The 72,089-nt window shown below is 43.1% G+C and overlaps 1 protein-coding gene across 1 annotated transcript; it reads left to right on the top strand.

Annotated features, from left to right (window-relative positions):
* The first annotated feature begins 15,639 nt into the window (after positions 1-15,639).
* On the top strand, positions 15,640-44,023 carry LOC121875247. Its single transcript, XM_042379710.1, has 3 exons — positions 15,640-15,732; positions 16,039-17,105; positions 44,005-44,023. The coding sequence occupies exons 2-3, from the start codon at positions 16,483-16,485 to the stop codon at positions 44,006-44,008; spliced, it is 627 nt and encodes a 208-aa protein (XP_042235644.1). The 5' UTR covers positions 15,640-15,732; positions 16,039-16,482; the 3' UTR covers positions 44,009-44,023.
* The last annotated feature ends 28,066 nt before the right edge of the window (positions 44,024-72,089 follow it).

The raw sequence follows: 72,089 nt of genomic DNA, 5'->3' as shown, positions 1-72,089 counted from the left end.
GTGTGTGTGATGCTGGTGTTATACGCAGTGTTGGTACAAATTCAGATAGAGTTGTATAGTCCAGGAATTTGTGCTCTTTTCCCTAGTGATTGTCTCATTGTGGCAGTTTTTATTGTTTTGTTTTTTGTGTGTAAAGAACTCACAATCAGCCCCACAAGACAGCGTGTCATCTTCCCCCATCTGTCAGTGAGATATTTTTTTCGTGTGTGTGTAAAAAAAAACAACTGTATATGATTAGTATTTGACCCCGGATGTGTACCAGCATCTTAGTCCAGTGTGCATTGTATTTTTCCGAATCATTTATATTACTGATATTTACCAACCATGACGTATTTTAATATATTTTGTGTGTGTGCAGTAAAGACCTCCGCTGATACGAAGGTCTCGTGTAATGTTTACTTCTGCAAGAATGAGTTATGTCAGTGTTCTTATATATGTTAGAATAAGAAAATTGACTAAACATTTATGCATTTATTTTATACTTAATCTTGAAAGTTATCGCATTTATTGACTGTCAGCTTCCCGGAGCTTTTGTTGTTGTTATAAGCCGAAAATTTTGTCCATTTTTTCTACACAACAAAGTTTCACAAGAAGAATATAACGTGAACTAATTTCTTCTTATAGTTTCTCCAGCATTATTGACAGTGTTTACGTTTTAGGGTATTTAAAGTTTGAACATCTTAAACCATGTTATAGTTTGTGACTTTTATAGCCTTAGCATTCTGACCATCTACCTGGCTGTTTTACCTGTTATGTGATTATCAGGCTGTTTGATTCATACGCCATAGGCCTCAATACTTCCCCTCACAGTACCTTAACACCGTATACAGTATATAATTTGTATCTCTACTTTTCATTGGAATTAGCTCTGCACCCTTGCGGCGTGATACAATATAACACGGGTGGCGAATAATTTTTTACTGAGTGTACAGTACATCACGGTGCGTCACTCACTTCATTGTACAGACCTTGTTTGTTTGGTTGTATCTCCCCTTGTCTGTTGGTACTGTACATTATACTCCTGTTAACTGATTTACGCAAATGTTATCTAAGTTTTAAGAATTAGATTTTGTGGATTATTCTATATGGATTCTTACCTAATACGCTTTGCCCCTGAAACAGAATATCATTACTTATACTTTTACCTATGAGCAATTTATATGTTTTATGTTCCATCGAATTCCGTTTCCCGTCTTTGTGGACATAGATGATCTGATTTTATTTAAGGTTTCAGGTACTGTATGTTGTTTTGTTTATGAGTGAGGCGGGTGTTGGATGGGTGTGGAGGGTGAGTGAGGCGGGTGTTGGGTGGGTGTGGAGGGTGGGTGAGGCGGGTGTTGGGTGGGTGTGGAGGGTGAGGCAGGATATTGATGGGCGTGGAAGATCACTGGGTGCCGTGAAGGAGTCCCAAAGAGGTTTCTATGTTTCTTTAAGTTTTGGGAATTTTGTAGATAAAAATAATGATACTATTACAACTGATGCTGACGACAATAATAATAATAATAATAATAATAATAATAATAATAATAATAATAATAATAATAATAATAATAATAATAATAATAATAATAATAATAATAATAATAATAATAATAATAATACATTCAGTAAAGTATACAGGGATGAGAAGCTTCTGACAGGTGGTGACGGTCATCCCCAGGTCAACAAGTATTGACTGAAGAGCTTTTAAACTTTTTTGATGATGAAACTTGGAGTCCTTTCCATTTTCAACACCTCGAGGCATATAAGGGTATATTTCTTAGACTATGTGCTTGGTTGTCCAGTGAGTTTTAATTGTATGTCCGGTTATCAATATGTTGGTCATAAATTGTCCAAAAAACAGTGAGCTGTTGTCACCGTCGTGGTCGTCCATGTTCAGTAAAGTTTTTTAGTTTAGTTTAGTTGTGTTAAAGAGACTAGTGTTTACCTCCACCTATGTTATTCTGGCTATATTTCCTCATCCCTGTGACTGACTGAGGCAATGCTGTAGTTTAGGTACTCTGTAGTGCTGTGATTCTTCGTAATAGATTTTTAGTAGCGGTGATTGAATCGTAGCCATTTTAAAGATGATGTTATATTACGTTATATATATGTAGCTTAAATTGAGGTGTTATATAATCTGCCAGTAGCCACAAGTTGCTTCTGTGTTGTGCCTGAAAGCTTTTCACTCCACAAGGGGGTTCCTTCTTCCCCGTTGATCTATATATAGCAAGCCAATACTGTGTGAAGTCACTTAGACGCAGACACAGATACACTGGTGTGTCCAGAAGCAGTGGCGGCGACTTCGAGTCTCTCATTGCAGGTTGTGGCTCATACAGTGTCCGTCTCTGTCATGTGTACTCTGGAGGTCACGGAGGTAATTACATCGACAGTAGAGGTGTGCGTGTGCGTGTTTTTTGCTTTTTTTTTTTGCCGCGAACAGCAGCTAGTTTTTTGTGCACCCCTTACTCATCCTGTGAGCGGTAGCGCAAAAAGGATTACAGAGTAGAGGCCACAAAGGGTGTTTATCAAACCCCAGTGGTCAAGATATTGTGTCGTTAAATGTTACAGAATATTTCTAGTACATTGTTTGTTTACTTCGGCACATTTAGTTTTGTTCACATCTGCCTGAGGGGCATATTACTTGTAACCCAACCTGAGTTTAGTAGCGCTTACTACATCTTGTAATCTATTGATGTTGTTACTTGCTCCTTATACATGTGTTACTTGATACATCTCATCATGGTAAATAATATGTGTGTGTTCCAAACAATCGTCTCTCGCTGGTGCTGAGGTGAGGTTAGGTTAGGTTAGGTTATTAAGCTTATTAGATGTAGTTAGTTTAGGTAGTTAAGTTAGATTATATTAGCTTTGGTTAGTTGAGCTAGAGCATGATAAGATAACAAACTCATTCCTGCTAAAGTTAAGTAACAAGCAGTATATAGGAAGATTAACGTCTGCTGTTTGCCTCACATGATAACGTAACACTAAAAACGACGTCGTCCCTTGGAGATCAGTGTTTGTAACCACGCGGATTCTTAGATAATTATCACGACGAGCTGGACGTCAACATCGAGCTTTAGACTGATTGTGGAATCATTATATAACGTAAAGTTGAAGAAGATAGTACAGTAGTCACGAAGAAGAATCCACATTGTAGACTGCTTGTCATTGTGTTAGACAAAGTTTATACCGCACCAAAATTACTTGTTGCTGAAGGTAAACATACGTGTTGGAGGCTTTTGACGTGTGGTATTACAAGTTGTCAACAAGCTGTGTACATCCGGCCTGTAACAACGAGGGACAACTACCAGTGACAAGACAAACTAAAAGAAAATAATATTAATGTAGTTTGTGTGTGTGTGTGTGTGTGTGTGTGTGTGTGTGTGTGTGTGTGTGTGTGTGTGTGTGTGTGTGTGTGTGTGTGTGTGTGTGTGTGTGTGTGTGTGTGTGTGTGTGTGTGTGTGTGTGTGAGTGAGTTTCATCAGTGAGGTGTTGCGTCACCACTTACTCTGTGATGTAATTCATATTTTCCAACAAATATAAAAACATCCTGACGGGGGAACATCTAAACCCAGTGAGGAATCATGTTATCGTCACCAAAAGGGAATGTGTCAGATGTTGAGATGAGTCCAATGACGGTATGGGAGGAGTTGAGGGTTGGACATTGGGAGGGGGTGGAGGCCTGGAGGAGGAAGTTTGTTTTTGATTGAGTGAACTGAGAGTGGTGGGGCAAAGTGAGATTGTATGGCTGTGGTGAGAGGGCTGAGGGGGGATGATGGATGGAGGAGACGGAAGCATTATGGAGAGTTAACCCGCCAAATGGAGTCACAGTGTTAGGTTAAGGCCAACAGGGACTAGAACCCATGTTTATTTATATATAAGTCTCCCGAATATTTTTTCTTTATTATTATCCTCCTGAAGGTGAAGAAGTAAGAGGGCGCGGCGTGACGAGTGGTGGAGGTCAAGTTCTTCAAATGTAACAGAAAAGGGGAGTGAAAATGACAGTCGAATCTGGGTTCAGGTAGAGGGAAGAATTGTGAGTTCCTGATGGGTTTATTTGCAGCGCCCCGTACTGGACCGGTTGCGGCCTATTACCTGAGAATTAGAAACTGAATTGAATTTTAAGGAATTTATTTATCGTGAGTAATAGAAATGAACACCAACAATAATATTTACACGACTGAGCTCTTAAAGGCACCTGATAAATACTGTACATTTACCTCAAGAGAATTATTGGGTAACATAGAGAAGTAACTAGATATTAACTTATTTTACTACTTAAATATATGACGTAAAAAGTGCTCCCCCCACCCCCACAAAAAACAGTAAATTTTTGCTCTTGTGGAAATTTGTCGATTTTCAAAAATAGAATGAATTTTGCCTTATCATGATAGACTAATAAAATTGATTAATGGTATCAAATAAGAGGGAATATTGATCTATCATGGTAATATAACACATTATAATTGTATGATGAAAAAATCGTGAATTTTGTTATATCATGATAAAAGATAAGTGGTATATGGTGTAAAAAGATTGATTTTTATTATAATTTAGTAACGTATAAATAGTGAATAAAAATATAGTGAATTTCACCCTATCATGCTAGACTGAAATACGTAATATATGTTGTAAAAAGATTGTGGATTTGGCTCTATCATGGTAGAATAATGTACGTAATAAAGAAACATTCATAACACACACCTTGGTAACATTGCGTCCTACTTGAGTGGTGAAGCAGCCAACCAACTCCCACGCTGACTGGCCACATTGGATAGTGATCAAATAATAAAAGTGGTGTTTGTGTGTTTGTGTGTTTGTCCGTGTGTGCGTGGTCATGCATGCGAACGAGCAAGTTTTTGTTTGTGTGTGTGTATATACGTGCGTGTGTGCGTGCGAGCTAGTGTGTGTGTTTGTGTTTGTATGTGTATGTTCGTATAAGCGAATGAGTTTTTTGTATGTGTGTGTTTGAGTGCGAGCTACTGCATGCGTGTTTGTGTATGTGAGCTAGTGAGTTTGACCGTGCTAGGAAGTAAACGTTTGTTTGTGTCTTGGAAGGAACGAGTGCGTGTGTGCTTGAGTGCTAGCGAGTGACTGCGCATTGAGGAAGGAGGAGGAGGAGGAGGAGGGGGGGGGGACGTATTTGGAATGCCTTTGTAGTACTGTAGTTTGTTTACCATCATGAGCAGCAGGAGGAGGAGGTAGTAACATCAGCAAGAGGCGGTAGAAGGTACTCACATATACTAGGAAACGAAAGATAGCGACAGGATCTTTTATTACAATGAATATCTGTCGTTGAGCAAGAAGGAAAAAAAACTGTGTTGTATCATCCTTCCTACAGTGATGTCTGACGTGTATGTGTGTGTCGGAAAGGCGTGGTGAGTGTTGTATCTTGTGTAGGTGTAGTGTGGTGGCCTGGTAGGGTTGAGGTGTGACATTTTGTTATTTGTGGTTACTCAAGTGATATTGTGGTTACACCTCAGTTCTCACGAGTTGTCTCTTACGTTGGCTTACTTACCTTGAGGTGTTTGTGGATGTTGTTTATGATTGCTGTGACTTTGTTATTGTCGAATAGTGTACGTTAAGGTGAGGGACAACGAGGAGGTGTTGGAGGCTTATGAAGTGGTTCAAGGCGGTGTGTTATGGCTGGCGGTGTTTGGGGTGTAGCCTTTTATGAGGTGGATGTTGCCGTGTGGAGGTGACGGGGAGACCAGGGTGTGTGTGTGTGTGTGTGTGTGTGTGTAGGGTTGCTGGGGAGGATAGAGTATTAGTGTGTGACGGGGAGACGGAGTGAAGGGTGTATGAGGAGGGCTGGGTGTGTGGAGAAGGTGGCAGGGGTTTGGGGTGTGTGGGGGTGGCAGAGGTTAGGGAGGACAGGGTAGGGTGTGTGAGGGTGGCAGGGGTTAGGGAGGGCAGGGTAGGGTGTGTGAGGGTGGCAGGATTAAAGAGGGATGGGTAGGGTGTGTGGGGGTTGCAGGGGTGAGTCACGTGCTCTCGGAGACTCCGCTACCTGCACACTGATCCTTCAGTCTTTTGTCTTACGTGTTTGTGTTCTTCTATTGTTTCAGTTTTCTTCGATCTTTGTCTTACAGTTCCACCTCCTCTTGGGTAGTACCTTGAGGTGGTGTGTAACTCCCGCGAAGGTTTCTATATCATTTTAGTCTTTTTCGAGTGTTGTTGATGTCCATGGATGTTAACCTCGAGCACTTTCGCCTGCATTTTCATGAAGTATTTCCGGCCATGTTCAGAGGCAGGTGGTGTCAGTGTGGCGGTACTGGTGGTGAGATAAACACATCTCCATCCCAACGCTGTGTTGTATAATGTGTAAAAGTGAATCAGAGCAAATGTACGTACACTGACTGGTTGGATTACCAGTCTCCCCGCGGTCATCCAGTAGATCGTGTCAAGGTCTCGGTCGTGATGAACCCTCACGTTTTTTTTTCTTTTAATAAACCTCAACATTCTCGACCCTGTGGGATCGTGTACAAGTCTCGCCGCATCTCGGGTATGGGAAGTAATACGTTCAGTAATACGGTGGCTGGTGGTAAGACGGCATGTGCGATTTGCGGTCGAGGCTTCAAGGACTTTTCCAACCAGTCGGGCCAGGCACGGACATCCTGCCTCTTGTGAACCTTTTATCTTACATTCAGTTCTCCAGAAGGCACCTCCTGAGCTAGAGGCTGCCCCTCACTCCACTGTACCGTTAGATAATTGCTTCTCTACTTACAAGTCACGAGCGATTAGTAAGTTAGATAATACGGCCTCGGGGAAGAAACAAAAGATCTCACTAACATGCACCAGGTTGCGATAAGTGAGCAGGAAACAAAAACATTGTTGTGTGCAAGGCTGTCAAGTGAAGAAGATAGCCACTGAAAGTGTTTTGTGAATGATATGTGGAGGCGGGACGACAAGAACGAGGCCAAGTGGTGAAGGTGGAATGTGCATAGTAGCAACACCGACTACTGTGATTGCCACAGTTAAGGAAATACTACGACCACTAAGGAAGTGCGTGTGAGAAATACTTAATATCATGTAAAGTGTTTGGAGTGCGGGCTGTAGGGAACACAGTGGTGAGATTTCTTCACCTTAAGGCATTAAAAACACGTTATTGAGACTAGAGGAATGGGAGTGAAAGAGTGGATTGTGGGACTGGTGGAGTGGACACTGCAGGCGGTGAGGTAGTGAAGAGAGAGACGGGGGGAGGGAGGAGTAGGTGAGGGTTTGATTGACGCAAGACTCGCCATGACAAGACCTGAGTCAACACCTTCATTCTCGGGGGAAGTTTGTACCAGGTGGACGTCCCTAGTGATCTCGTCAGTACCTGTGTGTGTGTGTGTGTGTGTGTGTGTTGTGATTTGCTGTGAACGAACTATAACTGTTAGTACAGTCGATCAGGTGCGAGATGTTATTGTTGTTTATTGTTAACCCCGAGTGTCAATATCTCCAGTGAAGTGAGGGAGCTGGTAGTGTCGTCTTTCCCGTGTTGATGTGACAGTGGACTGTACCGTGTGATGTTTACAGGTGCAGCAGTGAGTTACCCATTGCCTTGCTTAGTGAAGTGGCACTGAACTGTTATTGTGAAAAGTGAAGTGGCACTGGACTGTCATTTATGAATAGTGAAGCGGCACTGGACTGTCATTTATGAATAGTGAAGTGGCACTGGACTGTCATTTATGAATAGTGAAGTGGCACTGGACTGTCATTTATGAATAGTGAAGTGACACTGGACTGTCATTTATGAATAGTGAAGTGGCACTGGACTGTCATTTATGAATAGTGAAGTGACACTAGACTGTCATTTTATTAGTGAAGTGACACTGGACTGTCATTTATGAATAGTGAAGTGACACTAGACTGTCATTTTATTAGTGAAGTGACACTGGACTGTTACTTATATTTGGTGAAATGAGTGACAGTGGCGTGAATAGTGAGAGTTTTTTTTAATACAGTGACGACAGACCAACTATAACGGGGCGTGTGGGGTGAAAAAAACAAAGAGCTTATCACAGGCAGTTGTAGTTACGCTTAGACTGGGTGACGTGGCACTGAATTATCTACGTTGGGTAGTTAATGAAGGGACTCTGCCAGTTAGTGGCCTGAATCACCAGTGTCCGGTGTAGTCAGAGGGTGGGAAGGTACAGTATATTGGCCGCACTAAGGAGCTCTATGGCCAATAACACAACATACCTGTAACATGACATGATATGACATAACGACATGACACGACATGACGTTACTTAACTAAAAAAAAAAAAGGTTAAATCGACGCGTCATGTTAGGTAAAAATTTGGTTGATTCATATTGTAAAGAATTCCAAGATTGCTCAGACTCCATGATCATACATACAAATTACTACACAGGGAGGAGCTCTTGCATGTCATGTCCCCCTGCCAGGTGTATCGGACCTACCTGTTGTCCTCACTCAATCCCGTGTTGTACTGACACGTGACCTGCCCCTCGTTCTGTACATTAGTAGTGGTGGGGTAATTCGTATTGGTGCAATTAGTGTTTGCTGTAATTAAGTGAAATGTTTGTGTGTCACGTTCTGGGCTTAGTGGCGCATCCTCGAGATTAATTTGCCTCATAAGTGAGTCATTGTTGGTGTACACTTGTCTTAATTAACTTCGTCTTGGGCTGGCTCTTGCTGTTCCTTTGTTTGTGTGTGTGTGTGTGTGTAAAAGTTTATTATTGCATATCTGGTTGTGTGTGTGTGTGTGTGTGTGTGTGTGTGTGTGTGTGTGATTGTTTGTTTAAAGTTTATTGGCATATCTGGTTGTGTGTGTGTGTGTGTGTGTGTGTGTGTGTGTGTGTGTGTGTGTGTGTGTGTGTGTTGTGTGTGTGTGTGTGTGTGTGTGTGTGTGTGTGTGTGTGTGTGTGTGTGTGTGATTGTTTGTTTATATGTTTGCATTAGTAATTCCCGGCTGGCCGTGGTTCAGATAACCTATTTGACCTCGCTCAGCATCGTAGACTCCCTGATATCACTGGGTTGGCTATTATGAAACTCAGTATGGAAGACAGGGTTACAAGTGTCCGATAAACTTCCTTATCCCCCCAAAGGTACTGATAATGAAGATAAGATTAGTTTACTGGTGCTTGATCCAAACAGTGTAGCCTAAACTATTGTGGGTGATGTCCGGCGGTGGTGGTTGTGGTGCGCTGGTGCTAGTGATGGTGGTGGTAGTGTGAGGACCCTGGTACTGTGGTGGAGGCTGTGACTGTACATGATGGTGGTTTGACTGTAGTGGTGGTTCTTTAATGTCTGTGGTGGTAGGTCTGACTGTATGTGATAGTGGTTATGACTGTCTGGTGGTGGTGATGGTCATTAAGAAAGTGATGGTAGAAGTGCCCAGTGTAGTAAAGGTAATGGTGGTAGTGCCAGCTGTGTGGTGCTGGTCGATGGTGGTAGTGGCAGCTGTGTGGTGGTGGTGGTCGATGGTGGTAGTGCCAGCTGTGTGGTGCTGGTCGATGGTGGTAGTGGCAGCTGTGTGGTGGTGGTGGTCGATGGTGGTAGTGGCAGCTGTGTGGTGCTGGTCGATGGTGGTAGTGCCAATGTGTGCTGGTCGATGGCGATAGTGCCAGCTATGTGGTGCTGGTCGATGGTGGTAGTGCCAGCTGTGTGGTGCTGGTCGATGGTGGTAGTGGCAGCTTGTGTGGTGGTGGTGGTCGATGGTGGTAGTGGCAGCTGTGTGGTGGTGGTGGTGGTCGATGGTGGTAGTGGCAGCTGTGTGGTGCTGGTGTGAAATGGTGGTGGTGACATTAGTGGAGATGGTGATGGTAGTGGTGGGATATGAAGTGGTGGTGGTAGTGGTGGGGATGTGAAGTGGTTGTGGTAGTGATGGTAGTGGTGGGGATATGAAGTGGTGGTGGTGGTGGTGGTGGTGGTGATGGTAGTGGTGGGGATGTGAAGTGGTGGTGGTGGTGGTAGTGGTGGGGATGTAGTGGTTGTGGTGGTGGTGATGGTGATGGTAGTGGTGGGGATGTGAAGTGGTGGTGGTAGTGATGGTAGTGGTCCGGGATGTGAGGTGATAGTGGGAGAGTCCGGTGTGGTGAAGGGAAGGGCATACAAAAGGTCAGATCCTCTGTCATATTATACACTTAATCATCACAGAGGTTGTGGTCTTAATTCATTTGTTCTTTAACACCAAAATATTTAGTGTTCATCTGACCTGAATACCGTCTTGAAGGTCTTAATGGCGGAAGTGTGGTTAATTTCTGTCGTTAAGAAATGTTAATAAACTGTTTATACGAGTATGTAATACTTCAATGCCTTTTTTTCCTTACAGAAAGTGTAGTAGTATATTGTATATAAACTGTTAGATATTGCATTAGAGATCAGAGTGATACTCATGATGAAAAGACAAAGTGATAGTGACAGTGTAACAGTGGATAGTCAACACCCCATGATAAAATGAAGTGACTTTGAGTCCTTGGTCAGAACTCTGCCCTCTGTCAGTGACGATGACGACCTGGTGCCATGGTGTACTGACGGTGATTATGGCACCTGTAAAGCTTACCTTGCCCACGTCATAAGTGTTGACGACGACAGTAGCGAGGAGGAACCAGAGGACTCCCTTACACGGGAGGAATGTCCCACTCTCTTCATCACAGAAAATGGGGTTGGCACCCGTGCGTCCATTGAGGGACAGACTAAAGTATCTTTCTTAAGTTGCTCGTCTGGTGTATGTGATGGTGAATTATTTGAACCGGTGAAGGATTTGGTGAATGAAGATGATGTTAGCGATGTTGTGCAAATTATGCTGTTGTGATGTGAGTGGCGCATATTGTTAGTGATGATAACGGTGAACTTAGTGTCGACGGCTCTGGTGCGGAAGCCCACCAGTGTAGTGTTGACCCTAGTGACGTAACGACGGAAAGTGAAGAAAATGTCAGGTTGATATGTGCATCGTCAGCTACTGAGGCTTATCAGTCTCCCCAAGCCGCGGCGCCTTCAGCTGACACCCGTGAAGAGACTCCAAGCTGGAAATGTGGGTCACGATGTAAATATCCCCAAAAGAGGCGTGACCCCTGATGTACGCCAAGATTCACAGATTATCTCGGAGGCTTTTCTTGTTGCGAAAAGCTCTGACGAGGATATTTATCGCACGGAGAAGGAACCTGTTCCGGGAACACCACCTTCAGGAAGCCTTTATGAAGGGTGTTGTGACCTCCAGGATGGCACTTGTAAAGACAATGTGGATGTATTTGATCATGACGAAGAAGAAGAGCACTTCCTTGTCAGGATTCCCTACGAAGTTCCTGCCACATGTGTTGAAGATACCGACGACGCCGCCGTGCACCTTGGACCCACGGGAGCCCTGGAGGTGGCGCTGCTGGGTGCTTTGCTGCATGATGCAAGCAATGTCCTCAGCGCTGATGGCATAACAACTGATGAGGATATGACGCCATCGAGAGAGGAGAAAGTATTGGAGTCAAAATTAGATCCTGAACACAGAAAAGAAACGACGATAATTTTGGTGGTGAGGCGAAAGAGACGACTGTAGAGGAAAGTGAACAAGTTACAAATGAAGATTCAAATAATGAGGCAGAGGGATTAAAATATGATGGCTGTTGTGAACTAAATGACACAAGAAGCAAAAACATGAACGCGACAGAGGATGAGAAAGGAGGACAGAGGTAAATAACGAGAACTGGGAGGAAAACATGATGGTTCAAGACGAGGGGAATGACGTGATTGACGAGGAAGAAGGCGAAGGAAGACAGGAGAGAAGTATACTAATAGAAGAAGCGAATAAATTGAACGATGCAGAACAGATAATAGAAGCTGGAAATAAACTGGGAGATGACGTGGAGAACGAGGAAGTCAGGACGACATATGATGATGAGGAAGAAGATGGAGTAAATAATAAAGACAAGACCATCCACGTGGGATTTTGCTCAGAAGTTTTAAAAAAAAATCTGCAAGAGACTGAACTACTGAAGAAGGACGACCAACAAGAGGAGTCAGGAGATGATGGAGTAAATGGTGAGAAGAGAGATCATGGTACAGCTGATATCCCTCGTTGTGGACTTAAAGGTTTGAGCGCCAATGATGAGGTGATAATGACCTGTGGTAACAAATATAGGACCTCCCTTCACGACAGCCTCATTAATTTTTGTTATGGTGAGAGTGTGTTAGTTGGTACCCCTGACAAGAGCATGGAGCGTCGCTATGATTGTGACGTCATATCTGTCACCTCATCCGGTCCTACTAATGATGTCAGTGCCCGTGCTGAGTGTCTGGGTAAAACGTCTGTTGATGAGGTCGAACTTAGAAATGGATTTGAGGAAGAGGAAGAGTTTCAATGGAATAGAACAACAGTCAGAACTGAGAGTGATACTACTGTACGGAGGGGCGAAAAAGGTGGGCACTGGAGCCCTGGATGACATAATAGCTGAGGATGATTCTTGTTTTTACGCAGTAGTGACCGAGGCCAGTGTTAGTGAGCGACGAGCCAGTCTTACACCAGAGTGCCACGACGACAGTCGTTGTATTGAGTCTCTCAGAGTGCCACCACTTGGAGGAGTGTGAAACTGTCACTCAAGGCAGTGAAGGAACTTTGGAAACCCGGGAGTTCAACCAGGAAGAAGTCTTTCCTGAAACTATTATAAATGAACTCCAATTTAAGTCTGTTGGTGTCAGTCATAGTGATGATGATGATGATGAAGAAGAGAGAAAGTCGAGGCAAGTGTTGCGGAGGAGGAATATATCTGTGTGGTAAACGATGAACATCAGGAGACTAAACTTATTGGTTGTTGTGATGATGAACACCTGGTCAGCTTGACTCCCTCCCTGGAAGTTAATGTTGATCTTGACCCCTCATTAGTGGACACGTGTTTAGTAGGTGTCGAGTCACAGGATTCATTACCCTTGTTGCTTGATCCTTCCAGTGGAGAAGATAAACAAGAATCGTATGTGCCAGAGAACGGTGAAGCGGATGTTTTAGAGATAAGCAAAACTGAATATGAAGACGCCTGTGAAGCTGCAGAACGTCAATCTGTTGCTTTAAATTCTCCACACCAAACACAGCTCGCTGATCTGCTCGCCCAAGAAATCACTAATTACGGTTTTCATTGGAGACTGATGTGAGCAACGAGCACCACCATGATGCGAGTGAGCTGGTTGGTGTCAGAGTGACAGCTGGGGAGGAACTTGATCCATGGGTTAACCAGGCAGACAAGACACTGAGCCACACAGGAGGCGAGGAAGAGAAGCAACACCTTCACAGCTTAGACGAACACGTAGGTGATAACTCAGAGATACGAGAAGGAAGCGTTGAACACCAGCAGGGGTGTGAGGAGAGGTTCCTGACCATACCTGTGGTCATACAGAAGGAAGCAGTAGTGGTGATGAGAGTCGGGCAAGAGATGTCAGCACTGGCCGAAACGACAACTCTGACAGGGATCTCTGTGGGAATGTGACTCATCAGAAGAGATCAACTTCACTAGGGAGAGGTCAGAACGACGACTCGAGCGACAGTGGTGACGGCGTGGTCGTTCCACGTCGTGCTGGAGACGGAGACAGTGAAGATGACAAGGCAGAGGTTTCTGTGACCACAGAGGAAATTGTCATAAGAGCGGAAGTGGTAGGTACTGGAGAACAGAGTGACGAAGACGCTGAAGAACTCAGTGGTTATGTGAATGAAGAACAAAGAGTTGACTTGTCTGCAAAACAATATGTTGGCGTAACTGAAGAACACAATTGGGACGTAAATTATGAACAAAATATTGAAAATAGAGCTCAAATTGGTAAGGTAATTGAAAAAGAAAGTGGTGAGGAACAAATTGTTGTGGTAACTGAAGAACAAAATGGTGACGCAACTGAAGAACAAATTGAGGAGTTTGTAGAAGAACTAGAAGAACAGAGTAATAACATAACCAATGAAGAAGGCACTGACGAAGGTGAAGAACAAATTGAACATTTCGATAACGAAAAATTGTTTTAGAAGTAAAAAAAGAGGGTGGTGACGCAACTGAGGAACAGAGTGGTGACGCAACTGGAGAACAGAGTGGTGACGCAACTGAGGAACAGAGCGGTGACTAGCTGAGAACAGAGTGGTGACTTGGCTGAAGAACAGAGTGGTGACTAGCTGAGAACAAGTGGTGACAGCTGAGAACAAGTGGTGACTTGGCTGAGAACAGAGTGGTGACTGGCTGAGGAACAGAGTGACAGCTGGCGAGGAACAGAGTGGTGACAGCTGAGGAACAGAGTGGTGACTTGGCTGGAAAGTGGTGACTTAGCTGAGAACAGAGTGGTGACTTGGCTGAGGAACGAGTGGTGACAGCTGAACAGAGTGGTGACTTAGCTGAGGAACAGAGTGGTGACAAGCTGAGGTGGTGACTTAGCTGAGAACAGTGTTAGCTGAGGAACAGAGTGGTGACTAGCTGAGGAACAGAGTGGTGACCTAGCTGAGGAACAGAGTGGTGACAGCTGAGAACAGAGTGGTGACCAGCTGAGGAACAGAGTGGTGACCTAGCTGAGACAGAGTGGTGACTTGGCTGGGGAACAGAGTGGTGACTTGGCTGAGGCAGTGGTGGCTGGCGGGAACAGAGTGGTGACTAGCTGAGGAACAGAGTGGTGACTTAGCTGAGGAACAGAGTGGTGACAGCTGAGAACAGAGTGGTGACAACAGGAGTGGTGACTTGGCTGAGAACAGAGTGGTGACTGTAGAGACAGAGTGGTGACTGAGCTGAGGAACAGAGTGGTGACTTAGCTGAGGAACAGAGTGGTGACAGCTGAGGACAGGTGGTGTTGGCTGAGGAACAGAGTGTGACCTAGCTGAGGAACAGAGTGGTGACTTGGCTGAGGACAAGGTGGTGACCTAGCTGAGGAACAGAGTGGTGACCTAGCTGAGGAACAGAGTGGTGACCCTAGCTGAGGAACAGAGTGGTGACCTGGCTGAGGAACAAGTGAGGTGACCCTGAGAGCTGAGAACAGAGTGGTGACCTAGCTGAGAACAGAGTGGTGACCTAGCTGAGGAACAGAGTGGTGACCTGGCTGAGGAACAGAGTGGTGACTTAGCTGAGGAACAGGTGGTGACCTAGCTGAGAACAGAGTGGTGCTTAGCTGAACAGGAGAGTGACTGGCTGAGAACAGGTGGTGACCTAGCTGAGGAACAGGTGGTGACCTAGCTGAGGAACAGAGTGGTGACCTAGCTGAGGAACTGGTGGTGACCTAGCTGAGGAACAGGTGGTGACAGCTGATGAACAGAGTGGTGACTGGCTGAGACAGGTGGCTGAGGAACAGAGTGGTGACTTAGCTGATGAACAGAGTGGTGACTGCAGAACAGATTGGTGACCTGGAGAACAAATTGGTGATTCAGCTGTGGAACAGATTGGTGACCTAGCTGAGACAGAGTGGTGACAGCTGAGGAACAGAGTGGTGACTAGCTGAGGAACAGAGTGGTGACCTAGCTGAGGAACAGAGTGGTGACCTAGCTGAGGAACAGAGTGGTGACCTAAGGAACAGTTGGTGACCTAGCTGAGAACAGAGTGGTGACTTTGCTGAAGAACAGAGTGGTGATTCAGCTGAGAGGTGGCGATTCAGCGAGGGAAGATTGGTAATTCATGAGGAACAGATTGGTATTCAGCTGAGGAACAGAGTGGTGACCTAGCTGTGGAACAGAGTGGTGACCTAGCTGAGGAACAGATTGGTGACCTAGCTGGGAACAGAGTGGTGACCTAGCTGAGGAACAGATTGGTGACCTAGCTGAGGAACAGAGTGGTGACCTAGCTGAGGAACAGAGTGGTGACATAGCTGAGGATCAGAGTGGTGGTCAGCTGAGACAGATTGGTGACCTAGCTGAAGAACAGAGTGGTGACCCAGCTGAGGAACTGATTGGTGACTTAGCTGAGGAACAGATTGGTGATTTAGCTGAGGAACAGATTGGTAATTCAGCTGAGGAACAGAGTGGTGACTTTGCTGAAGAACAGAGTGGTGATTCAGCTGAGGAAGAGATTGGCGATTCAGCTGAGGAAGAGATTGGTGATTCAGCTGAGGAACAGAGTGGTGACCTAGCTGTGGAACAGAGTGGTGACCTAGCTGAGGAACAGATTGACCTAGCTGAGGAACAGAGTGGTGACCTAGCTGAGGATCAGAGTGGTGACCTAGCTGAGGAACAGAGTGGTGACTTGGCTGAGGAACAGAGTGGTGACCTAGCTGAGGAACAGAGTGGTGACCTAGCTGAGGATCAGAGTGGTGACCTAGCAAAGGAACAGATTGGTGATTCAGCTGGGGAACAGATTGGGGACTTAGCTGAGGAACAGAGTGGTGACCTAGGTGAGGAACAGAGTGGTGAATCAGCGGAGGAACAGAGTGGCGACGTAGATGGTGAACACAGTATTGTAACTAAAAGAGACAAGGATGACCTCCTGGAAGAGCCAAGTGGAGGAATAAGTCGAGAAGAAGAACACAGAGGTGACGTAACTGCAACAGAGGAGACAACTGCTTGTAAACAACTAAGTATCGTCGGTGCTGAAGGTGCTGACGTGACCAACAACGACATGTGTGAAGTCAGTAACCGAGACTCCGGCACGAGCTGTCTGAGTGAGGTGGACGATGTGAGCGACGATGACACCCTGGTGGGGCTCAACAGTGACGGCGACGGAGTGGTCCTGAGTGGCACGGAGGAGGGCGGCAGTAGCAGAGGTAGCGGTGAGGGGTTCCTAAGGGCCCACAGGAGGGATGACAGTGGTATCGAATTGGGCTCCTATTCTCAGGAGCATGAAAGCTGTCGTCACCAGCCGGATGACCGCCATCAGTCTGAGGAATTAGATAATAGTAAACGAAGGAGAAGCAGCGATGGCTACCCGAGTGAAGAAAATGAAAATGAGGTGATGAGAAACAATGAGATTGAATTTCCGCGTGATGAGGCCGATAATATTAGTGTGCTAAGTGAGATGAGTAACCCTCCTCCTGAATGGGTTCATGTGAGAGAGGGGGAGGAGGGTGGTGAACCCGGTGGTAGGATATTTAGGAGGAGCCGCAACCACCAGTTTAGGATCGGCAGGAGGTTCACAAGTCAGAAGATGCTGAAGAAGATGAAGAAAGCAGTCCATTTTGGCAAGAAGGGTGAAGACGACGAGAGGGACGTGGAGGTCCACCACACCAAGCTTCTGCAGGAAAGGTAAATAAACTTCTCGTTTGTTGTCAATTTGAGGTCAATCTCTGGCCTCAAGTACTACCTAGAAGCTGTATGGATGTCTTGCTTGAAGCTATTTAACTCTTGGATATGTTGGTCTACCGGCTTAGCCCCTTACGTACGAAGACTTAACCCCTTGAATACGATGGTTTAACTCCTTGAGTACGACGGCTTAACTCCTCGAGTAAAGTCACTTAGTACGAGGACTGAAACCTTTAAGTGCAATGATAATCCCCTGAATACCATATCTAATCCTTGAAATACGATGACCAATTTCCTGGAAGAGATACCGCCGTACTCAAGAGATTATCACCCGTATTATTAAACAACATCTTCCCTTGAAGAGGGTCGTCGTGTTTCAACCCGAGTTTTAAACTAAATGAGTCCTGAGGGACACCGCAGTAATTAATTTTATTGGAATTAGTTAATCTTACCACCACACCATCCCGTTAAGTACTGTACTGCGGTGTTCCTCAGGACTCATTTAGTTTAAAACTCGGGTTGAAACACGACGACCCTCTTCAAGGGAAGATGTTGTTTAATAATACGGGCGTAAGTCCTCATAGTAAAGGAGTTAATATTTGCCGGAGATTTATTATTATTATTATTATTATTATTATTATTATTATTATTATTATTATTATTATTATTATTATTATTATTATTATTATTATTATTATTATTATTATTATTATTATTATTATTATTATTATTATTATTATTATTATGCTTCAGTAGGGATATTAGGTACACAGTGTGATGAATTATGGTAAAAAATTCAAGTGCCCGTGTGTGTGTGTGTGTGTGTGTGTGTGTGTGTGTGTGTGTGTGTGTGTGTGTGTGTGTGTGTGTGTGACAGTACAGACATACTCATTAATAACAGTAAATGACAACTCGGTTATTGTAGTACATAGTGATGAACATAATAAGTGACAGGCCAGTTATGGACATAAGCAACAGAGGGTGAAAGTAACTCGGCCTCGGTGAGTAGCTGCAGTAACCCAGAAAAGTGGACGATTACGGAATTAAATTATAGAAACTGGTAGTACATAACCATCCATTACCGTGACTGTGGCAACATAACACACGATGGACCATAACAATTACGGTAAGTTAATCATTCTTGGGCCAGTTACTATATAGGTGACATCATCCAGTCATGATCAACAGCTAACTGAACATATTGAGCCAGAGACCGTAATATAACAGTCACCAGTACACAGTCATTGATATTAAGGGTAGTGAGTGGCAGGTGTGTGTGTGGGGGGGAGGAGGTGTGGAGAGGACGGTGTTACTGCCACCGTCTTATACAACTTTCCTGCCAGTTATAACCACCACAATAACTCTAAACCCTCTCATGTTGGTGGAGGGTAAGGAGGATGAGAGGGAGGAGTGATGAGGAAGGAGAGGGTGGTGACAGATTGGTAGACTGAGTGGTGAGGATATTGAGTAAGGAAAGTGAGGCACAAAGGTGGATTGGTGGTGAAAGTGGATGTGGACTGATGCTGATAGTGAGTGTGGTGTGGTGGTGAGAGTGAGTGTGGTGTGGTGGTGAGAGTGAGTGTGGTGTGGTGGTGAGAGTGAGTGTGTGGGTGGTGAGAGTGGGTGTGGAGTGGTGGTGAAAGTAGCGATAGCATGCGAAATAACGATTAGTGAGTGGTACAGAAACTATCAAGTGGAGAATGAGATTAAGAGCTCCGACAGCCATATGGACACCTCATACAGTGCTGGGTATCGTAGGGAGAGGTTAGGTTAGGCTAGGTTAGGCTAGGCTAGGTTAGGTTAGGTTAGGTTAGGTTAGGTTGGGTTAGGTTAGTAGACACAGTTAGGATGAGTGAGAGAGTTTAATGGGGCAACAGATAGATTTCACACCGGACATGACTTTATCAGAGTATTCATCCTTATCTATGAATAGAAACTGACAGGTGTTGTCATAATGTTATTACTACGCCTCAACAACGAAGGTCTTTAAGCGTGTAACAAGGTTAGTCCAATAACATTAACAAGTCATGCGAGATGGAACTCTCTTTTAACTGCTCTTGCCTCAGGTGTTGTGGTTGACAGTACTCCTTTACATAACGTCTCAATTAACCTCATGCCCATCCTCGTACACTCACATTTATACCAATATTCAGTCTCATGTACTCACACTTACATCATACTCACGCTCATACACTTATATATTCATACTTGTGCTCATAACACTTATATACACTCATACTTACACCCACACACTCACAATTATGTACTCATACTCTCGCTCATACACACTCACACGTTAGTCACTTGTTTGCCTCTCTAACTCGCTATGTTTCCAGTTATGTCATAATTATGCAACACACTTTAACCTTGTTTTCCTATTAATATTTATTTTATACGTCACAGTCAGCCAAACATCATACTTACATCAGCACGTCAGCAAGTCAGCATACTCACGTCAGCACGTCACACTTGTATTCCTTCAAGCCACATTTATCCATGTGGTCGGATACATCAACGCGTCACACTGAGGTATACAGACTCACATATTACGTTGACATTCACACACACACACATCACGGTGGCATTCACACAGACACGTATAGTTGACATTCACTTGTCACATTGCTCCACACGTCATACACACCCACACGTCGCAGTAAACATTCTCACGTTGTTCTCTCTCACTCCCACTTTCACGCGTCACCTTCCCACACGTTACACCTCGTCACGGTTACACACTACATATCTATATAAATTCCATCCTTTTTTTTTTCAACCTCAGGAAGTTGAGCACCAGATGGTAATGAACTAAACTATAGTACAGAGTGATCGAGAAGTCCCTGTGCACCTGCTGTAATTAACAATGCATGTTCTTTGTTATACCTAAGCTGTTATTTACCTTGTTCAACTTACAGTAAATATTGGAAATGGTCACAGTAAGTGTTGGAAGTGGCTACCATTTCCAATATTTTCTCTAAGTAGAACAAAAGTATATAACAATGTAGGTATAACAAGGAACAACTATATTGTTAATTATTGCAGATACACAGGGACTTTTCGATCACTCTGTTCTTTACAACGTGATAGGGATACAGGACCCGGGATTAACAAGCTTTAGTGCTCTCTGGTCAAATGGGCCCCAACCTATTAGGATTGTGGTGCAGTCCTAATGGGCCTCCAACTTCACTGCGATGATTGTGGTCCAGTTCTAAAGGAGGTTTAGTCCCATTAGACTCCAGTCTTGTTAGATAGGTTGGGGCTCATCACGACTGGGGCCCATTTACCTGCAGCCGGAATTGCTTGGGCGTGTGCACTGTGTAGTAGACAAAACACTCTCTCTCTCTGCTTCCCCTTCCCTTGTTACTCTCTGATACAAACGTTTGATGTGATGGTTTAAAATGTGTAGTTAAGATGATAACTACACGCGAAGTTATCTTGTCATGGGTTATTTTCCTCCCTCTATATTCCTTTACATAACCACAATCAAACTTTTTCTAATCAGCATCAACCCAGACACAGTGATTCCCGTACAGCAGTTTCAAGATATGACGCATTAACATGTAATTAGGGCTTAGGTTGTGTATTTTTATCTTAATTGAAAAGTATATAGTATAACCCGTGCGTGTGTGCAGGAGTATACCATCCCCTCCTCCCACGAGTTACTGTAGCTCCTCAGAGGGCAGGACGAGTGTCTGGATTCTGGCAAAGGGCACTATTTCCTTTTGTGCGACGGGAACGATGGCAAGTAAACAGACAAGAGGCTAATTACTAACGACTGAGCCTTTGTGTAGCAGCTCGTGATTGTTGCGGCTGCTCGTCGCCTCCTCCCTTGTATTTGGTTCCCTCTCAGCTGTTGTGTTTCTCGTCCTCGTGAGGTTTTTGTGCTCTAGTGTTAGTTTTGTGTAGATTACTTCGATTGTAATCTCTCTCTCTCTCTCTCTCTCTCTCTCTCTCTCTCTCTCTCTCTCTCTCTCTCTCTCTACCCTCACTCGCCATGGTGTAGAATTTTGGGAGTTTGGAGCAACACACACACACACACACTGTCAGTCTGCCCTACCACCCTCCCTCCCTCTCTCCCTCGTTGTCAATTCATTCTCTCTAACTGCCAGACCAGAAGTTTCCACTTTATTAGTCCCCTCCGTGAAATTGGAGGGGACTGTAGGATTGTTCTCCGCCTCTGTCTGTCCTTCTGGCCTCAGTTTTCTGTTAAATCATCAAAACTCAAAAATTATTGCAGATTTTGTAATCAAGCTTCGGAGGTTTAGAACATAATATGAGGCAATTAAGGCGTTGAGTGGTAGGGTTTTCTCTCAGCTGAATAAAATACCCAAGTAATTTTAATGTCTCCTGAATTATATTAAAATACCCGTATAATCAACTGGTAGATCCTTGTGGCGTATAACTTGTTCAATTCGTTGTTAATATAGACTCTTATCATCACTACCTTGTGTCTAAGTTACAATGGTGAGGTTTTTATTAATTGTGACGGGGACCCCTGATGCACCACCTGCCTCACTACCTTCATACTCATAGTAAGTCTGAAGATATACACAAATACACCTGATGATGACATTAAACAGGGATAATGTAGAAGCGGAATCATTATTATATTAGTTACTGATATATAATGAATCCACTTCTACTTTCAGACATTGGGAAACTCTTAATGTTACTTTCCACTCTTCTGCACGTCTAAATAAATATAACGTAACTTAACCAAGCCTATCGTAGGTAACTCAGTAATCAAACCTTCCCCACATGTAGACTAACTTAACCAGAACGTTACTTATTGCACATACAGTACATTTGAACAATTATTGTAACGAATGTATGAACTATATAACGATGTTCTCTCTCTCTGTCACATTTATTTGCAGCGTTCTGTGCGGTATAGCGTGGCAATATGACCATTAATGTAACCATCTCACCTGTCCAGTTTGTGCCTGTCTCGGTGAGTTGTTTTCCGTCACTGATCCTTCACCACACACATATATCAAACACCAAACTAGTCCTTCTAAATTTTCTGCTTCAATATGTTGTTTTAATGTTAAACAAGGCATACCAAGATTTGGTCATTGGCTGCGTTGAGACTCACTTGAAAAACAAAAACAATAATCACCGCTTGAAACTAAATCAGTTAGGTCAGCATATGTGTTCCGTGGGGTCACTAAACGAAGCCAAAAATTGTCGTATATGTAGAAAATGATTAGCTCTTATGAAGTTTAAGAGCCAAATAATTATCTCCTCGTACTTATTATTTCCTTCTTGTTTTAATTTTACATCGTCTTAAACTAGCGGAACGAGACGTAAGATTAAGTAGTCTAATTTTTTCATTCGTAAGATTTAGAATGTCAGGTGTAAATCATGAGAGAGTTAGGGTTAAGTAAAAGAGGAAATGGTTACCGTCACTTTTAACCCGTGTAGATAATATAACCCCCCCCCCCCCCGGCAGGGTTGACAGCCAGTCCTAGTGATGCCGGTAATTAAGAAACTGAAAAATGACGTGAGGGATGAGTTTAATTACTACGCTTATGAATTATCACTTGTAAGTGGGGTGAGTGGTGGAGGTAGAGTAGGGTGAGTGGTGGAGATGGAGTCGTGGAGTGGGGGTGAGTGGTGGAGATGGAGTCGTGGAGTGGGGGTGAGTGGTGGAGATGGAGTCGTGGAGTGGGGTGAGTGGTGGAGATGGGTGGAGTGGGGGTGAGTGGTGGAGATGGAGTCGTGGGTGGGGTGAGTGGTGGAGATGGAGTCGTGGAGTGGGGGTGAGTGGTGGAGATGGAGTCGTGGAGTGGGGGAGAATATTAGAGGTGGACTCGTGTAGTGAGGATGAGTGTTGGAGTTATGGGGTGGGGGTGAGTGGTGTAAGTCATAGAGTGGGATGAGTGGTGAAGTCGTGGAGTGGGATGAGTGAGGAGAGGGCCACCATCATACAGGGTGGTGGTGGAGAATGTGTGGGTGATGTGTGGCGCAGCTCTCTTAGTGGCGTCTGCACTCCCCTCATTACCCATTGTTGGCTGTTGTTGATGACTCCCCCTCTCCTCTTTCATCCCTTCCTCCTCCCTCCCTCCCTCCTTCCTCCCTCCCTCTCTTTCCTCCCTTCCTCCTCCTCCTCCTTTTCCTCCTCCTCCTTCCCCCCCTCCCTCCTCCTCCCCCTTCCCTTTCTCCTTTCTCCTTTCCTCTTCCTCCCTCCCTCCTCCTTCTCTTCCTCTTCCACACCATCTATATACTCTTTAATTAAACCAAACAATATCCCGTGGACATAAAGTACCGTATCCTCCTCTTCTTCTCTTGTCCCTCCTCTTCTCTTGTCCCTCCTCTTCTCTTGTTTCTCCTCTTCTCTTGTCCCTCCTCTTCTCTTGTTTCTCCTCTTCTCTTGTTTCTCCTCTTCTCTTGTCCTCCTCTTCTTGTCCCTCCTCTTCTCTTGTCCCTCCTCTTCTCTTGTCCCTCCTCTTCTCTTGTCCCTCCTCTTCTCTTGTTTCTCCTCTTCTCTTGTCCTCCTCTTCTCTTGTCCCTCCTCTTCTCTTGTCCCTCCTCTTCTCTTGTTTCTCCTCTTCTCTTGTCCCTCTCTTCCTCTTGTTTCTCACTCTTCTCTTGCCCCTCCTCTTCTCTTTGTCCTCCTCTTCTCTTGTCCCTCCTCTTCTCTTATTCCCTCCTCTTCTCTTGTTTCTCTCCCTCTCTTCTCTTGTCCCTCCTCTTCTCTTGTTTCTCCTCTTCTCTTGTTTCTCCTCTTCTCTTGTCCCTCCTCTTCTCTTGTTTCTCCTCTTCTCTTGTCCCTCCTCTTCTCTTGTTTCTCCTCTTCTCTTGTCCTCCTCTTCTCTTGTGTCCCTCCTCTTCTCTTGTCCCTCCTCTTCTCTTGTTTCCTGCTCCTCATCTTCTCTTGTCCCTCACTCTTCTCTTGTCCCTCCTCTTCTCTTGTTTCTCCTCTTCTCTTGTCCCTCCCTCTTCTCTTGTTTCTCCTCTTCTCTTGCCCCTCCTCTTCTCTTGTCCTCCTCTTCTCTTGTCCTCTCTTCTCTCTGCTCCTCCTCTTCTCTTGTTTCTCCTCTTCTCTTGTCCCTCCTCTTCTCTTGTTCTCCTCTTCTCTTGTCCCTCCTCCTCCTTCTCTTCCCTCCTCTTCTCTTGGCCCTCCCGTCCCTATCCTCCTCTTCTCTTGTCCCTCCTCTTCTCTTGTCCCTCCTCTTCTCTTGTCCCTCCTCTTCTCTTGCTCCTCGCTCCCCTCTTATATAAGCCACACATTGTAGTATCTTAATAAGTGTGAATTATCTAAGCAACACAACTTTATCTTTCCCCTGTTTCATTCACCAGTCACGAGTATCTACAACAAATGCAGATAGTATTGGACATTGTTAACATATATTTCCACATTGTTAAATATACTTCCACATGGTTAAAATATAGTCATAACTGAAGAAAAGATAAAATGCCACATAATTTAAAACACTGAAATCTCACAGTAGAAGATAAAACACAGAAAAAACGAGATCACTGTACTGTTTATTTCGACCGCTACCTACGGCCCACGTTAGCAGTGTGACAAGAACATTTACAGAGTCTTATAGGGGCGCCAAGTGACGTGACCAGGCGGCTGCTCGTAAGACTTTACCTGAGAACTCAGGAAATAACATTGGCCGCGGTCAGCCGCTTGGTCGTCACTGACGAAGACCGTAGGTAGCGGTCGAAATAAACAGTACAGTGATCTGGTTTTTCTCTGTTTTATCTTCTACTGTGGGATTATATTCATAAACCCGTGAGCGTTGTTACACCGTTCTCTTTTTACACCAAATTCAATAGTTTTTCCTTACAAATATCTGGTTGTTTTGAACTGGCAATATCTTCCTTATCTTTTGTCCTATGTTGAGCAGTAATGTTATCTTTAACGAAAATGTTATCTTTGCCACGAGCAGTTGTTGTCTCACCAAGCACGTAAACGAATGTACACTTTTTACTATTATTTGTGATTATTTTGTCAAGTTTCGTATTTTAAATACAACAACAACAACGTTTACAGTTTCAATCATGCAGACGTAAGTCCGAGGTGTACTGTACCGTATACAGTATAGTGGTGTATTAATCCACTGAAGGGTGGGGGGGGAGGGTAGATTAAACCGTCCCTCCACTCCTAGGCGTCTGTGTATAATTGATTTATGTTTCACTGTATATAAAAATGTGTTGGTTATCGTATTGGGCAGCTCTTCTGTGTGTTAATGTGCTCATGTCAAGCAATGCAGTAAAATGTCCCCGCTGTCTGTTGCCACTGAACATAAAAACCTCGATATTAAGAATCTTATTTTCCCAATCAAGTGTACCGTCTGCAATAATAATAATATTACTTCGCCTGTCGTTGGCTCACACCCCGACCAGGATCTTCCCTCCGTGGTGAAAGAAAATTGAGTTTTTTTTTTATACTGGGATTAGCCCACCCAGGCACAGGTCACTGACCCACATCGGGGCCTCGGGGACGAAAATGTAATAATGATGATAATGATATTAATAATGATAATAATAATAATAATAATAATAATAATAATAATAATAATAATAATAATAATAATAAAGAAATACAAAATGAAAAAATCAAAAGTGAGAAACAATTGAGACCCTGCAATTGTGTGTAAATGAGGCAGATAGTCAGATTAGCAACCTGGGACTTGGTCACAATTTTCGTGATGCCATGTGGCAGCAGGGTCTACCATAGACAACACATTATGCTTCCAATATCTCCCTGGTTGGTAGTTGCCTAATACCTACAGAGTACGTGTGCACATTGGAATCACAGAGTAGGCTACCTCGTGCTGCCAGTTGCTCAGTGTTACTCCGAGACTGTCAAGGTCTGTGCTGCCTCACTAATTACTGCACTGACTAAGCAAGATCTCCTAGTGGTGGAGTGTAGCAGTGATACGTCAGTCTAGCCCTGAGGGTCTGTAAACGCCTGGGTTTCCCGGATGGACGGTGGAATGCTCTCTGAGCCTGGAGTACAGTACAGTACAGTACAGTACAGTACAGTACAGTACTCGGCTTAACGTGATAACGCCTGCCGGAATCTTGTGTCGGACCAGATATGTTGTCACAGGACTCAGATACTCCGGGTCTTGCTCTAGGGGTACATCTGGCAGCTAATGAGGAGAGGACCAAGTTTGTTTAATCTTGAATTTTAATTTGATTTAAATTAACAACCATATGTATATAAATATTTACCGAGGATAACACACAAAGTATTAGTAACATTTGTTTCTAATGTGGTCCTCCAGACCTGATACAAAATGGCTGCAGGCAACAAGGTGAGAAAAAATAGGGTACAAAAAGGGACTACAAGTTTAAAGTTAGTTAGAAACACATTTTGATTTCGAAGACTTAGTTTACTCCCATGGAATGAATTTGCAATTTTTTTTTAATATCTCTAGTTAGTTATTGTTTAACAGAAAGTAGTAGATTATAACATATATAGACAAATGTACTTTTACCAAACTACTCATGGAACAACACATGATAAGTCACTACTGGTCCTAGATGTACACCTTAGTAATTATAAACCCTTTCAATATGACATTTTAGATATTCTGGGCACTGTCCTTGATGATATTAATCACAAGGTTTACTGACTTAGTGAAACCTTTTGGAGTAGTGACGGCGCGTGGCTCACTTCGTGTCACTTGATCCTGGGGAAAAAAATTCCTGCTGGAGTAAAGCATCAAGAGAACAGTACTGCACAGCTCGTGGTGCAGGGAGGTGTTCACTGGTGCACAGTTACTCAGTGGGAGGCGCACCAGGTCCCCCGCGAGGGATCCACGTCTCCTGACCCAGAAGGTGAAAGCTACACCGCGCTGCCCTCTCAGACCCGAGACTGACCGGAGGTGGCTTGTTCTTTTGGGTGTTGTGAATTTAACAATTTCAGACAGAATTATATATCTGTTTTAACTTTTATTATTATAAATTATTTTTCTTAGTAGTAGTAGTAGTAGTATTCTTAATAGTAGTTGTAGTATTTTATTATTATTATTATTTTATTATTATTATTATTTTATTATACATATCATAGTTTCTGCCAGTTGAGTAGTAATTTTCTTATCCATATGACCAACTACAGGATGACAAGCTATAAATATGTAGATGAAAGCCCAGACTAAAGCACCAGTGTGAGTAGAATACTGGAATGTCTTTTTGCGCCATGGGTCGACATATTAGGATCGACCATGGAGGCGTACCTGTTGGACGGCAGGTGAGAGCAGGTGATAGTGGGTGTTGTAGTAGTGAGAGTGGTGGTAGTATTGGGTCTGGTGGTGGTAGTAGTGGGTGTAGTAGTGGGTGTAGTAGTGGTAGTAGTAGTGGGTGTAGTAGTGGTAGTAGTAGTGGGAGTGGTGGTGGTGGTAGTAGTAGTGGGAGTGGGTGTGGTGGTGGTGGTAGTAGTAGTGGGAGTGGTGGTAGTAGTAGTGGGTGTGGTCACTGTGGTTGCTCATCCTGACACGCCCTCCTCACGTTCATTCACAATTAAGGTCGTAAAGTTGTGGCCGATTCATTTCTCTATTTGTATTCTATTTTTCCCTCCGTCAATCATTCCATTAACACACACACACACACACACACACACATACACACAATCAACTCACATTCAATTAGATTACAGTCATGTTGATTTTTAGTAGATTATTTCCCTCTCAACACGGGCTATTGTGTTAACCCTGGCAATAAGTTACTAAAGGATGTAAGATTATCATTCTTCTCCCCCCAACACACTGACCACACCCACCAGATAGCTGACATGAGCCCGAGGAGTGTGGCCCTGACCGGCTGCTCCCTTGCTAATTATATTGCGGTGGAATTTTGAAACATCACGTATGATAACCCGGGACGAAAATTCTCTCCAAACATGACTGCGGTAATAAGCGAGGCCGAACAGTGCATCATCAGGCTCAAGATAATTAACGAGTCTTCGGGCTGGGTCGTGTTATTGCTGCGACTAATGGAACCTGTCATTGCAACGACCGAAGGAGAGCTTGATATTATTGCAACTGGTGTAATTCGTTATTGCAAAGAATTGATCGAGTTCATTATTGCAAAGAGGTAATGAAGTCTGTCACTGTAGCAACTGGTGTAGGGTGTCACTGTAGCAACTGGTGTAGTGTGTCACTGTAGCAACTGGTGTAGGGTGTCACTGTAGCAACTGGTGTAGGGTGTCACTGTAGCAACTGGTGTAGGGTGTCACTGTAGCACTGTAGTCTGTCACTGTAGCAACTGGTAGTCTAGTAGCTGTTGTCACTGTAGCAACTGGTGTAGTCTGTCACTCACTGGTGTAGGGTGTCACTGTAGCAACTGGTGTAGTCTGTCACTGTAGCAACTGGTGTAGGGTGTCACTGTAGCAACTCACTGCTGAACTGTAGCAACTGGTGTAGGTCACTGTAGCAACTGGTGTAGTCTGTCACTGTAGCAACTGGTGTAGGGTGTCACTGTAGCAACTGGTGTAGTCTGTCACTTCAATAGCTAACGTAATCTCTCACTGTAGTAGGTGAGGTAGTCCGTTACTGTAGCCTCAGGTGAAGTAGTCTTTCTGGCGCCTGTGATGACTACTGCTGGCCTAGTATGACGGGTGACGGAGTCTGAGTGATGCACACAGGTAGTGGGGTAATTGGACATGAAAAGTTAGCCTTGGGGGACTATCTGGTTGGAGTCACCATTCCCCACTCGTGCTTACCCTCCAGCCAGCACTACCGGTAATATGTTTTTATGACGTAAAGATTATAACTAAAACAACATCAAAAACCTGTTCCCTTGTCTGTGTTGCAGGCAGTCATGCTCTCAGTGGAAAATCGCAATGGTGTTCGTCATTGTCTAAAGGCAAATTACTCGACTTTACTATTAGGAAGATATATTAAGACTGAGAGGACTTGGTGTAGTTTGGGAGGAAATGGTCGAGAACTTCAGCAGCTGGGACGTGCAGTAGTGATTTCACCTTAGAGTGATATTTCGAGGCAGGCGGTCAGAGACTCTCCCTTCAGTAAGGTCTTTCAGTAGTGGTTTCAGAGTTGACACGTGTTTTCTCATATAAAAAAAAACCACGTGTCGTTTTGAAGGCATTAGTGGTCGGCAACATAACATGGTCTCAGACTGACTCATGTCTTCCAGTCTTAAACAAACTTCCTCGGATAACTTTTAATCTCAGTTTCCTTCATTTTCTCCCCCTTACATCCTCCCTTTCTCTTCCGCCCAGTTCTAATTCTCGCTTTCCTCTTGTACTCCCGTCCTCACGTACCTACAACCAGTCTTTTTTTTCCCTATCCATGACCTTTACTTCTCACTTTCTTATTCTGATCTTTTGTTTCATTTCTTCTTTATGCATACCTGTATTTATTTTCTTTTATCCTTTATTATGACCTTTATTCCTCCACTTCATATTTTAATCATCTGTTTCATTTTACCTGATGTTTATTTGTGTTCCTCTGTGTTATAACGTCTACAGTACAGGAGGAGGAGGCGTCGTGGGCGGACCTCTGTGTGTGTTGAGCAAGAGGCATGATAGAGAGAAGTGGGGGAGGGGTTGAGGGAGGAAGATACGTGTTCCTCTACGCTGTGTTGCTGGGGTGTGGGAGCGTGAGCGAGGCAGTGTTGATGGTAAACAATGAAGGTAATTGTGTATTTCCCCGTAAGCGCCGGCACAACTTTCCGCTCCTCCTCACCTGTGGATGAACACCAGTCTTCACTTGACGTGGCGTTCCGGGAAGGGAGGTTGAATAAGACAACAACGGTGTTAACGGGTGTAGGGAGCCACTCAGTTGTATTGGTTCACCGACACGCACCTACTGTCTGACGGGGAGACTCTCTTCCTCTCTAGGTTCGTGACCCCTTGAGAAGGATATCAACCCTCTGAGTACAACGAATTAGTCCAATTTTCAAGATGATTTAATTTTTTAAGTACGCTACCAGCCACCTGATTAACATTGAATTTATCCAATGATAATACCGAGTACAGTGATCTTAATCCTTTGAAAATGATACCTTAATAGTTAACCCTTTGAATACGATGACCTATTCCCTTGAAGATGATGCTACAGTACTCAGGAGGTCAAGTCATCGTACGCAAGAGGTTAAATTAGAGACTTCCCTTAGCGATACTAAATAGTTAATACACCTAGACAAGATTCCCTGAACCTCCCTGTCTAACCCACCCACCACAGACCCCAGCGACCAACCTCTTGCCTCGGTCAACTACACCCCCGACACCCCTCACTGGCACCACCCTCCAACACACCACCCTCCAACACCCTCCAACACACCACCCTCCAACACACCACCCTCCAACACACCACCCTCCATCACACCACCCACCAACACACCACCCTCCAACACCCTCCAACACACCACCCTCCAACACCCACCCTCCAACACCCACCTCCAGTTTTGTTCAGAGATAATACAGTATATTATAATAGCGTTCATCACACGGTGTAATAAATACTTTCCGCAAATTATTTAAAATTCCCGGAAATGACTGATATTAAACTCCTCTGGATAACATTTACATCTGATTGTGTTAAGTTATTGTTGTTCTTTGTTATTGTCTTCATTCCCTTCCTGCCTTTGTCTTTAGTCATTATCCTTTTGATTTCTTTTATCTTATGAGAATATTTTTTAGAGGAGTTCAAGGAGCGCCTCTTGGCTTGTTAAGGCTGGGGTGATGGGTGTGGGTACGGGCGTAAGTGAGACAGGGGATTCTAGCCATTTAAAGTTTTTTTTTTTTCGTGTTTCGTTTCAGTCATTTACCTTTTTTTGTCGTCCCCATGCTCTTAGTATATCCAAACCACTAATTAAAAGTGAGTCTCTCTCTCTCTCTCTCTCTCTCTCTCTCTCTCAGGTCATTGTGTGTTAACGTTGATCCGCGTGTTTTGAGAGGTCCGTTATCTCTGCGGCGTGGTTATAGTCGACCCATCTCTGGTCCTGAGAGAGATAAGGGGAGGCGACGTCCTCTTCTATGGTCATGCTTCGTCACATTTTATGGTCTTTTAAAGGGATGAGCTGTGATAAGGATGTGAGACAAGGTGTGAGAGAGGTATGTGTTGGCGGAGAAAGGTGTGAGAAAGGTAGATATTGGCCAGGTGAGGGTGAGCGAGGAAGGTCTTAGCCAGGTGAGGGTGAGAGAGGTAGATATTGGCCAGGTGAGGGTGAGCGAGGAAGGTCTTAGCCAGGTGAGGGTGAGAGAGGTAGATATTAACTGAGTAATGGTGTGAGACAGACAAGTAACGGCTGAGTCAAGTAGATCTTGGCCATATATACTGTAGGTGTGAGGCAGGTAGATATATGGGGCCTATTAAGACAGCGAGCCAGGTAGAAGTGTGTGGCGGCGGACAATAGATGAAGATGTATGCGCAGGTGTTCACGTGGACTTTAACATTACAATGCCCCCGGAAGATGGTTTCCGTTCCGTGGCTGCCGTTTGCTGAAGCCCCGGCAGGTGAGAGGGCGGGGCGAGGGTATACTTGTGGAGGGAGGGGGGGAGACACCGCTGGCAACACAGGTGAGCCGCCACCCACCCGCCGCCCACCACCCACCACACCGCCCACCACACCGTCCACATGTTTAAGCCGATTCCATCTGCATATCGATTATCTTTATTCCTCTCCCGCTTTTGTGTAGTGTACGTCAAGGAATAAGGAAAACTTAAGACAAGGGAAATGGAAGGGGGAAAATTGTTCAAGAAATTGTAGCAAGGTTTAGGAAAATCAGATCAAGTACTTTAGATAATATCTGCGGTACTCCACACATACATCCTGTTATTCTCAAAGTACAATAAGTAATAAACAAATACCTCCCACTGATACACAACGATCCATATTAATTCACTGTGATGAGTAAAGAACATTATTCCAAAATAGGATTCTTAATTCAACATTAGAGTGAAAGCTGATCGTGTTTTCCACAAGTGATCACTAACGCTCAAGTGGCCGGATAACCCCCCATTGCCACCTACAGTAGTATATACGTAATTTTATTTAATATGGATTCCACACCATTGTTACGTCAGTAACACCCCGGAATTGGTAGGAGCGTGAGACACCCCGGAAGGTTTGTTCAGCGTAATGAAGAAGAAAACTGATAGTGGTGCTTACTATTGTGTCACATTCTGAGAAACATTTCCTTGTGGAGTCTATAAGAAAGAAGCTGTGGAGAATACGTGTTTAGCGGCGGAAGGTCTCCGTGACTCAGCTGATGTATAACAGATAAAGCCATACTTCCTGTTGTTGTGCAACAGACTGTCATAAGAAGATGACGCAATGTTCTATTTGTATACGTGTGCTTCACGATGAGGACTAAGAGTAACAGCCATGTACTCTGTATATTCAACTGTACAAAAAATGCAAATGAAACATATAGAATAAAAAAGAGAAAATATTCACATTTCACCAGGTGCTCACATTTCGCCAAAGATCAAAAAAATACGTCAAGCCGATTAAATTCTGGCAAAAAAAAAACTCTCGCTCTCCTGAATTAGTGGACCGCCATTGGAATATATAAAAGGAAATATTTATAGCCTCCAATATTCAGGGGGATAGATTTGAGGATATGAGAGAGAGACGTACAACTGAATACCAAGTATGACAAGTAACATTAGTGGACAACATTGATTCTACCCGGTTGGTGACGACTGTTGGAGCATATGTGAGATGATACTTTGTGGGAAAGCAACTGACAGCCCCAGAAATAGCCACTCCTACCAGCTGATCACCCTAGTAAAACTACCTTCCCAAAGTTCGTTTAAGTACAATTCAGGGGCATGCTATACAGTGGTGTACAATTCACCTCTGGAATTAAATACCAGTTGTTAGTTATTTAGTTAAGCTGTGAGAAACTAGTGTAGTTACCATGGCGAAGAGGCATGAGAAACTAGTGTAGTTACCATGGCGAAGAGGCATGAGAAACTAGTGTAGTCACCATGGCGAAGAGGCAACGCCACTACAGCTGTGGATTGCTGGCTACTGTCACTGCCGGTGTTAGGAGCCGAGTATGACATTGGACATATACCAGTGGCTGCCCATGATACACACACACAGTATGTCGTGAGCTTTTCTTCACCATTGAAGTAGTTTAAAATGTCTTGATGTTAGTTCAATTGATATACTCTATGCTGAGGCTGTTCGTAGTGTGGTTAAGAGACATTCAGACGATATATACAGTATAAGAGATGATAGTTTTACAAGTACACTTATCGGTTAGTGTTTGAGAGACTTGTGAGGAATTTATAGCTAACTGGACCGTAATTTTAATAAGACTTAAATCTAACCATTACAATAGGTTTGGGACCCAGTAGGATTAATATGTGTACCTGTGTTACAAAGTTATAGCACCTGTAATGTAGGAGGCATGGTAGGGAGAAGCACGGTGGTATTGACGTGTGGGCCTCCCTCCACCCACGCTGCCGCCCTGGTGGTCATGCACCCTGGCGCACCACCACCAACCCACCTTCACCACCCACCACCATCATTACCTACCTACTACCACTACTATCATCACTACCTACCTACCTACCACCACCATCATCATTACTAACTACCGTATACCACCAATACTTACCTACCTACCTATCACCACCATCATCATCACTAACTACCTACCACCAATACTTACCTACCTACTACCACTACTATCATCACTACCTACCTATCACCACCATCATCATCACTAACTACCTACCACCAATACTTACCTACCTACCTATCACCACCATCAACACAATCACCACCACCACCACCACCTCGGGTTTGTTTACACGCTGCGGGCTCCAGGTTAACTCCATTCAGCAGCTCCTCGTCATTAGCTGCTGCCTCACTCTCCTCTTGTTTACGCTGGCTAAAGGTGTAATGAACGTAGCCTACAGTAGGAGTAGCAGAGACTATACAGATTTTTATTTCATTTCATATTATTTCTTTTTGTATTTGTTATTATTACGTATACAACTGATTCGTATTGCATTTAAGAATCATTTACTAACTCACTTATTTCTGTAATGTTCAGTAGATTTATATAACAGATTGAGTATCAGGTGTAAGAATTTTTATTTATTTTTATTTTGTTGTTGAATGATAAATTACTCCCTGATAACTGTTGGTCATTTCTACTTACTGTTATATTCACCAGCCATGTGTTAGCTTTTCCTGGCTGACTGAGTAATGTTTTTGTTTACTAACTCCAATGAAACACCAAAGGAAGCGAGTGAGTCACCACCTGCAGGAACTCGGCGGCCACATGGCAGGGAAGGAAGAGCTTTGTCATCTGGTGCGGAGGTCTCGTATACCTGTCTCCACACCTCTAGGTTCTCAGGGTCGTTATAGACACATAGCTCCAGGTAATTGCTATCCACCGAGATCGTCACCGGTACCGTCAACAAGTAATTAATCTCAGATCAGAGTGTTAGGACGGGTAGGCGGAAGTGTGTGGTGGCACGCAGGCCCACTTAGCGAGAAGAATCACCTTTCCCACGGGTGCGCTTGCCGTGTGCACAAGTAACGTTTACTGTTTCTTCATCATTTTGTTCATTTGAAGGCTGAGGTATAAGGGCTGGCGTCCAGACTATCATTGGTTTTGTGTGATGAGTTACGAGCGTGCCCACGAGGACCCTGGAACAACAAGCGTGTGTCTGTGCTTTTTTTTTCGTCGTGTTGCACGTTACTACCACACAGACCTTGCTCACACACGCCCCATGACTCCCATCCCCCTCTAATGTAATTTTTTTATCCCGTCACCAGAGGTCTCATAAAGTTATTGAGGCATTTTCTTACTCTTGGTATTTGTAGTCATCATGTAATGTAGCGTAAGGATATTGTTCCCCTTGTCGCGTCCTTCAGCGTATAGCCGTATTGTATAGCGTGAGTTAGAGTAGTCATGCAGTATAGCGTGAGGTTGTCATGTAAGGGTGTAGTGTTGACATGGCGATTGTTCCCAGGCAGGCGGTGGTCAGTGGGCGGCGTGGGAACCAGCCCCTGCCCCGTGACTACCAGCATCACGGTGCCACTTACTTCCTCTCATGCCACCCGCACTCTTTCGCCACCCATTACTACTCCGCTACCCATTACTGTTCTATCACTCAGTACTACTCTGCCACCCACTACTCCGCTGCCCATTACTGCTGTACCACCCATTACCGCTCTACCACCCTCCATGCTCTACCACCTTCCATGCTCTACCACCCATGACTGCCCTATTCCCCTCCTTGCTCCGCCGCCCACAACTGCCTGTGTTATGAGAGGCTACAACACACCTCTGTTTACGAATTCACTGATCGTGAATCAATTGTTAAATACAATGAACTATTTCTGAAGCAAACACCAGTTGTCCAAACACTCAATCACTCAAAAAAAATAATTTACTTCAACAAGGAAATTTTTTTTTTTGGATCACCTGAAGATTTGCGATCCTTCCTCCAGCTTATTCCACCTGATGATTAAACACCTTAACGCTACCTGGGGGGGGGGTTAGGTTAGATTAGATTAGGTTATGTTACGTTCTGTTAGGTTGTGTTACGTTGGATTAGTAGGCTAGGTTAGATTACATTACATTAGGTTATGTTAGGTTATGATAGGTGAGGTTAAGTTAAGTTAGGGTGCGTAAGGGTTGGTTAGGTTAGGGTGCGGTAGGTTCGGTTAAGTTAGGGTTCGTAAGGTTAGGTTAGGTTGCGTAAGGTTAGGTTAGGTTAGGTTAGGTTAGGTTAGGTTGCGTAAGGTTAGGGTGGTTAAGAAACTGGAGGGATAATTTTCAGGTGATCCAATTTTTTTTACCTGCTGACCAAGTAATTTATTCCTTTTCCATCCCGTGATTTATGTCTTCCTTTCTCCTCCTCCTTCCTCGTTATGCCCAAGTTTGTGGCCTCGCGAGACCCCAGGGAGAAGATACCCCAGGGAGGGAGGGAGGGTAGGTGGTGATAAGAGAGAGAGAGGGCGGGTAGGTACTGGAGGGGAGGGTGGGTTGGTAGTGGTGAGGAAGGGAGGGTGGGTGGTGAGGAAGGGTGGGTAGGTGGTGGTGAGAGAGGGAAGATGGGTAAGTGGTGATAAGAGAGAAAGGGTGGGTGGTGGTGGCGGCGGAAACGGCGACGGCGGCCAGGGTGGTGGTAGTGGTGGTGGTGATAGGTATGGTGAGAGAAGGAAGAAGGTGGGAGCATTCTTGGTGATGAGAGTAATAAGTGGTGAGGAAAGGAGGAAGGGAGAGTGGTGGTATAGGAAGGAAGGTGAATAATGGAGAAGTAGGGAGGGAGGGAGGGAGGGAGGAGGGCCACCATCACAGTAGCTGAGGCAGCAAGTAATTACCAGCGAGAGGATCTACACGATGACCCCAGTCCAGATTCTCAAAGGCTTGTGAAATGAATATTCCTCGTAAGTGAAAATATAAGACCACATCTAATTGGTTCACTTAAGCTAAAAGTACACAAAGCTAACGTCTTAGAATGGCATCAAATCTCACTTAAGATTGTACCTTAACTATATAATTGGTGCTAAGAGATCGCATCTGGTAAAGGAGATTTAGCTTAAATGAGCCAGTTAGATTCTGTCTGACAGAACCAGTTACGAGGAAAATTTGACGTAGGAATCTTCAAGAATTTTGGACCCCAGATTCCATAGTGCTATCGTCAGCCTTTATCAAAGAGGGTGTGGAGGCGTAGAAATTATGCCCAGTGGATTCCTTATGTACTAAAGATATTGTCAGACACATGCAAGAAAGGTAGAAAAAGTTGAGGAATTGTCAGAGAAAAAGTTGGGAAGGTTGTAAGTGTTGCAGGAAAGGTTGAAAGGTGATATATAAAAAGACTAACTTGTTTTATGAAAAGTTGTGGAAATAATACACAAGTGATGATAAGGTTATTAAGTTCATGGGTGTACTATAAGACTATAGTGATCACGTATTAAGAGTTATGAAGATGGATGGATGGTTGGTGATGGTGATGGTTGTGGCGGTGGAGAATGTGGGTGTTCGTGATGGTAATGGTAAGGGTTCTGGATGGTGGTGACGATAGTTGTTGCTAGTGGTAGAGGCTATGTGTGATGATGACAGTTGTTGTTAGTTGTGGAGACTGTTGATGGTAGAGTAATGACGATAGTTCTTGGTAAGGATAAAGTCTGTGTAGTGCTGGTAACGATAGTTGTTGCTATGAGTGAAGATGATAGTTGTTGCTAGTCATGGAGGAACTGGTGGTGGAGGCTGTGGGGGTAGTGGTGGAGGGTGTGAGTGAGGGCACCCAGCTGTACTCAGAGGGAATATTTGAAGCGTCATTAACACCGGAAGTGACCAGCGAGAACCATTCATTTAGATCAGCCTCGTACGTGATACACAAATAATTGATTCCCGTTAACCAGTCACGAGAACCGGTGTAACCATACAGTTGACCCCCCGTGACCCTAATTTGGATCGCGACCTGAGATTAGGAATAGCTGTACTAATCTCATCAGCTCATCTCATTAATCATCGCAGCTCACTTATTCAAAGACAGCCGTGTGACATCAACCCTTACAGTTGTGGTCACATTCGATTGTTGAACAGAAACGTATAAATCGAGTAAAACCACGAGGTATAGGATCGAACGCTGCTGCAGAAGTTTGATGAGCTGCCAGAAAGTGAAATTCTGTTAATGACATTATCGTAATAGACGTACGTAAGACTATACTAAATGAAAAAACTAAAGTAAGCCCCAACGTGAGTTTCAAACCCATGTTAACTTCAATTCACTGAATCGGCATCTTATTAACCGACTTCATAACTCAACATGTATTTCAGATACCCTTGAAGTACAGGGGTTTATTTTGGCTTGGGGGAGTGTAAAACAGCCTAGGCCAGTTTAACCCCCGGGGTGGTGTCTAGCCTCGGCCAGTTTACACCCGGGGTTAAAATCGGCCAGGGGTATAATCTGGCCTTTTACACCGGCGTGTACAAAGCTCCCGTGTGTGTGTGTGTGTGTGCGTGTGCGTGTGCGTGTGTGTGTGTGTGTGTGCGCGTGCGTGCGTCAAGAGTTTCAACACATGTCACTGTTGTAAATTACATTTATTTCGCCTGAATATGCTTTCTCTCCCTGGAGTCACGGAAGCCTGACGAAGGATGCAATCATCATCTGGTTTAAAAATGTGTTTATAATGTTTATGAAGGCCCGGCGATCGTGCATGACAGACACACAGGCACAAAGTATGATATCGGGTCTCTGTAATGGAACATGCAGAGCCAGCAGACGGCTTCTTCACTAGTGAATTGAATGAAACAAATTGATAAAATGATATCTCGATTTGTTTCGTTCGGGGAGATTGTGAGAATGTTGGCGAGTTGTGGGGTACCCGAGACAATGGTGTTGGCGAAAGGTGACGATGTTGACATCCCGGAGTGAGGGTAATTATGTGTACACCTATTTTGATCCAGTGTTATCTTATACACACACACACACACACACACACACACACACACACACAGACACACACACACACACACACACACACACACACACACACACACACACACACACACACACACACACACACACACACACACACACACACACACACACACACACACACACACACACACACACACACACACACACACACACACACACACACACACACACACACACACAGTTTGCATGACAACACTTGTTAAAACGTATAATAATAAGTCTCGCTCTGTGTATTTTTTTTGTCTATTTCTCGTTGAATTGTATTATATTAATATTCTTTAATTCAAGATGTTTATAGTAATAAATTAAGCACACCAGACCTGCATGTAAAGGTAACTATCACTTTATTACCAATATAAATTAGGCCCCGTGTTGATTATCTCGTGTAAAATAAAATACACCTTTGTTTCCACTTCTCTAGGCAATAGTTTTGGGGTCGACAGATATGTGAGAATATGCAGTTTCATTAATGTTTCTTGTAATGTTCGGTTTTGTGTTACATTTCAAAATGATTTCCTTGTAATATTTTTTTTTTACAAACGAAACTTAAATTTTAGTGCACAGATTCGATTCAACGTCTCACTGCATCGAGAACTGAACAACTGTAATGCCTCGATCTTTTTTACCTTTAAAAATTTATGCAAAGTTAAATGATTAAGTTCAGTTATAGATAAATACTAGTCTACGAAGATCTGTAACCTGAAGCTTTAACTTTACTTACGTTTGTGTTTCCTTGTATAGTTTACTGGTTAATGTCTCAGGTGTTAGTGAACTGTACAAAGGAACAACTTCACTCTACATATTGTATATATTATGAAGAAGGTTTACATAATATCCTTGTTAATGTTATTTTAATTATACTTTATTCATCGTCAATTTACAAAAATTACTTAATGAAATTACTACCTTGAGGATACCCGCCGTCCCCAGCATTATTCCTCTCTTCTCCACACGTTCCTCCTCATCCTTCTCCTCCATGCCTCTCTTACATCTCCTCCTTCAAGTGTCTCTTCCCCCACCTCCTCCTCCAAATCTTTATTCTTACCCCATCATCAATTTGTTTCTCTTGCTCCTCCCAAATTTCACATATATGATCTGTTAAAAGAAAAAAAGATGAATGATTGAAGTAGGAGATCAAAAGAAAATTTAAGGGCTGAATCTCCGACCATAGCATGATAGTTACTGCCCGCCGGCCTGGGAAGCCCACCGCTCCTGGCACTACCCACCCTCCTCCTTGCGAAACACCGAATTATAAGGAGAATCTGCCCCCCTTTCCCCCACACCCAACTAACACGCTGGCCTGCCTCTACCATGCTATGGATATCACCCGGAGTTGTGATGGATGGCTCGTACAAGTATTACTGTTATTTGGAAAACTAAAAGATCTTGAATAATTTTTTTTTTTATTTAGTTGCGTATTGTTGTTATTACTTCAGATTTAAAGATGGCAGATACGAGGATTATTGAATACTGAGGAAATCTTGGTTTCATGTGACAGAGAGAAAAGTGTGATCGTACTTGAAGGCTGTTTTTTATTGTATTGACTTACACTTCACGTCCTGGGCTCAACGATACTAAAAAGTGAAACCTAAATACATTACTACAATAAGAGACTGAAATAAACAGCTTAAAAAAAAATTCAAGTTGGAAAATACAATTATTTAGTTGACTGTACACTTACCTCCCGGCCATACAGTATACTCGTATATATAGAGTGGGATTTTAGCCGTCATAATGAAGAGTTATATTATGTAAACTATGGAAGTGAAACATTTTATTTTAATCTTAAGAAAATCAATAGTTTAAAGCCAGTTATTTGATCGTCTTAACCCAACCCAAGTACTTAATAATCACGTACTGGAGGAGGATTCGAACCCTTGATATTGATTACTGTATTTTAGATTGATGGTTTAATATAAGGCATTTATTTCTGAAGGACGGAGGAAACTTACTGGTGTTTTAGGGAGAGAATCTGTTATGTAATGTTGTGTAGTTTCTTGAATTTCATGTAATGTAACAACTTGGTACAGAATTGTGAGTGAAAACCTGAGAAGAGAATGGATGAGTTATTGTTACATGTGTGGGTGAATGTGGGCGTGGGTTGTATAGGTGTGGGCGTGTGTATATGTGTATGGGTGTAAGTTTTTATGTGGGTTCTGTAGACATGAGTGAGTTTGGTTGTACCTCGGTGTGAAATGTAAACTTGTGTGGTTCGGTGGGAGTAACACACACACACACACACACAGTACAGGGAGTCGTGGACGCCTATCCTCTCAGCTGACCTTTGCGTGTGTTGGCTTCTGAATTGCGTTATTACACTTGTGTTATCTCTGGGTCCTCTGGCCTCGCCCTTAAAAAAAAAAACTGCACACTGTATATTTTTTCATTTAAACAAAAAATCACATTTCATAAATTTTTCTGCAGCTGGCCAATTTTGCTTTAATTAGGACCGTATCATTAATTCATAACCAGTTTTTACTATATGTGTGTCTGTTCCTCGAAATGAACAAGTAGTATAAAACAAACTAAGTACTAATAATATATAAAGTAAGTTTTTATGTACACATAGACAGTAGAGAAATCTTAGTAATGGTGTATTTCCTGTGTGTGTGTGTGTGTGTGTGTGTGTGTGTGTGTGTGTGTGTGTGTGTGTGTGTGCAGGATGCCTTGTGAGAACCTCCGTCTTGGCATCCTTTAAGTGACGTGTGTATCTCCGTGTCCAGTAAGAGTGAGGTGACCTTTCCCTTGATGTGATGCTTATTTGGTGTTTTGGTGACCCGGTTGGTGGTGTGGCCCGGTTGGTGAGGTAGTGGTGTGGCCTGGCTGGTGATGTGGTTGTGTGGGCCGGCTGGTGAGGTAGTGGTGTGGCCTGGCTGGTGAAGCAGTGACTCTCCCACAGGTTTACTTTACTTCCTGGATTACTTCACGGTTGTAACCTCCACAACCTGCTTGAGGGTCATCATCATCAAGACCCGGGTGGCACACACACACACACACTGGGGGTAGGGGGTGTTACTGTATATCCACACCACGGCCAGGAGTCACAGCTGAAGTTAATGGAGCAGTTTGCGTATCTGAACGGTGTTTCTCTGCAGACAAAACTCTTTACAAGGAAATCTCCAGCCGACCTGGAAGGATCTCAATGATGTGTTGCCGACATGAAGACCAGATCCTGGAAATCGAAAATTGAAGATCAATATCGAATTTTAAACCTATTACATAACCCTGATCAGTCTTCTCATTTATGACGGAGATGTGGGTACCACTACATGACAACACTAACTATTAAATCTATATGTGTTCTAGATGCTGCAATATAATGTCATATACCCGATGTTACAGCTAAGGACTGGCAGGCAAAGTTTGTGATATGTGGCACTCGTGTTGGGGCGATTTCCTACTCCAGGGCAAATTGATTGTAATTATTCTTAAACAAGTTAGTGGAAAAATAAATAATGCAGTTGGTGACTTTCATCAAGTATTCAGAAATCACGTTTGACCAAAAGAAAAAAGTCACTTAAATGTGCAAAGGAGCGTTGATTTTTTTAATGGTGCCAAGAAGTGATTATACCTACCCACCGCTAGATGGCTGAGGGTGTAACATAAACACAGAGTTAACTGCAGAACACAAGCTGCTGAAGACCTGCAGTAGCTGGTGTTGGAGGAAACATTACCAGGCCGTGCCGGTGTGTACAGTACAGTCAACAAAGACGCCGTAGACTAAATCCCAGTGATCGTCCGAAGATACGTGGAACCACAGAGGCTTGTATGCCTTTCACCTGCTTGGCTGCCTCTTGTGGTAGTGGCACTGTGACTGTGTGTGTGTGTGTGAGTCATTCATGTGGCCATATTGATGATGTTAAGATATACGCCGTGGTTGTTGTGGCCCGGGTGGTCGTGTTTACAATGTAATGGTCCAGTCATTATTCACGTGATTCATTTAAGGGAGGAGAGGGTAACTGTCTCCCGTTAGCAGGTAAAGTACACGGCGCTACCTCGTGAATAATGATTTCAATTTTCAGCGTAACCGGAATTTCCACCTTACGCCGTGCCTATATTGACGTCGAGAGGCTCTTTACTGTTGACTCTAAATTTCCTCCAATAAATTATGGTCATAATGGCGCGTTAGCATATTGGAGAAATAATGAAAGATAATTTATTCATATATACACTTTTGTAAATATTATCATACGATGAATTATATATCCCCTCAGAAGTCGTATTTTTCATTCTGTCCTTATATATTGGGGGAATATTAGGGTCGATTAATATATTTAAAACACACTCATTGGCTACACCGAGCGAGCCTCCTCAACAGTATAAAGGACCTCTTGTCAACGTGTTCACGTGGACGACGCCTGAGGTACAACACCCACAACCTCTACGGTAACAAGAGTAAGGTTACGAACACCTGAGATATAAGAAGGTGGATTTAAAAATACGAAAGCAGATACACGTCGACAAATTGCATTAATCGGATAATTACATAGGAAAGGATAATAAGGGCCATAAACTAATGACATTAATAGTTATAAACGATTTTGGGGAGACTAATCGAATGGTAATTATACAGGTATATTTTAGACGGAGCAACAGGAAAAGAACATTAAGATTAGGTTAGTGAACCATACTGGCTAGTCTAGGAGGCTGGGCGTGAAGGATGACCGCGTGAGCGTAAATAATCAGGATGATGTAGTGGACGTGGGATGTGTTTAATATACGAGAGTGTGGGCTGGTCTGCCCCGCCCGTCCCCGCCCATGTGACCAGGTGTGTTCCCGTGATGACGTCTCACCAGGTAGACGCACCATTATGGGAGTCACAACTAGTAGACACAACCTCGATAACATTCTAACTAGGACAAGTGACTCTCTGACGGCACCACAACGTCCCAAAAGATGACATCTCATTGCTAGACATAGTAATGATGGGGTCGTTAATAGTCAGCCCATTATTGTCGTCATCATTGGTCAGTTGATCAATGGGCGTAGATCGATCAAGGTGTGGGAAGGACTGTAGGGAGAATCTCCTTCATCTGGCCGCATTTACCTGTAGTGTCCGGGTAGCTGGCTTGTGTCCTCACCTTACCAACACCAACAACACAGTATTCCAGGTGGGTCAGTTTTCAGCATGTCTTATTTATAACCATGTCCTGTATTTTACGATTCAGCGGCCTAGCGGTGTCAAAAATCCCCAGATGTGTTGAGTGTCTGTTTTAAAGGCGTATTGTGAGTTGTTAGGAGGTGAGATGACATCCCTCCTCCGCCAGAAATGACCTTCACTACAGTTCCCACGCAGGGGACTTGCGTGCGTTGAGGAACTTATTACACGTTACTTACTGATAATTGTGAGACTAAGTAGGTCCTTGTGTGACCAGTTTGTGTTTTTTGTTCTTCTGTATTGGCATTTAGGATAACGTACTAATTTGTTATTTTATTCTGAACAGTTACTGTGTTTAGTCTTATGTGGTATTCTCACCTTTTTTCTTTCATTCGCAGGTAAGACAGTGTTGTTACCTCGTGCTCAGAGATGGTGTGAGTAAGGTAACCGTAGCAAGAGTGAGGACCAAGACGTCTGTTGGTGAGTGCATATAATCTTTGGGGACATTCCCATTGTTTGTGAGACGGTCTGAGTCACATGCGTTGTATTTGCTCGTAGGTGACAATATTTAGTATAGTCGTTGTTGATAACAGAAACAGCCACACTTACTGGTTAAGAAAGAAAGAAGGGGTATCTTGGGTGAAATGATTTAAGCATTGTGTTCACATTTTAGAAACTGTGGCAGAATGCATCTTGGCCTGGAGTGTTTTTTTTTTATAACGTATATGCTTTGCTCAGAAGCTGTGAATTTAACTGCCGCCTGGAGTTTAAAGCTGTGGTAGTTGAGCTGGGGCGCTGCTGGAGCATGACTCGACCGCGTATATTTGCCTTGCTCGAGGCTGGTTCCGCGACCGGGGGCGGCTCTGCTCAATGCAGTATTGTATTGCATTCACATCTAAGATTCAAGCATTTTAGCACGTACACGTGATGATTCAACCATTTTTGTATCTTAGACCCCAAGATCGGGGTTTTTATACACAGTTGAAAAAAGTCTTGGTTGTTTCTGTAAAGGGGAGAGGCAGGTCGGTGTGAGTGGGAGGAAAGGCGCCTCCATCGCGTGATTACCGCCTCATTACTCACTATCATGTTGCACGCTGCTGGTGCTCAACATGGCCACTTGAGGGACTGGGTCATATTATGGAACTTTTGCCTCAGCTAGACGTCTTTGTTTACCGGTGAAGGAGTATTTCCCCTGCGTAAATAAGACTGTTTCCTGTTTAGTGAAATTACTTGGTGTATAAATAAAGCGTAAAATTTACATCTTTCCGGTATAGAGTGGGTGATATAGAGTGATTATAATTCTGACTGTAAAGGCTTCCAGTGAATCACACACACACACACAGAGGGAGACATCATATATACTGTCTTTTTGCTTGTAAATGTACAGTGTTTCAAGAAATTCTAACTAAACGTGGTGGCAGGGGACAGGTGTGGGTGTGGGGGCGCAACTTTTCAATAGCAGATAGAGTTAAGACATTATTACAAGTGTACATCGTGTCTTAACAGTTGCAAGACGACGTGTCAGTGTCACAAGATGTCCACCATCACATGAAGAACACTGTCAGAACTTCGAGTATAAGTTACTTCCAAATAATAAGTGAGATACTTGCCAAGACCAGGTTACTGTTAATTGCTTTACACTGACGAAGTTTTAGCGGTTTATATGAAGTATCTGTGTAGATAATCTTATAATTTTAATATTTTTTAAGTATACATGTAGAGATGAAACAGTATTCATTTTAAGGGTCATATCAGGAATTCGAAGTTGGCACGATACTGTTTTGGAACACTTGTGTTTGTGTATAGAAAACGTTTATAGTGGGTGTGTGGGTCTTGAAATTAGTGTCCTGACAACTTTAGTCTCCTGAATTGAAATAGGTACAAAAATTCCTTTGTGTTGGGGAGGTATCCAGGTATATTCCCCTCACATCATTTTTTTTTTTGCTTGAAACATTTTTTTCACGCATACACAGTTTCCTAAAATAGTATCGTTCTAACATTAAACTCCTAATATAACCTCCAAAAGTTCACAGACCGTCAACAAACACGGTTAAATAATTATATTACCTGTAAAGCCTTGGATCAGGTGAGCAATTAAAGGTGGTGTGTGTGTGTCCTCATGTGAGTGTTTCTGAGGAACTGTAGAGCCTGACGCAGGATGAGACGAGACAGAAAACAAGTAAAGAGACGGTGGCCTGAGGTGTGTGTACACTCTTGACTGCTGGATCATTTACACGGCAACATGACAGTTCATTTAAATAGTCCTCCCAATACGTGATAAAGTCTTACTGTCTTGAGCCAGCCTCGTGTTGATTAGTCCGTGAAAGGCCGGTCAGGTGAGTGAGCTCTCTTGCGCCGCTGCTGCTCACACGCAACACCTGTCAGTGTACAGTATCTCGGAGCTCAACAACTAAAGCTCAGGCAGAAGCAAGTGCTCGTGTGTACCCAGACAGCTCCTATGTGGGGGATATTACACTACGGTATAATTTAATGGTACAGCTGTTACAGTCTCTGAACTACTGTACAGCGAGAGCAACTGCCTTTAGGTGCGATAGTCATCCTATAATCATTTCCGAGTGAAGTCTGGAGGGTAACTTTGGCAGACTGTTCCCGTGGAGTTTATCACGTGCCGCTACAAACTCAAACACATGACGCCCTTGATAGTTGAGTAAACTTAACTGTGCAACTGTCGCCGTCACCGTTGGATCAAGTCCATCGGTACACCAGTTAGGAAGGACCTGCTGCGAGGGTGGTACTTGGGACTACAGCTTTTGAGGTGTCCAGGCATGGGAGTTACAGTGTACTGGGCTATTAACTTTTCGGCGCTACTATAGTATGCGGTCTACCGAGGTAGTTGCCGTCCAAGCGGATATTTACACTGTGGTGTCTATTAACCCGACCTAACCTATCTTTATCTACTATATCTTAGCCTAACCTAACTTAACCTAACATCTTATCCAAGGTTAGGTTAATGGATGCTACAGTGTAAATATCCCAGCAGACACAACTCCAGCTCGTTAGATCGTATACTATAACAGCACCACTTTTCATAACATCCAGGGCTTCCAATATCCGTATTCCTCCGTCTTACCTACAACACCTTTGCTCTTTTAACTAAGTGTGTGTGTTCAGCCATGAGGTGGAGGGATGAAGTCAAGATGCCACAGATCGTGTTCTTATTGTCCACAGTCTCACCTTATTTAGATGTATTAGTAAGAACATAAGAACATAAGGAATCTACAATAGGCAGGTTGGCCTGTGTATGGCAGCTCCTGTCGAGAGTTACAACCAATTATCAAAATATGTTGCATCGACCTGTGACTAAGAAATATTTTTATGCCTTAGGTTATTTTAGTACAAATATGTGGCGTCTTGAACCTAAATTTATATTATTATTGCTATTATTATTATTATTATTATTATTATTATTATTAGCATTGCTTTTTAATCACGCAACTGGGTTAATACAAACAGCAACTACGATGTTTCACGGTCATGATATTGGTTACTCAGATAACTCAGATAGACAAAGGGAAGGTCCAGGAGGAGGTATAATTCCATCGCACCTCGATAAATAGAACCAACAGGCAGCGATAGCGAGCAGTAATTAACTAATAAACCTGGAAACCGAGTGCGAGCAAATGGCTATGTAGTGTTCACTTCATTTAAGATGAGTAACCTGGACACAAACACTGTTCACTTCATAAACTGTGGTAGTGAAGAGGCGTTCAACCTCCCGAGCAGTCAACGTACAGTACCAGTAGGAGAGTTGGTATGTTTTCGGATCACTGTGAATAATAATTGAACTGTCAGTAATCTGGTAACCTGCTTATGAATTTCTTAGACTTTTAGATAAGGCGTCTGAACAACGCCATATTTAAAGGCTTTAGTGGGCGCGCGCGCGCGTGCGTGCGCGTGTGTGTGTGTGTGTGTGTGTGTGTGTGTGTGTGTGTGTGTGTGTGTGTGTGTGTGTGTACGCCTTCCGGGGCCGCTATAACACCTGACACATAACAGGGAGGTTTGTTACGGAGACGGGTGTTTCCTCGATGGTGTACATTTAATGATATAAAGCCTCAGTCAGTTTTCCTGCTTCTCACATGATTAATTCAAACTTCATTTTAGCAACAGCAGACAGACCATACGTGCCACAACACATGCAGGTCGTCCCCCCCCACAAGACACCCCCGTCACATAAGAACATAAGAAAATAAGGAGTCTGCAATAGGCCGGTTGGCCTGTGCATGGCAGCTGCTCCTGTCGAGAGTTACTACCACTCTCTATCATTCATGAATCTATCTAGCCTCCTTTTTAAACTTTCCAGCGTTCCAGCACTTACTACAAAGCTACTAAGCTTGTTCCACTCGTCCACCACCCTATTTGTGAACCAGTTCCTTCCTATCTCCCTCCTAAACCTAAACTTATCCAACTTAAATCCGTTGCTCCGAGTCCTATCCTGCTCGGATATTATAAGAACTTTATCTATATCTCCTTTATTGATTCCTTTCACCCACTTAAATACTTCTATCATGTCTCCCCGCACTCTTCGTCTGTCTAGGGAATGCAACTTTAGTTTCTTTAACCTATCTTGATATGGAAGGTTTCTAAGTCCCGGAATCATTTTTGTCATTCTTCGCTGCACCGACTCCAGTGAATTGATATCCATTCTATAAGGGCACCAGAACTGAATCGCACTGCCCTGAGTGAGCCCAAGACTTACGAATCATTAGCCTACAGACGCACCCATTTCATCCTCCCAGTGAGATTTGAAGATACTGTCTGTTCTTTTGTTTCTTTATCCGTCCGTCCGTAATAAATTTGTTTTCTGCTCCTTTAAAAAAAAAATTGATTCCTTTCAGTTTCAGTTCTACGTATTATTATGACAGGTTCTTGTTGGGTGTTCATGTAGCTCACATAAATTCACATATATATAGATCACATTATGTAGCTCATGAAACATATTATGAAGTTTACATAGACCGAGTATATTAAGTTCAGTGTTGGTCTGATATGGTGATGAGAGAGTCTTGTCTCTGTGTGGTGGACAGTGTTGATTGCTCAAGGGATTTTAGAGTGAACTATTTGTTCTTGAGGAAGATGTGATATTTGCACTGGTTTTCGGTGTTCAGGTTGTGTCATGCTTACTGACCACAGTCTGGTTTTTAGTTTAGTGTTGCTAGAGATCGGACGATACAGAACATGTTTATCAGATATATTCTTATAATAGCAGACACTAACCCGACATACTTAACCCGTCTGCCATAACTTAACCCGTCAGCCCTAACCTAATCCGTCAGCCCTAACCTAACCCGTCAGCCCGAACCTAACCCGTCAGCCCTAACCTAACCTAATCTAAAATCTTGGATGAGGTTGGCACTGATTCGTGTTCCGTGTTGTACTCAGGTGTTGCTACTCACTGGCCGTACATACAATGAACCACACCGGCCTCGTGCGTGCGAAGGCCGATTGTTTTGTACACACTCTCTGGGGCCCACGACAGTCTCGCTAAAACTAATTAAAAGTCGAACCCCAGTCTGTAACCACACTACCGCAGCTTATTATACCTGATAATTAAACACCCTATCGCTAACCTTACCTGATCTACCCTACCCCCCTTTAGGTTTAATCATCAGGTGAAATAAACTGGGGTGCTTAATCTTCACGTGATCTTACTTTATTTCAAGCTTCTGCCAGGTGACAATATGCTGGTACTTTTAGACGCTTCTCCACCCTGGAGGTTAATGTTCCTCGTAGCAAGACACAGCTGTATGATAGCGGTGTAAAGTTCTCGGTAATGATCTGTTGTTGGGTATTTTTAACCATTACCATATCTTCGAGTTTTCTCTTTTTTTTCTTATTTTTAGAATTGGACAAAGTTCCTCCTCCACTCTATTCGAGATCATTAAAGAGCTATTCCTGAAATCAATTTGGAGTATAGAATAAAGTTACCGTAAAAGGGTATAATTTAAAAAGGTATAATTAATATTCATGGTTCTCTCGTCAAGTGTTTAAAATTTGGACTCTTATTCATTAGTATCAGCGATTGATAAGAGTGAAAGAAAACGGAAACAAGTTACCAAGAAAAGGTTCATTTTTGTCAAAGAAAACATTGATTTCTTCCAAGCCGAGCAGTGAAAACAAATGAACTAATATATAATACTTACTGAAGCTCATATGAGGCAGTTCATTTAATTTATTGTACAGAGTTTTAGCAACGTAGATACATAGTCAGTAAGTAATCAAATATTGTGACAAGTATATGGAGATAAAAACAGAAAAACTCGGTCTGTAAACAGTAATAAGTGTCCCGTAGGCCTGGCTGCCTGTTTAGGATCAGTGGGAATTTCCAGGTATATAGGTCAAGGACAAAGTGGGACCTTTAAAGTCAGAGAGAGGGGAAGTGATCGATGAGAGTGAGGAAATAAGCAAAGCTCGGCTACTTCTTATCAGGAAATGCAAGAGGTGGAACTGATATTTTGGGGAAATGAAGAAGAGAAATTAAAGAATATCACTATCGGAAAAGAGGATGTTCTTAAGAAGATAAATAAATTAAAGAAGACAAAATTCCCAGGGCCGGATGAAATTTCCCCTCGAGTTTTGAAAAAGTGTAAGGAACAGATTAGCGGACCCCTCGTAAATTTATTTACTAAATCATTTGACACGGAAGTTGTGCCAGACTTGTGGAAACATGCAAATGTAGTACCCATATTCAAAAAGGGAGACAGAGTATCGGCGTCAAATTACCGGCCGATTAGTTTGACGCCAGTAGTGGGGAAATTTCTTGAATCAATTACAGCAAATAGCATCCGATCGCATTTAGAGAAAAACAAATTAATTTACGATTTTCAACATGGATTTACAAAGGGAAAATCTTGTCTTACAAATCTGCTGACGTTTTTTAGGAAAGTCTTCGAGATAGTAGATAATGACGAAAATTACGATGTTATTTACTTTGTCAAACGCTTTGCTAAAGCCTGATTACCGCATCAGAGGCTTCTGAGAAAAGTTAAGGCTCATGGTATCGAGGAAAAAGTTTTAAATTGGATAAAATCATGGCTCACCGATAGAACACAGAGGGTCAGCGTAGATGGCGTTAAATCTGAGTGGGGTTGTGTAACCAGTGGGGTTCCCCAGGGGTCAGTACTGGGCCCACTCTTGTTCATAATTTACATAAACGATCTAGATACTGGGATCAGCAGTGACATAAGCAAGTTTGCGGGTGACACCAAAATATGGCGGCAGATTAATTCAGGGCAGGATGCAAATGCATTACAGGAGGATTTTTATAAACTGCAGGAGTGGCCAGAAAAATGGCAAAAGAAATTCAACACCAGCAAGTGCAGCGAACTTAATATTGGAAGAACAACATCAACCTAGAGAAGTCGACTTGTGAAAGAGACCTAGGGGTACTTGTAAGCCCGGACCTACGGTCTAGATAACAGTGCGTTAATGTTCGAAATAAGGCAAACAGAGTATTAAGTTTTATATCTAGAAGTGTAAGTAATAAAAGGGCAGAGGTCATATTGCAACTATATCTTGCGCTAGTCAGGCCGCACCCTGATTATGCTGTTCACTTCTGGTGCCCTTATTATAGAATGGATATCATTTCACTAGAGTCGGTGCAGCGAAGAATGACGAAAATGATTCCGGGACTTAGAAATCTTCCATATCAAGATAGATTAAAGAAACGAACTTGCATTCCCTAGAAAGACGAAGAGTGCGGGGAGATATGATAGAAGTATTTAAGTGGGTGAAAGGGACCAATAAAGGCGATATAGATAAAGTTCTTATAATATCCGAGCAGGATAGGACTTTAGCAACGGATTTAAGTTGGATAAGTTTAGGTTTAGGAGGGAGATAGGAAGGAACTGGTTCACAATTAGGGTGGTGGACGAGTGGAACAAGCTTAGCAACTTTGTAGTAAGTGTTGGAACGCTTGAAAGTTTTAAAAGGAGGCTAGATAGATTCATGGATGATAGAGAGTGGTAGTACTCTAGACAGGAGCTGCCATGCACAGGCCAACCGGCCTATTGCAGACTCCTTATGTTCTTATATAATACAGTACACTGAATACTAAGCCTTCGGTACACAAGACTTGGGTGTCCTAGGCAACAGAGTATGATTATCATTCTCCCTCGGTGACTAAATTAAAATATAATTGTATCTCACAATAGTGGTAAATATGACTATCTTGCTCCCAGGGTACACCACCAATAATAATCACCGAAAAAACACAAAAACTTTCAGAATGTTCTCATCCTCCACGAATATCCCCTTGGGAATATTCCCGCCTCGCCTTACTCTACGCTAGGCTGAGTAAGAGGATCTTCACAGTAATTAAGCGACGGTGTGGTTGCATTTGTTAACTTTAATCCGCTAATAGTCGTACAAATTTCCTTCTGTGTATCAGTTCTGTACTAATGTAAGCCATCGTAATGTGTACACCTCGCAGGTAGGGTTTTTGATCTCAAAAATAAATGGTCCTCTTACATACGGTCTTCTTCGTCGTCCCCTGTGACGGTGAGTGTTCATGACATACGACTCAGTTAATGCCTGTACAAGTACATGGTCAGTGTTGGTGGATTGTCCAGTGGTGTGGCCTCGTTGTTCACGTCGATGATGTGTGGCGCCACTGTGGTGTGGGAGAATCTGAGCCTAAGTGGAGTGTGGGAAGGTGTAGTGAGTGAAGAATGAAAACAAAATGTGGAGGGAGTGTTAAAAGAAAAGTGTGGCTAATAATGTTAAGATTTAGAATGTGGTGAAGTCGCAGATCAAATTTACATAATTATTGAAAACTAATCACATATATTTAACTCTTAGTTGTTGTCTGTTGATTGTATTAATTTAGTGTAGTGCTTAAAGATCTTAGTCATTAAAGCATTAACATGCATAGAGGCGTCATCCAATTATCAAAGAACTAAAGAAGAAATAAATGACAAATTAAGTGAACATGGACATCATGAGGAGAAAGTGGACTCAAGAGATGGTGGACTTGGTTCCTGCCAACAGTTTGCAAAACTGCCAGTCATGGTGGAAGTTGAGCAGACCGGTAGTGGTGTGGCAAATGTCAACAATACATGTGTTTGACTTGGTGATGTGGGTCGAGGATGGGCCGTGAATATGTAGCAGGACGCAGCGTGTCATTACTAACACCGATGGGGTCGCTGACTAGCGCGCCCAGTGTGCTAGCTGTCCATCCATAGCTGCATCTGTATTTTTTACCAACTACTGTATAAATGGTAGCACCTACTTTATATATATATATATATATATATATATATATATATATATATATATATATATATATATATATATATATATCACACAGGAAAAAAGGAAACAATGGAGCACCTTAGCTTTCGTCTTTATTCAAGACATCTTCAGAGACAACTGAATTACAAGGACTGAGAGAGGCTTGTGTACACAGGGTGACCTTACAAAACAAGAGGTCAGGTCCAAAACATGACATCCACTAATCACACACCACCACCACCGCAAACACAAGAAGAGCTTAAAAGGGCGACGTAACTAGTCATGTTAGTCAGGTAAAAAATATATGAGGCCCTCTAACCGTCTATCCTACATCTACCTCAAATGCTTTCAAAGCATTTTTAATCTTGGGCCACTGACAAATAAATTTGTGTAACGTATTATCAGATTAAAGAAACTAACTTGCATTCCCTAGAAAGACGAAGAGTGCGGGGAGATATGATAGAAGTATTTAAGTGGGTGAAAGGAATCAATAAAGGCGATATAGATAAAGTTCATATAATATCCGAGCAGGATAGGACTCGGAGCAACGGATTCAAGTTGGATAAGTTTAGGTTTAGGAGGGAGATAGGAAGAAACTGGTTCACAAATAGGGTGGTGGACGAGTGGAACAAGCTTAGCAACTTTGTAGTAAGTGCTGGAACTCTGGAAAGTTTCAAAAGGAGGCTAGATAGATTCATGGATGATAGAGCGTGGTAGTAACTCTCGACAGGAGCTGCTATGTACAGGCCAACCGGCCTATTGCAGACTCCTTATTTTCTTATGTTCTTATAACAGTCTGACTGTTCTACGATTATAGAAGAAGCGGTTCAGTCGCACGCATTGCACATTTCTGTCATATTGACGTAAAATTTGGCAGCAAACCTCCTCCAGATTGAGGAGATAAAAATGAACTTTTAAGTTGTATTACTGAGCGGTAAGAGCGGAATCATTTGGTGAAAATCCAAGACATTATTGTAATCCCGTGTCAGGCGGCGATGATTTAACTCGACTTTTTCAGGTGACGAGATTCGACATTTCTAAGATAATAAACCTTACTGACGACTTTCTCCACACACCTCTTAGCCAAACCAACTGCACTGCCAGACCGTTACAAACAGTGTTGTTACTGTACCACCAGTTCTACAGGTTCTTCCAACAGGTGAACTACAAGTCCGGTTCATGTTACTCTCCATTTTCTCTCTTACCGGAGATATATTACCGGAGTTAATTAATTATTGCAGTGGTTCTTTATTCACATGGGCATGAAAACTATATACAGAGCCGAAAAAGACCACAAGAGATTCGTAAACAACTTGGAAGACTTTACCTACTTACAAATTCTGGCCACTAATTACTATACGAGTACTACACCGAGGTAGGTGTCTTGGACCATGGTGTATATTGCTTGTCTCAGCCCTCCCTCCTCCTTTGGTGTCCTCTCACATACACGATTTCCAACTGGACGATCGTCTGTCTTATACGATTTTCCCCATTCCACTTAGACGATTAAATGAGGTTAAATCATCAATCGCCAATTTAAGACTCGTCTAAGACTATTTTAGTGGCATGTAATTCCGTTGTTAAGAAAAAAGATGAAATTACCAATATCAGTGAACCCTGTAAGACTCAGAGGGTAACGTCCCAGAACAAGATGATCTGGTTCTGGTAACAGTTATATCCAAATCATAGTCACAGCAGAAGATAAAATCGACGTGGCAGTCGTTGTTTATGTTCTTGTGGCGCTGATAATAATTTATGCATGAGACGAATCACTTGTTTCGCAAGATGACCAGGTCATGGCCTCATTAGCTGTGTGGCTCAATCGTGATGCAATGTGTCTACTGATGACTAGAGTGGGTCATATAATCATCCTACTAATTTACATCCGTTTAAGTAAGGCCTTCTGCCCTCAGGGTCTTTCATTGTCGGCCATGCTGCCTCCGTGTTCACCTAGAAAAAGGTTTATTGGTCCCACTATCAAGTAATATGTGACTTAAACGGGTCTCTTATGCTTAATTATTTAGTAGTACTGAATTTAGACCCACGTTAATTGGATGAAGACTATACCTAATTCATCACAGCAGTAGAGCTTATTCATCATGGCATTGGTGAGTAGTTTCCAGAGTACAAATTTTAAGTATCTTTGGCAGATTTTATGTCACTGTTGAAATATAGTATTTGGGGTGGTGTAAAAGACATGCTTTGTAGTGGAGGTGTAATGGTGGGCTTGGTATTGTGGAGTTAGTGTACAGGTCGAGTGGTAGGTTTAGTTTAACAGACTTGATAGCTGCTACTTATTAAACCTGTGTGTGTGTGGTAAGCGTGGAGGGGACAAGCATTAAGGTTGATATACTGGCAGCCTCACGATCACCCACCACTTGTAAATGACCCACTTTACTACACAGATGACTGTTAGTTTAGCCACTTAAAACTGATCTAGTGCCACATAAATAACTAATTAAGCTACACTTACCACTGACGCACGTGCCACTAACCTAGAATGACATCAATTAACTAAAAACCACCATATGTAATCATGAACCAATTAAATCAAAACAAAACTATCCTAGGGTCGTTAGGTCACGTCTAGTGTCATCTTTATAAATATATATTTGATATAACTACAACCACTACTAATAATAGTAAAAATTTTATTTATTATTAACGATAAATAGTTTAGCGGTATTGTTCGTGGTACTTTTCCATCACAGTCTTGGATGAATCCAGTACTTACTTTTTAAGTGTACTTGACCACCACACCTCCCCTGAGGCTAGGAGTCAGGTGAGCGTCAGGTAAATAACACCTTGTAACTTCGCTTATACAGGTAATTGGCGTCTGGGTCAACTGTTCACGGTCACACCAACTCTGCACTACGTGTCATGATTACTTTTAAAATATCTAAAACTTTCCTAGAAAGTCTTCCACAGCGAACATGTTGTTTATAGTTAACTGTGGCATAATTAATTGCACCGTAACTTAACACTGATTGGTGTCGCCAGGTTGACCATTGTCGAACGGTGAGATAAAGATTGGTGTGAGCACGAACTCTCCTCCACCTACGCCCGCGTAGGTTAATAAATCGTAAGAGCCGTTCGTTGTACATGTATGGCTGCTCCTCGATGGAGTCTTTCAGTCTTGACGGGAAACAGATTCTGACGACTTTCCTCCGTAAAATAGTGGAGAGCATGAAGCTCCGGGAACGTTGTGTATAACAAACATGTAGATGAAAACGTTGATTCACACTCAAGTATTTCTGTTTACCTTCATTTGCGTCGTGTACCTGCGTAAATAAATGAATTGAACGACACAGACTTATCATAGAAAATGGTAGAAGAGGGACGTGAGGAGGGAACCCTCGCTCGAACACAAATGCTGCCGGGCCTTTCATTGATTTCGCTGCCTGACGTATGACTAGGCGCTGGAGTACAGGCATTGTTAACTTTTGTTTTCTCGTGTTTTGTATTAAGTGTTGGATTTTTTTTTATGAATGATTATTAAAAACAACCATTATGTTATAATTTAAGTGAAGTAAAGCACGACAAACGCCCTGTGTATATTGACGGCAGTGTACGACTACTTCCAAGGTACGGGAAACAGGTTTGGAGTTTCACGGACAAATGGGCTTTAGTTGCGAATTGGGTGTTGGAGGTGGGGTCTGTGTAACTCGTCATGGTGTAATATGTGCCTGAATTTTGTTTGTTTTGTGAGAGTACAAAGTTTTTCACACGTACTTGTGTAATTTTAGTGTGTGTCTCAAGTGTCCAGCGTACTAACACTTACCTCTTTGAAATTGTAGGTAAATTACAAGGATAAATATTTGGTCCCGAGTTCAAATCACTCGTAGTGTGTGTAGTCGGAATCGCGGCTGCTTTCAAAGCCTTCCCTTGTGAACAGCAGAGGGAGAGCGAGGCTTTGCTGGAATGATGGCTATATGAAAGGAAAAGGTGGTCAACTCGTGTCATGCCCTGCTTGGAGATGTGACTCTCGGTGTGCAGGTGTCATGTATGCCAACAGTCGGGATTGTTATTCAGAGTCACGACAATTATAGTGGACGCATGTAGTGTGACGTCACCATGTGGAGGAGTAACAGCCATGATGACGTCTTGGACACCAAACCCCGATATAAACGGTAAGGGAAGATGTTTACCTCAGGCCTGGTGCGCATGTATGTGTGTGTGCGTTTACCACGAGCTCTCAGGTACTGCAAGAAGCCGACATGAGGTTTGTTTACTACGTGGTCTCTTGGCATTGGTTTAGCCAAACAGTGTATTTACAAAACCAGAATGGTTATATGGGACATGTCCCATGAAATTGTCTGCTGGATGACTTTGATGGATATACCCCTGTATATTTTTGTTTACAGGATTCTCTTAAGAAAAGTTATAAGTGCGGTATGCATTAACAGGGCGATAACTAAGGGCACCAAATACTTTAATAATTAAGTTAGAACAAATTTCAGCAGTCCAGCGTGGCACAGTGAAACAATATTTAAAGTGATAGTTATTGTAGTTAGGTTATGGAATGAATATGAATATCTACGATTTTTACATTGATGAGATTTTTCTGTTGATAATATTTTATTCGCGGTATCCAATTCACATTATTTATTAGACATATTAGTTATTATTTTAATATTGTTAGTATTATTAATTCTAGTATTAAAATGGTTAGGGATTGATTTTATTATCATATATATATATATATATATATATATTGTCAAAGGAACAATAGGAGTAGATAGAAAACATTACTATTGTTGTAATTGCAGTACATTAATTGTTAATATGTGGCCACAATGTCAAAATTCTTGAGGAAGGTGTGAATAGCAGTAAAATATAGTAATGATAATCTTAATTTATCAATGGACGTGGGTTAACACATTAATCAAATGAACAGCATGTCTGAATATAATTAAAACTGGCGAATTTGGTGAAAGGAAAGGAGGACTTTTCAATATGTATGTATCCAGCCTAACCTAAGTCTCTCTATCCTGACCTCGACCTTCCTCAGGGTAACTAGGTTAAAACGCGAGGGCTTGTAACGTCGGTGTACCAAATTTGTTTAAGTACAGGGCGGGCGAGAGGCTGACAATGAAATATCTGATTTAGTTCATTTACTCGGGAAAAAATTGCAAGGGCGCAGTGTCTGAGTTTGTATTCGACTACTTAATTTACTAACCAAACCTATACCAACCTGAAGTTAACCTAATTCAACCAAATGTAACCATTCCTAACCCAATGAGCCATACCTAAAGATACCTAAACCGGCCAAATATATAACCCTTCCTAACCTAACAATACAATTTATTTACAGCATGAAAATAAAGTATTACAGAAAGTATTTTTCTTCCCTGTCAGAAAAAAAAACATACCTGTAATCTCAAGGGAAAGGATCAGGTGTCATTAGGGTTATTTATACGGGATTGAAAATGAAAGATAATGTATCAAAGTGTTCCTAAAGAAAGGATACGCTGTGTAAATTACCCAGCAACTTACTATTCCAGCCATGATAGTTAATTATGTGATCTCATGACATTGTGATCAATTTTATTATTTAACGTAAAAAAAAAAACACCATCGTAGCTTCTGAGACATACAGTATGTTGGTGTTTTGTGTCTTAAGAAAATGTGAGTTCTGATTCTTTTATGCTGTCTTGTGGATGTTAGGATGTTTTTATTCATATACTGTTTATAATATAGAAAATATAGTACTTCAAAATTTGTTACATTAATTTGAGAACTTTTAAGATGTTTAGAGTTATCCTTGTATGTGCTATAATTAGTGTCTGATGACTCGGTCTAGTGGTACAGTAGCCTACCTGGTGATGTTTGTCTTTACTACAGGATGGTGATGTCCGTTAGGTGCCCTTGACAGCCTAGCCTATATACATTTTGTCCTGGTAATTGTTGAATAATTCCTAGGACGAGGCTTCAAGGACTCATTGTTACTGCAACACACATCATTACAAGTCACTGTTTTATCAAAGGAGTTTAAATATAGCACCGGAGAGGAAACTCCTCTATGATACCCTGTTATCAGTGGCCTTGTTGCTAGATACGTTGTCACCGTGTGCTTCGTCTTGTTTTAAACCTTGAGAGACATTAGAGTTAATTGAGAATCCCGCAATGTACTATTTTAGGCTATTAATAGAGAATATAATATCTATGCGTTGCCGTCAACATCTACTGTCGAGTCCACAGTGAATTTTTAAATGTACTGTACAGATAATTGGTGATGATTCTTGATTACAGAATAGCATTAACTACTAACTGCTATTCGCCTGGTGACTGCCAAGTAGATCTTATAAATGTACCATGAGATGTTGCCGGGTAGGGCGCTTATTTGGCTACCACTGCAGAATACTACTGGCAAGACACGAGCATCCACAAGAACACAAGAATGGAGGAAACTGCAGTGGGCCTATTGGCCCATACTGGGCAGTCCCGTTTACACCCAACCCCTATTGCTCATATAAGCATCCAACCTATGTTTAAAGCTATCCAGCGTATTCGAGTGAATGATGATATTTGGTAATTTGTTGCATTCATCCACTACTCTGTTTCCAAACCAGTGTTTACCAATTTCGCGCCTAAATCTAAATTTGTCTAATTTAAAACCATTGTTACGAGTTCGCTCCTGGATGGATAGTTTGAGTACCTTTGTAATGTCTCCTTTGTTTAGCCCTGACTTCCATTTATACACCTCTATCAGGTCGCCCCTCCCTCTACTTCTCTCGAGGGAGTGCAAATTAAGACGCTTTAACCTGTCTCTGTACTCAAGGTTCCTAATGGCCGGGATTAGTCTTGTCATTCTCCTCTGGATTCTTTCCAAGGATTCTATATCCATTCTGTAATACGGTGACCAGAACTGTACTGCGTAATCCAGGTGAGGTCTCACAAGCGCAAGATATAATCTTAAGATGACCTCGCTAGTCTTGTAACTAACACTCCTTTGTATGAACCCAAGTACTTTATTAGCCTTGTTACAAGCAAAAACTCATTGTTTACTTGGCTTAAGATTCCTACTTATCATTCCTCCTAAACCTCTCGCAGTCGGATTTCTCAATGGCATCGTTGTTCATCTGGTAATTGGTTTCCCTGTTTACATCTCCTATACTGAGTACTTTACATATGTCCACATTGAATTTCATATGCCATTTTTCAGGCCATTCGAAAATTTTTTTTAGATCTTCCTGTAGTTTTGCGGAGTCCTCTTCAGATTTAATTACACGTCCTATTTTAGTGTCATCAGCTAATTTTCTTATGTTGCTGTCTATGCCGATATCTATGTCGTTTATGTATATAATAAATAATAATGGTCCAAGTACTGAGCCTTGGGGAACACTAGTGACGTTGCTCCAATGGGATTTAGTGCTGTTAATGCTCACTCGCTGTTTCCTGTCCTGGAACCACGCCCTAATCCATTTTAGAATCTTACCTTTAATGCCATGTGCTTCTACCTTTCTTATTAGTCTTTTGTGGGGGGACTCTGTCGAGGGCTTTGCTAAAGTCGAGATATACCACATCATAATTGTGCCCCTTGTCCACCGATTCGAAAACTGATGAAAAGAATGTAAATAGATTAGTTAGACATGAACGCCCGCTTGTGAAGCCATGCTGGGAATCATTGATCAATTTGTGCTTCTCCAGGTGGTTTCGAATAGAGTTTGAAATGATTGATTCCAGTAATTTGCCTACAATTGATGTTAGACTGATTGGACGGTAGTTAGAGGATAGTGATCTATCCCCCTTCTTGAAAATAGGTATTAAATTCGCTATCTTCCAGGCTTCTGGTACTACACCTGTTTTTAAGGACATGTTAAACAACTTTGCTAAGGGCATACTAAGCTCTTCCTTACATTCGTTTAATACTCTGGCAAATATCTCATCGGGACCAGGTGACTTATTAGACTTTAGTTTGTCTATTTGCTTACTAACATCATTACTAGTCACTACTATCTTGCTTAATTTGTTTTCTTCACTATCTCTGAATAGAGTCGGTGCCTCGGGCATCATATTTAAATTTTCGGTGGTGAAAACTGTTGAAAAATATTTATTCAGATTATTGCTTATTTCTCCGTCGTTATTAGTTAGCTCGCTGATATCTGACTGTATTGGCCCAATCTTTTCTCGTGTTTTAGTTTGAATCATTTGATAGAATCCCTTGGGGTTTGTCTTCGCCTCCCTTGCTATCCTCAGCTCATTATTCCTCTTTGCTTTCCTTATCTCGGTCTTAACCCTACCGGCCAATACCTTATTATAATCCTGTAGGTAAATTTCGCCACTATTTATCCTTCTACCTATAGCCTTCCTTTAACCAATAATGTTCTTTAAATAATTTTTTATCCATTTAGGGTCATTGTTGTTTGATCTGAGTTTTTTGTATGGTATGTTCTGCCTTTGTGCATTAAGTAGCTCATTATTTAATTTATCGTGGAACTCGGCAACCCCAGATCTCGTTATCAGGCCGGTTTCAATCGTCAGGTCCAAGTAGTTCACCCCCAAGTGTGATACCCCTTCTCTCAACTGCCTCTTCAAACTATCAAAGTTTGCCCTTCTGAAATCTGGGACTTTTGTGGAATTTTCCTTATGGCTGCCCTGAAAATCTAACTGGAATCTAATTTCTTTGTGATCGCTGTTTGCAAGTTCGTTCCCTACCTCGACATGACTAATGAGGTTTTCTCTGTTCGACAGAACTAAATCGAGTATATTATTACCCCGGTTGGGTTCGGTTATATGTTGACTTAGGAAACAGTCCTGGATTGTTTCAAGAAAATCCTCTGATTCTGAGTTACCCGTGAGGTCAATCCTATCTATTTGGCCAAAGTTAAAGTCGCCTACTATACAGACTTTGTTGTGTATGGATGCCCTGCGCATTTCATCCCTGATATATCGCTCATTAATTCTATCAAGATTGGGAGGTCTATATATTACTCCTGTGATTAATTTTTCCCTACCGTCGATTAATTCTATCCAAATTGTTTCTGTATTCCGCTCAGTTTTTATTTCCTTATTTATTTCACACTTCAGATTATCCCTGACATAGATTGCTACTCCGCCTCCGCATGGAAAACGCCTGCAAGCTTTAACTACAAAACCTTTGGAGCCTAACCATTGGTCTGGTTCATATGTAGGCGCATTTCGTGGGGCTTTCGGAATTCTGAAGAAGGTAAATCTCTCCGTCCCAGTAAATTATGTGGAAGAGAGTTTATGTTAACATTGGGATGTCATAAACCAGGAAATTAGCGAAGTAAAATGTTTCTAAATTTTCATGTTTTTGTATGATAGAAGAGGTAGCCGTTGCAAGCCAGAAAGAAATGGTGTGCTGTTAAGATTGGAAGTAGCGCACTCTAGTGTGTGTGAGACAAGGCAGCAGGGGAGGGTTGTGTGGGGAGGTTGGAGAGTGTGTGCGTTGCTCCCTCCCTCACCGACCGCCCAGCCGTAGTTCCATCCGCTCTGGTTTTTTACCTCCGGAACAATTCTGAGTCACCGTAGGGAGAACACCGAGTAAAAACACTGACAAATGAACAGTGCGAGAGAGGGATCATTCCATTTTTGAGATTCACGTGTCAGTGTAATTACAGTAAGTGTTGACGCTAAACACAAATAAGATTTCATTTCGAAATTATAACTTCATTGTTTACTACTAAACAAGGTTATTGAAAGAACACGATTCGTCATTGGTTATGATTATGAAATATAATGCAGCGGACGAGTCAAACGGTGTACGTACAGTATTTAGTGATTGGATGTATAAAGTAGCTCGGATAACTTTGGGTTTTATCGTCACTCACATAATGTAAAACCTGTAACACGGCGTTGTATTGACTTGCTATTTTGATTATACCAAGTTCACATTATGTAAAAGGTGGTGGTAACAGGCGTCACACACCTGGTGGTAGAGGCATGAATGTTCCCCACAACTGTTGTAGGCACCGCACGGTATATTATAAACTTTCTCCTCTTAGATAGAACATGAAACTTGTAATACTGCTGAGTAATCGTTGTGTGTATCAAGTTGCATCCATTTCACGAGACATTATAAGGATGTATGAATTGTCTGCTTGGGTGTGGGGTCTCGGTCGCCTCCGGATATTTGCAACTGTCGCCTCGGAGTCCTCCCCAGGAAACAGACGTGGGCGCCCTACATTGATGGTTGTGTTAATATTTGTCCCCAGAAAACCTCTACGGCTTCGGCAATGTCACTTAAGTTTAACCAGGAAATTGGAGTTATTTTTAGTTGAAATATTAAATTATGGGATAATTAATGTGGAGCAAACATTTTATTTGTACATTATATTTTGTTATTAGAGCAATGAAATTTACTTGTCCATATTTCTATTCCTGTACAATGCAAGCTTAAGCCGTGCAGCTGGTCTCCTTGTGTTAATGTCAGGACCTTTGTTATGTCTCAGTCAGGAGCGTAGTTATCATTTCCGGCGTGGGGCGGTGGCGGCAGAGGCGAGTGGTGTGTTGGCGCCCGGTTCTGCTCCGCTGGCCCCCAGGAGGAAGGAAGGAAGGCCGGGCGCTGAGGGACTGTTCTGCCAACACTGCCACGGGAAACAATGGTGTAACAAATAATTCAGTTTTAAAGGCTGAATGGCAGTTAAAAGATAGCATGGGTTTTAACGTGTAGCTTATAAACATGTATTGGGCAGAGGGTAACACAAAATATCATTGCTAGTATGAATGAATTAGAACAGTTTGCTTGGCTAACGGGCTTAAATTAAACATTGATGTCACTATTAAAAATAATATTCTTGATGTAAAGAAAAAGGTGAATGTTGGCACTGTTGGGTAATGGAAAACATAAGATATTAGTGTTAGTACGGTATGACTCAGAGCAGTATGCATGGCTAAGGGACTAAACAGTGCGTGTGAGGTCTTGAGGCAGCAGTCAGGACACCAACTCATTCTGGGTACATGAACCAGGGACGTTTCTCGGGCAGTATTTGTCATAATAAAAGTGTCCGGCAAACCTTGAGCAGTTTCACACATATTCATGACTTGGCTTCATTCTTCTTACTGAACGCTCATGAATATAGACGTATGGATGAAATTGTCCTTGTTGTTGTTTCAGTAGTCGTGTGTTTTAGGTTTACAGATGGCCACCACTTTTGCATCAAAATTACATTACCATACAAATACATTCGTGTGTTTACAATACTCCAGAATATGCCTGCATGTTTTCTTCGGTAAAATGAGTTTATAAGATAAGAACATAAGGAGTCTGCAATAGGCCGGTTGGCCTGTGCGTGGCAGCTCCTGTCGAGAGTTACTACCACTCTATCATCCATGAATCTATCTAGCCTCCTTTTTAAACTTTCCAGAAGTTCCATCACTTACTACAAAGTTGCTAAGCTTGTTCCACTCGTCCACCACCCTCTTTGTGAACCCGTTCCTTCCTATCTCCCTCTTAAACCTAAACTTATCCAACTTAAATCCGTTGCTACGAGTCCTGTCCTGCTCGGATATTATAAGAACTTTATTCCTTTCACCCACTTAAATACTTCTATCATATCTCCCCGCACTCTTCGTCTTTCTAGGGAATGCAAGTATAGTTTCTTTAATCTATCTTGATATGGAAGGTTTCTTAGTCCCGGAATCATTTTCGTCATTCTTCGCTGCACCGACTCCAGTGAGCTGATATCCATTTTATAAAGGGCAACAGAACTGAACAGCGTAATCGAGGTGCGGCCGGACTAGCGCAAGACATTGTTGCAATAAGACCTCTGCACTCTTATTACTTACACTTCTAGATATAAAACCCAATACTCTGTTTGCCTTTTTTCGAACATTAACGCACTGTTTTCTAGGCCGTAGGTCTGGCCTTACAAGTACCCCTAAGTCTCTTTCACAAGTCGACTTCTCTTGGTTGATGTTGTTAAGGCTATATCCATTAGGATAAGTGTGTGTGTGTTTTATCAGAACTATATAAACACGTACCCGGTAACATGTGTATACAGCTTTTACTCTGTGTGTGTGTAATAATAATAATAATAATAATAATAACGGTTTATTGAAAGAGCTTGGCAGCCAGAAGGCTGAAAATATACAGTTACATATTTGGGGAATGGGTTACGAATTACAAATAATATACAAGTGACATAAGTGACACAAATAAGACATATAGTAACTTAGATGGGGATCAGCTCAAACTACAGTTCATTTCAACATAGTGACAGTGTAGGGAGCAGTGTTTACTGGGAGTGGATACACTGATTTATTACATGTTATTGATAATTTTTACAATGGTTGGGACTGGGCTGTTCTTATAGCGATCAGTTCGTGCACGTATGGGCTGGATGCGGTTGTGGTGTCGAACAGCAATTCTCGGACAGGGGATCTCAGGTGGTAGTAGGGGCCGGTGTCGGGGATGGTGTAGAAGCTTCTTACCAAATTTGCAGATGAGGCCGTGGTGGTGGTCAGTGAGAGTCGAAAGGGTCAGTGTGTTGAGCGCTTCTTGATATGTGGAGTAGGAAGGGGAGAGAATAATCTTGTGTGTGTGTGTGTGTGTGTGTGTGTGTGTGTGTGTGTTCCGGGAGGCTGTGAATCATGTGTCAATAAGCCGTAAAAACCTTGTCGTACTGCTGGCTGGAGTGACCTGGTGACGGAAGAGGAAACAGGAAGGGCAGGAGGAAATGACGATAAGAAGGAGGAGGATTAAAACATTGGGGGTGAGGAAAAACGACATGGTTGTTCTTCCTACTCTCTCTCTCTCTCTTTATTAACCAGCCAGCATCATTACTGGTGATGCTCTGGAAGTGTAGCTAGGTCGAGTGGGCTCTCAAGTCACCATTAGATTTGGGGCCCATTTAGACTGGGCCCCAATCTTAGTGGAGTGGTTAGGGCCTCTATACTTGCCTCAACACTTAACGGTAATGGTTTGACGCCGCTCCCGTCCATTTGCTAGCTCTATGAAAGGTAGGTGCCAGACAGTATAATAGGTATAGGTAGGTGCCAGACAGTATAATAGGTATAGGTAGGCGTCGGGCAGTATGGTATGTATACAGTAGGTATGACAATCACTGGTGGAATTGGCAATCATTCTTAAAGTACATTGTGGTCGGTAATGGTATACTGTCAGGATCAGACCTTGTGGGGGGGGGGGGGTAGAGACAAGCTCCCTGAAGACAACTCCAGGTCTACTCCATTGTTTCCCCGAGCCTCAGGGCCACCATCAACCCGGATTATTTTTTTTCTATTTTTTTCTAAGGTAAAGTGGGATTGATCAGTCGACGGTCAAGACTGTTCAGTTCAGCGTATTGAGACACCTATCAGAACGAATTGGCGAGGTAAAAAGATCAATTTCATTACCGTTTTTTATTTTGATAGTTGATTTTTTTTATGCCTGTAATCACAAACAATTGAAAGGTCATAATCACAGTTCATGTTGGATTGTGTGTGTGTGTGTGTGTGTGTGGCAGAAAGAGAGCGTACACTATGGATAATCTGGCCACTAGACACTGTAGGGTTGTTACCAGTGGCCCGGTGTGACACATTCCTTTGCGCCAGTAAGCCCGAAGGCGTGACGACGGGTGAGTGCCTGAAACCTGGCCAGAGCGCTTACTTGAACCGTCACACGACCGAGTTGTTCTCTCCCAACACCTAACCTACCACAGTCATCATCATCACTAATGAAACCTTTGTCATCACCGGTGTAGTCATCCTCGTTCATCACCACCACAACTATCGTTAATAATTGTATATATTGGATTCACCTGAAGAGTAAACACCTTAACGTTACCTTGGGAATTTAGGTTAGTGTTTGGGTGGTTAATCTTCAGGTGATCCATTTATTGCCAACCATTATCGGGATCCCCATTGTCATCCTCATCGTCATAATCATCACCACCACCACAGTCATCACCACTCCAATCATCACTACCACCACCGTCATCACCAAGTATCATCTGGACCATCATCACCACTCCCGGTTATCACTGTTAGCCAAGCATCATCCCCTACGCCCCCGCCATTATCAGTACTGTACTCGCCGCTGGGGGGCTTCACCAACATCGTTACTCCGGGCTGTTTGGGTATTAAATGTAGCCCAGTGTAAGTTATTATTATCGTGGTGGAATTGAGTAACGCCCTTGTTATTGTCACCCATTATGGTAAGAGAGAGGGGAGGGGGGGGGGAGATTGCTGAATTAAGTGTCCTTGTGTATTACGTAAGCTGGCAGATCACACTTTCTTGACGAATTAATATTAATATTTTAGCGTCAAGTTGTAACCCTTTTCTTCACGCGTCATTAATCATAACCAAATAGTGTCGTAACTTTTTTATTACTACAATAATAGGTTTCCGGCAGGTGATTATTTTTTTTAAGCTGGTAGGCTAGAAGGAGACGAGCCTAGCATTATCTTTCAAACGTATACTTAACTTTTTTTAACAATTAACATATAGACATTAAGGTCCGGCAGCCACATTGTATTAAGTCATGGCTTTTGTAATGGTCAATTCTCCTTCGAAATTCTCGCTTTCATATCATGAGAAAATGTTTTAGTGTGACGTCATAGTGCACCAGATGAATTAACACAATAGGTTACTTCGTTTCCCAGGCTTCTTCATATTCTCACTCCCTTTCCTTCCCCATACCCTATTACCGCACCGGGTAGTAGTAATAGTAGTAGTAGTAGTAGTAGTAAGATTGGTAATGACAATAATAAGATACCATAAAGCACCAATCATCTTCCACATCTCATTAATCTCATATCTTTACAACCATTCCATTCTCCATTTTATATTATACAGTAACTCCCTATTCTCTACCTTACTTTTTATCCCACAAGATATCACACACACACACACACACACACACACACACACACACACACACTCTCTCACACTACCTCTTTTCAAAACGTTTTAAGAAATTTCAGGCATGGCGGTAACTATCTAGTGTGCATGTCTCTCATTGTCTATGCATTTGAAAGCGCATACTGTAAGATTTTGCTGCACATATTTTCATTTTGTTTTTCAACGGTGAGTGTTCCAGTAGAGGTGTTGGTCGCCGGTGTGATGGGGGTTGCTGCCTCACGTAGTCTGGGAGATGAGGGTTTGTGGGTCACTAGCCTCCCCCCATTCTCTCTCTCTCTCTCTCTCTCTCTCATAGAACGTTTTAGTACCTAGTGATGTTCCCCGTTTTCCATACTTAGAAAATGCTGTGCTTTGTGTTGTGTTGGGTTGGGTTGGGTTGGGTTGTGTTGGGTTGGGTTGTATTGTGTTGGACAGACAGAGGTGAGCGCGGTGGTATGACTCCTCTGGGGGGATATTCCTCACCCCAGGACGCGCAGGAATGTTTTCATGTGACGCCACGGTTAAATATTCATGTTGAATTTGCATGTTATTGTAGCGTTGTTATGGGTGTAGACGGCAAGGTATTAGGTCTCCGTGTTTAAATAACGTATAGTGGGAGGAGTGAGACTTAAGGTGGTCAGATGTATCTCCCGGACCCCAGTGAAGTGTTTGTACAGTGTGTGGGGGGGTCAGCTGATAGGTTCGCTGGTGATTCTTACTGGTATAAACACACTGTTAACTTTTACTGTACACCACCAGGTTTCAACAGTATCATGGCACCTTTTGAGTTTCTAAATTAACGACTCTTTGACACCAGCCTCTTCAGTTGTACCGGTATGTTTATCTTGTATTAAGTTTGTCGTGTGTACATATGTGTGAGGAGTGTTTTGTTGTTAAGGTTTGTTAATGTGGTGATGGGATCAATCATGTCTCTTATAAAGGAAGGGCTAGAAGTTGTGGAACCAATAATACCGAGACAATGAGGCTGTTCAAAACACTTCAACTTCCTTGGATAGAAGAACACTGTTGTCTTGTTAACGTCACCGTACAGGGTTGGTGATATTACCGAGAAGAAAAATTAAGGTCTTATATTTCGCCCATTATATCTTATAAAATATGTGAACTATAAGGGATTTCCAATAGAATGAACTGACAGGAACACGAGGCGAGTAGTACTGGAAAGTCGTAAGGTTTAATCTCGATTCTGGAAAGGAAAGGCACTCACAACCGGAACGATGAGCTCGGTAGAGTGTATGAAATGGCTGTAAGGAAAATTAATGGTGCAAAAAAGAACAAAAGCGAGGTGTTACCATCAAACATGACGTTGTTGACCGTGTTGCCAGCAAACATACGACGACCATGCGGATGTTTACAAGACAGAACTCTAGGGCCCCTCAAAACTTTCTTTTAACACTACCTGATTATCTGGACTGTGATAATTGCCTGGTGCACCCCCAGTTCACCCGGCTGTGACTTATACTCGGGAAAGTAATGGTGGTCGAGCGCGATGCCAGTTACATTGCTTCCCTGTGTAGTGAATAAAGGCTTAGTCGTAAAGTGTGCTGCATCCGCTTAACCTAAACGGGCCCTCAGGTATATGGGACCCACTTTCCCTAACGAGTATACAGGTGTTCAGATTTCCTTTTGTGCGAGATATTGTGACTGGTGGCTTAGTGATGTCATGGGCCCCTAGTATGGCACTGAGTGGAGGGGCAGGTTAGAGAGGGCACTACACCCACCCACCATGGAGACCATCACTGGGTTAAAGACCTTCATCCTAATTGATTCGGTGATTAAGATGAAGACGGGCGGAAGGGTTGAGTTGCGGGTAGTTAAGGAGGTTATACGAGCGTGGGAAGTGGGTGTCCCGGGACCACTGTACCACCACCACCGCGCGGCCACTAGCAACACCGCCACTAGCACCACCGCCACCAGCAACACCACCGCTAGCAACACCGCCACCAGCAACACCACCGCTAGCAACACTATCACCGCCGCTAACAACACTATCACCGCCGCTAGCAACACCACCGTGGTGGTCATCACCAGTGTCGCTGACACTGCCAACCATTACCACCATTGTCACTACCACCACAGCACCACTGGCAGCCAGCCTTGTCTGAAGTTGACTAACATGGCCAGCAGTTATCTCTCACAGTCATCAGTCTCCCAGATTGTGTTCCAACTTTACCACGCAGTAAGTGAGAAAATGATGAGCCAATTTAAAGAAATAATGGACCGATAAAAGTACGAGACGACGAATTTAAGGTTGTGCCAGATGGTCCAGGACGCGGGGAGATTTTACCTATCTCATGCTGATAAAAATTGAGAAAAACGTCCCTGGAAACGATGACAGATAGATGTTAAAAAGAGATCAGCAAGAATGGATAGATAGTTGAAAGAGAATGATAATGGTTAGGTATATTTTTTATAGTAAATGGCGCACTTGTATTTTGAAATCCAGCGGTCGTGTTTGGTAAATACTGACCAGCTGTAATTGTTCAGGGGTTCATATCCGTTCATGAATAATTTACCAGCCGTGATGTGTAGTTATATATAGTGACTCCTCTAATGTGGATTACTTTACACGCTAGATAGACAAGATAGCAGGGGGTAGGAAGGTTATAGAAGTAAATAATAGCAATTTTCTTCAATATATCTGTGTACCTCGACGTGGTGTTATCTCGCGTAGGAAATAATTCGAGTTAAGTGTTGAGTGAGCGATTCATTGCCGGGAAATAATTTGTACGTGAGTGACCTATAAAGCGACTGTCAATACCTTGTGCTGCACTTGAGCGGAATTTTACTTACTAATTATAAGGAATAAGACTAAGTATGTGACAAAGTTGCTGTGAGCATCATATTAGAGGCTCCGGCTGTATGTTACACGAGGAAGTAATGACGTGTGATGGGCGAGACTCACTCAGTGTGTGAGGTTGAGAGTCAATGTTCTGGTGTTTGATTAATGTCTCGCCAGTGTGTTTATTGGTCTCAGGTAGCTAATGAAGAAGTGGTCATGGTACTGGTTACGGTACGTATCCTTTCCATCTGTGCTCGTGTCAGTCTTATATATGTCATCGTGATACCTTCTGTACCTGTGTCATAGAACCCCTCCTTATCTCTCAAGATTCTGCCTCTGGATTTGGTCAGGTGTGGTGGTGGTCACGAGATAATCTCCCCACGCCAGGCTGACCAGGTAAACAGTGCGGGCTTGATGGTGGCTGCTTCACCGTCACAGTTTGGCTTAAGTGTGTTGGGTGGTAAGGAGGGGGTTACTGGTATGTGGTACGAGTTGCTCTCAAAGTGTAAGGAATCAGATGACATTTTGCCAATTGAACTTATTTCCTCTCCTTTTTTCCGTCCCCCAAGTTGTTCTTGTGAAGCAGCCGACGTCGACCTCCTGGCTCATAAGTGATGGCCTTTCTGGTCCCCTCATGCCCTTACATACTTCCCTCCTCTCGTCTTGTCTCGTTTTTTCTTCCTCCCTCCTTACGACTTCTTTGCATCCCTCACCAGTTTCTTCCCTACCTCCCCTCCTGCATCTCCCCTCCTCACCTGTATCTCCCCTCCTCACTTGTATCTCCCCTCCTCACCTGTATCTCCCCTCCTCACCCTGTATCTCCCCTACCTCCTCCTCTCCCCTCACCTGTATCTCCCCTCCTCCACCTGTATCTCCCCTCCTCACCTGTATCTCCCCTCTCACCTGTATCTCCCTCCTCACCTGTATCCCCTCCTCACCTCCCTCCTCACCTGTATCTCCCTCCTCACCTGTCTCCCTCCTCCGTATCTCCCTCCTCCCCGTATCTCCCTCTCACCCGTATCTCCCCTCCTCCCCTGTATCTCCCCTCCTCACCTGTATCTCCTCCCCTGTCTCCCCTCCTCACCTGTCCCCTCCTCCACCCTCCCCCTCACCTGTATCTCCCCTCCTCACCTGTATCTCCCTCCTCACCCATCTCCCCTCCTCACCCATATCTCCCTCCTCACCTTATCTCCCCTCCCACCTGTATCTCCCCTCCTCTGTATCTCCCCTCCTCACCCGTATCTCCCTTCCCTCACCTACTCTCCTCCCATCTCCCCCCTCCCCTCCTCTGTCTCCTGTACTCTGTATCTCCCCTCCTCACCTGTATCTCCCCTCCTCACCTGTATCTCCCTCCTCACCTGTATCTCCCCTTCCTCACCTGTATCTCCCCTCCTCACCTGTATCTCCCCTCCTCCCGCCTGTATCTCCCCTCCTCACCTGTATCTCCCCCTCTCACCGTATCTCCCCTCCTCTCACCATCTCCCCCTCACCTCCCCTCCTCACCCGTATCCCTCCCCTCTCACCTATATCACCTGTATCTCCCTCCTCACCTGTATCTCCCTCCCACCCCTCCCCTCCTCTCCCTCCTCACCTGTATCTCCCCTCCTCTCCTTATCTCCCTCCTCACCTGT

This window comes from Homarus americanus, unplaced genomic scaffold, assembly GCF_018991925.1.
Source record: "Homarus americanus isolate GMGI-L3 unplaced genomic scaffold, GMGI_Hamer_2.0 scaffold14532, whole genome shotgun sequence".
NCBI classification, from domain to species: Eukaryota; Metazoa; Arthropoda; class Malacostraca; order Decapoda; family Nephropidae; genus Homarus; species Homarus americanus.
Note: the sequence above shows the minus strand (reverse complement) of the source record. Positions and strands in the feature narration are given on the sequence as shown.

Excerpts from the sequence above, each read along its gene's own strand:
- LOC121875247 (XM_042379710.1), top strand. The coding sequence starts at position 16,483 with ATGTGTGAAGTCAGTAACCGAGACTCCGGCACGAGCTGTCTGAGTGAG.